General features: G+C 44.8%; 4 protein-coding genes across 11 annotated transcripts in view; 3 read left to right on the forward strand and 1 right to left on the reverse strand.

Moving 5' to 3' along the window:
* The window catches only part of ADORA2A (adenosine A2a receptor), a 28,409-nt gene extending 17,966 nt beyond the window's left edge, over positions 1–10,443 (forward strand). For all 3 annotated transcript variants that reach the window (XM_064726880.1, XM_064726881.1, XM_064726882.1), the window contains one exon: positions 4,633–10,443. In XM_064726880.1, the coding sequence (XP_064582950.1) occupies positions 4,633–5,593 (961 nt within the window). In that variant the 3' untranslated portion in view covers positions 5,594–10,443. The remainder of the gene's footprint in view (positions 1–4,632) is intronic.
* Positions 10,444–18,890: 8,447 nt separating this feature from the next.
* UPB1 (beta-ureidopropionase 1) lies at positions 18,891–45,018 on the forward strand. 4 transcript variants are annotated; one of them, XM_064726580.1, is made up of 11 exons: positions 18,939–19,076; positions 31,503–31,674; positions 33,127–33,214; positions 33,888–33,982; positions 34,206–34,367; positions 37,266–37,435; positions 38,248–38,329; positions 39,702–39,744; positions 40,477–40,631; positions 43,921–44,000; positions 44,579–45,018. In XM_064726580.1, the coding sequence occupies exons 2-11, from the start codon at positions 31,585–31,587 to the stop codon at positions 44,661–44,663; spliced, it is 1,050 nt and encodes a 349-aa protein (XP_064582650.1). In that variant the 5' UTR covers positions 18,939–19,076; positions 31,503–31,584; the 3' UTR covers positions 44,664–45,018. The 4 variants fall into 4 exon arrangements, with proteins under 4 accessions (XP_064582651.1, XP_064582650.1, XP_064582648.1 ...); XM_064726578.1 differs by lacking the exon at positions 18,939–19,076 and adding an exon at positions 30,686–30,833; XM_064726581.1 differs by lacking the exon at positions 31,503–31,674 and having other exon boundaries at positions 18,891–19,076.
* Positions 45,019–45,100: 82 nt separating this feature from the next.
* On the reverse strand, positions 45,101–54,072 carry GUCD1 (guanylyl cyclase domain containing 1). 2 transcript variants are annotated; one of them, XM_064726583.1, is made up of 8 exons: positions 53,887–53,907; positions 52,359–52,443; positions 51,679–51,795; positions 50,775–50,940; positions 50,422–50,508; positions 49,976–50,067; positions 48,179–48,420; positions 45,101–47,749 (listed from the first exon to the last, which is right to left on the reverse strand). In XM_064726583.1, the coding sequence occupies exons 4-8, from the start codon at positions 50,844–50,846 to the stop codon at positions 47,658–47,660; spliced, it is 585 nt and encodes a 194-aa protein (XP_064582653.1). In that variant the 5' UTR covers positions 50,847–50,940; positions 51,679–51,795; positions 52,359–52,443; positions 53,887–53,907; the 3' UTR covers positions 45,101–47,657. The 2 variants fall into 2 exon arrangements, with proteins under 2 accessions (XP_064582653.1, XP_064582652.1); XM_064726582.1 differs by lacking the exons at positions 50,422–50,508; positions 51,679–51,795 and having other exon boundaries at positions 53,887–54,072.
* Positions 54,073–54,113: 41 nt separating this feature from the next.
* SNRPD3 (small nuclear ribonucleoprotein D3 polypeptide) lies at positions 54,114–57,670 on the forward strand. 2 transcript variants are annotated; one of them, XM_064726584.1, is made up of 4 exons: positions 54,114–54,263; positions 54,768–54,917; positions 55,503–55,695; positions 56,534–57,670. In XM_064726584.1, exons 2-4 carry the CDS (start codon positions 54,792–54,794, stop codon positions 56,593–56,595), a joined length of 381 nt encoding a protein of 126 aa, XP_064582654.1. In that variant the 5' UTR covers positions 54,114–54,263; positions 54,768–54,791; the 3' UTR covers positions 56,596–57,670. The 2 variants fall into 2 exon arrangements, with proteins under 2 accessions (XP_064582654.1, XP_064582655.1); XM_064726585.1 differs by lacking the exon at positions 54,114–54,263 and adding an exon at positions 54,307–54,508.
* Positions 57,671–60,948: the final 3,278 nt, after the last annotated feature.

Consider the following 60,948-nt stretch of genomic DNA (forward strand, 5'->3'; position numbering starts at 1 on the left):
CAGCAAGGCACTGCCAGGGAAGGGAGCCCGAGCCATTGTTCACTCTGGGACAAAGCGAGGTCTCTCCCAGGGCAGGTACCTGAAAACCTGCACTAATATCCAACCCCCAGGTGCTCTGCACAGACCTGGCTGTGATGGAGCCCTGGGCCAGGAGCAGTTGCTGCTCTCCAGGCTGCGCGGTGCCAGCGTGGGCAGCGTGCCCAGCCGTGTGATCCTGGGCAGGGATCTGTGGAAGCACATTCATTCCCAGGAAGGACAGGTACCTCCAGCTCACAGCACTCAGAGGGGAGATTTTCCTTCCTGCAGCCAAACAGAGAAGTTTGCTGAGGTTGCTGCTTGCTCTCTGTGCTGGATTCAGGCATGAAACACGTGGGTCACACAGTGCCACTGCAGCCTTTGCCTCCAGTGAAAGCTGCTTCTGCTGCTGCCAGGCTTCTCTGGGGAAACATTAGCCAGGTGCAGCTCCCTGATGTTTGGAGCTTTGGCACTGGTTTATCCCACGTGGTGGTGGTTTAAACTGCAGCTCTCAGGTGGCATGGGGATGTTTTTCTGCCGCAGGACATGAAGAATCAAGGAAGGAAAAGCTAAATGAGGATCAGTGCTCTGGCTTCCCAAAATCTAGGAAACATAGGAGAGATGAACACCAACCCTGAATAAAGTGTAGGATGTGCAAGGGACCTTTGTGCTGGGAACAGTCTGTTTCAGTAGTTGCTTTAATTCCCTAGATTTCCTTTCTTTAATGCTCCTATGTGAGCATCTAAACCAGTGAATCAGGGTTTTAATGTTTTATTGCCACTTTGAGCCATATGTGGATTAATTTCTTTCCCTGCTCACCATAAAGCTTTTGACTTTATGGCAGGCATTTCCTACGTATGTTCATCTGTTAAATAGATTTAGGGCAGGTTCAGCCTAATGTGAGAACAGAGTAATCCTCCTCCTTCTCTTGAATGGGCACAGCTTTGAGGGCAGTGCCCTCATGGCCTGCACAGAACTTGCTGTTGCCAAGGTTTTGCTCAGGAAGCTGATCACATCACAAGGAGAATGTGTCTGCCCATCATTCCTGCTCCTGCTGATTAAAGAGATCCTGCTGGGCACCTGTGCCCACCTGGGGGAACCCACCTGCCCCTCTCCATAGCAGTGGATAAACACCAGGATCTGTTGGTACCTGGCAATAGAGGAGGAAGGTTCCAGATGAGTGGTTTGGGAAAGGTTGTTTAATGGGTACATGTGAAGGTCTCAGTTTGATTTCTTGCCCTGTCCCAGATTTCCTGGATGATCTGGGATTGCCAGGGTCTCTCATTTCCACCTACATGTAATAGGGACTGAATCTCCTGCTTGGTCCCGTCCCTGATGGCTGCAGCTGCCTGAGGTGTGGCTGGTGGGTGCTTGGTGAGCAGTGTTTTGTAGTGATTTGTTAAACACCTTTAGCAGTGCTGAATTCAGAACAAAGCCCTCAGCTGGGCATTGGGGTGATGCAGTGTGTGAAAAATGCTCCACACCTGCCAGAGGATGTGCAGTGCTGTCCACAAAGGAGGGCTTGGAAGACAAGCAGCAGGATGGCTGGACACTGTGAGGGTGAGTTAGGCCAGCTACACATCACTCAATGTAGTGAAAGAGTTTAATTTCTCCCTGAGGACACTCTGGGCAGACTACCAGCTCTGCCTTCCACCCAGTCTCAGAGAATTCTTTGTCTTCATGGCACAGAACTCAGTCCAAGGGCCCAGAAGTGGCACATCCACAGCTGGATTACTCCAGGCAGCCCAGAGGAGCTGTACATTCACCAAGGGCACCTGTTCTCCTGCTCCATTTTGCCAGCTGGGTATTTGGGAGAGCAGCAGAGCAGGTTGAAACTATTTTGAAGAAAACTTTCACATTTTCATGTGTTTGCAAAAGTCGGGTTTGCTTTTTAGAGGAGACGTGACTCTATCCCCACCATGAGCATCCCTGTGCTCACGTCCTTAGTGTCTGGAATTTCACAAGCAGAAGTGGTTGGTTGTGTAGCAAGTGTGTTATTTGCAGGAAGCAGAAGTGCTGCTGCACAGACAATCCAGTGCAGCCTGGACACATCAGACACGCTGCAAGGTCACCTGCCAGCTCTGCAGAGCAGGGGCTGCAGGAGTGAGCAGGCTGTGTCCCCTGCGTGGTGCCAGCAGCCCCCGGGGCAGGGGATGTGTCTGGGGAGCCCTGAAGTCACCCTGTGGAATGGAATGGAATGGAATGGAATGGAATGGAATGGAATGGAATGGAATGGAATGGAATGGAATGGAATGGCTCTGGCCTGGCTGCTGTGAGGCTGGAAAGATACTGAGACAAAGCACACAAAGATGTACACAAAGTCTTCAGTGACATCTCCAAGTGGATGAGAGGAAAGAGTCCAGGAAAGCCCATCTGGACTGTAACGCTACCTCAGCCAAGTCAGTCAGAGGTGCCTCGTGTGGATCCCAGAAATGAAGCTCTCCTAAACAAATCCACACTTCTCAGTGGGTACCTGGCCAGCACAAGGCCGTTGGCTTTGTCACCAGATGCTGTGAGCTTTCTGTCCTGACCCTGGCAGATGTTGAGCGAGGTGTTATGGCCATGCAGGGCAGTGCTCTGCAGCTGGGCAGCTGCTGGGGCTCCTGCTGCTCTGAAGCCTTGCACAGCTCCTTGCATGGGAATCCCCAGGGGACAGCAGGGAGGGGGAAATGCGGCGGGGTGTTTGTCTGGAGCAGCGGTGAATGTATTTTTAGTGGAAGGAAGGGACATCTCTAGTCGTGGGATAACAGCTGCACAGTTTCAAAATTCCTCTGACAAGATGTAGCTAATTCCAGGGCGGCAGGGTTTTGGTAGTTGTGGGATGTTTTTGGGATTTTTTTTTTCTTTTGTTGTTGTTGTTGGGTTGTTTTGTCTTTTTTTGTTTGTTTTTGTTTGTTTTCTTTTGTTTGTTTTGTTTTGTTGTTTTTTCAAGCTTCAAGGGCCCCCAGCCACCCTCTTGCTCCCTGAGTGTACATTTCAAAGCACAGATGCTGTTTTGATGTGTTGATGAGGTCTGAATGGAGCAGCTCTCTGCTACCATTCATGCTGCTCCCTTTGCATCCTTTAAGCACTGGGCAGGATCCGCTAATTGCTGGAAAAAACCTTTTTCTCCCTCAGAATCAGCTGAATCCCTTCCTCATTTCTGGAAGGGCAATTTAGGTGTGTTTTGCGTGCTGGGAATTGTGTGCTTGGCTCCCTTATCCACTTACTCTTTTCTGGTTTTGAAATGCAACTGAGAAAGGGAAATTGAAGCCTGATGGGTCTTGTTTTTTTCCAAGGCCCATGGTCAGGGATTTAAAGCATGTGCAGGATCTCCATTCTGTACTGTGCAAAAGCAGCCACTCTTCTCCCCTGTCTTGAACTTGTGCTGGGATAGGAGCACGAACCTGTGGGAGCAATTATTTCACTGGAAGATGGAAAGATTTCTGTGGTTTGCTGTATTATTTCTTGTAATGTTTGTTTTTGGAGAGAATTCTGGGGACAGAGGCAGAAGGGTAAACACTGGGAGCTACTGTTGGGTCAAACACAGTGTGGGACCCACGCTGCCATGTGGGAACCCAGCCATCTACTTTCCATGCTGAGCATTACCCAGGGAAGGAAATTGCACTGAAATGTTAAACTGCTGCCCTAATTTACATTTTCAGAGGGGAGAAACTGGTGGAGTCAGCTCAGGATTCGCAGTAACCTGTGAGGCCCTGCAAACTGGCTGATAACAAACAAACCAAGGTCTCTGCTGCACTGTCAGATCCTTACCACGTTGCTTATTATTTCTTTTAACAGATTTTGGAAAGTTTACTGTTAAGAGCAGTGGCTTCAGCCAGGCATCAATACCTCCACCACTGAGGTCCCTTTGGTGTGTGCAGGGCAGGCCATGGCACACCTGTAGTCAGAGAATTGTCCCCAGCTTAATTCCTCTTTTCTGAGAAAGATATGGGATCCACTTAGCTGGGCTGGTGAGGAAAACTCAGACTTGCCTCAGTTATGTCAAGAAGGTTGGTGGTGCTGAAAGTGGCACTGAGGAGCAGAGTGAGGTGCCATGCAGGCAATGCCAGCCTGGCTGCTGCAGCTGAGCCAGCAGGATTTCCTTGGAGCACACCAGAACGTGGATGCAGGGCTGGTGGCACTGTGCCTCCAGGCTCTTTTGTGCTGTTTGGTTTGCAGATCTACTGCAAGACAGACCTAACAATTCCATGCTAAAAGGCTGCTCCTTTGCCAGGAAGGAGATGCTGGCTTAGCCTTTGGCAAGAGACCCACAGTGGTCTTCATCTCTTCATCACGAGGGTCAGAGCAGTGCTCTTGGTTATCCAGGCTGCAAAATCGATGTGCACACCCAAGTGGACTGGTGCAGTGAAGGAGCACAGATGAAATCTGAATTATTTCCCTGCTTTTCTGTCAACTATTCACTGCTTAAAGGAAAGGGGAGGGAAGTAGGTGGCAGACAGTGTCAGCATGTCCTTGGTGTGCTGCTTGGGTTCTGCACATCAGTGCAAAGGCCCCTCTGATGAAGCAGGTGCCTTTCTCACTGTCTTCTGGGCCACGGGGCCACTGTGAGGTTGTGTGGGTGCCAGCAGCTTGTTGGGTGACACTGACACAGCTCCCATCTCCTCTGCTTTACAGGTACAATGGCTTGGTGACCGGCTCTCGAGCCAAAGGCGTCATTGCCATCTGCTGGGTGTTGTCCTTCATCATCGGCCTGACCCCAATGCTGGGCTGGCACAACGGAGCCCAGATCCAAGAGCCCCATTCCAACTGGTCCTCTCCCATCAACTGCAGCAACAGCATGGTGGCGTGTCTCTTCGAGGCCGTGGTCACCATGGAGTACATGGTCTACTACAACTTCTTTGCCTGTGTGCTCCTGCCCCTCCTTCTCATGTTTGGTATCTACTTGAAAATCTTCATGGCAGCGCGGCGCCAGCTCAAGCAGATGGAGAACAAGATGGTACACGGGGAACGTTCCCGCTCCACGCTGCAGAAGGAGGTCCATGCAGCCAAGTCCTTGGCCATCATCGTCGGGCTGTTTGCAGTCTGCTGGCTCCCGCTGCACATCATTAACTGCTTCACCCTTTTCTGCCCGGACTGTGCCCACGCTCCCCTGTGGCTGATGTACCTGGCCATTATCCTGTCTCACGCTAACTCGGTGGTGAACCCCCTCATTTATGCCTACCGCATCAGGGAGTTCCGCCACACCTTCCGCAAGATCATCAGCCAGCACATCCTGGGCCGCAAGGAGCCGTTCAAGGCGGGAGCCGCCAGCTCCAGGACTTCCACCCACGGCGGGGACGCGGAGAACGCCAGCATCCGGATCGGTGAGTATGCGCTGGAGCTGTACGGCAACGGAGAGATCCACAGGGACCCCGAGAAGCAGGACTTGAACAAATGCAAAGCTGCCTTGGAATGGCACCAGAACGGAAACGCTCTGGACTTGGAGACAAACGGACATCTCCCGCATTCCTGTAAAAATGGGATTCTCTCAGACGCATGCCTGAACAGGGAGCTTCACAGTGAAGAGCTAATTGATGCCCAGGTGTCTTACTCAGACCTGGAAAGAGCAGCCTTTACTGCAGCTGATGTTTCCTGATGAGACTTTCGAAGTTTTCCTGGTAGAATTATTTTTTTTCCATTGGTGACCTCTGCCATGGCAGAAAGGGAGGCTGGGGGGCGGGGGGAGAGCAGTGCATTCAGATCACTGTGGAGAAAGGGGTCCATATCCAGGACTGTTGGATGATCCTAAATACCAGGCTGGAGAAGAGCCAAGAGACCACTGAAGTGGACTAAGGAAGGAGGACACGTTACCCATCAGTGACCTGTCACCAAGGGCAGTGCCAAGGTCCGGGATGGCATTCCAAGTTGAGCACTGGGAGACTGCTGATGCAGGGATTTTGGGACATTTTGCTGTACTGTGCCTCTGGTTGAGAGCTGGTTTCACTGTCTTTACCAATGGAATGGCTGGAAGTATTCCCTGAATAACAAAGAGCAACTGGGAAGGAAGGGCCTCTGAGTTCTGTGGCCCTGCAACAAGCAGAAGGGGGATAGCAAAATCTGTTGTCAGGAAGGATGCCAGGAACTGCTTGAGAGGGAAGGAATTTACCTGATTGGAACTGTGGATACTTTCAACCATGGCACTTTGTCTTTCAGTTTGTGTTCTTGAAGCTTTTACTGCAACAGGTTGCTCAAATGGGTTTTTTCCACATGATGATAAGGTTGCTTTATGTTAACTTATAAAAGATGGGCAAGAGCTCATGTCTGTTCCCTGAGTGCTCAGTGTTCCAGGTGCACATGACAAATATAACCTCTTAGCACTCCCCTTTGTCCAACAAATCACCAAAGCTGAGCCTTGCCAAGGATTTCCCTTGGCAAAAGGGCTGTGGTGCTGTGGGCTGTGTCCTCAGGGCAGGGCTGTCAAGGGCTCTGGGTGTGGGAGCTCTTTGCAGAGCTCTGCCCCTGCCTCTGTGCTTCTCCTCCTGAGCTCCTAGGATTGCAAATTCTTTCCATGGCCCCAGATGTGTGTGAGGGGAGGTAATATTCCATATTTCAGTCATCTTCATCCTCACTCAACAGGCTGAGGGACTTTTGTTTTACTTCTTTCTTGGGGTAGAGAACAACCCACACACATACCCTGACCTAATTTTGGAATTCCAATGAGCTCTATTTAAAAAACCTTTTCTCCTGTATTTCAGTTTTTTCCTGAGAAGCCTGATGTGTCCCTGTGGTGCAGAGGCCAACAGAGGAAGCTCTGGGCTCTGTCTGGTTAGAAGATGCTCCTGCTCTGAGAAGCTGAAAGGTGTCAGTGGTATTGGAACTCAGCTTAGAAACTGCAGTTTCTACTTTCTGTAGAAGAGAACAGGCAAATTTGTGCTGCAGCAAGTGTACACGTTGCTGTGGTTTGTTGCAGAGGTGTTTCACTGCAGTTTGGTAATTTTCTGGAAGGAAAATTAAGGAAGTCTGGCAGCTCAAGAACAGCATGAATTCTACCTGAAGATTGTCTGGGTTGAGTTTTTCAGACAAATAATCCATGTCCAGTACTACCAGCCTTCTGGAGAGACAGGCAGTAGTCCCAGGTCCTGCTGGGAAGTGAAAAGTCTGGTAATTCCAGGAATCTGAAGCTCATTGCTAGCTGAAATCATCAGAAATATCCTCCCTCAATCTGGTTCCTCCTCGGGTCTCTCCACGAACATTTCAGAAGCCAAGGGGGATTTTCATACTTGAGGAAGAGCAGGTTAGGTCTGTGTGTTCTTATTCCATGTTTATTTTATATATTGTGAACTATTAAAACGAAAAATCAGATTTATTTTGAGGAGAATTTTCTTTTTGCCAGTTTCCCCACACGCATGTGGGGAGAAGCTTGTGATGCTGAATGTGTTTGAGCATGTAGCTGCTGTGGGCTACACAAAGCTTGCTGTGAGATGGATAAAATGATGTGGCTGCCACCACAGTGCTTAGCAGAAAGACAGGCCAGTTGTAGAACAATAGACTTGGTGGTTTAATTGAACTGCTGCTTTCTTGGCAGGGCTCTTGCCCGTGGTCTGATGTCAGAGGAGAGCATTATCCCTGAAGGAGCTCTGAGCCATCCCCTGTCACTGATGTCACGGGCAGCTCCTGCGTAGGGGGACTCGGGATCTCGTCACTCCTGATCCTTCTGGATGGAATATTTCTGTGGGTTATTTGTGTGATGCCTTCTCTGACCTCCTGTAACAGCAGCAGAGAACTCAGGAAAATGGGGGGCTGTTCTGTTCAGGCCTCAGCTGGAGCTGAAATGTTTCTAAGAATAACACAAGATTACATCCGGCACTCATGTCAATAACAATGAGGTCCACAAAGAGCCAGAGCAGGGGAGGAAGTGTGGGAAAATACCAGCGTTGCTCATGGGCTGGAGCACACACGAGTGCAGAAGCGTTGCCTGCTGAGTTTAGCTGCCATTGGCAAAGGGATGGTTTGCACAGTTGGTGTGGATTGCTTGTGTGATTTCTATATTTCCTGAGCATCTCCACACCTACTTGTGGCTGTTTCTTGCTTGGTTGCCCCAAGAATCCAGTTGATCTATGCTGATGGACAAGCTTAGGATTGTTCTGCTTTCCAGATTGCTCTGGAAAACTTTCCTGCCCAACTAGATCACCACCTGAGCTTAGTGACTTTCCACATGTCTTGAATTTAACTTTGGTGGTGCTGCTTGAGCTGCCCCCAGGAGTGTCCGGTCCCTCTCAGTATCAGTGATCAAACTTGAAGTGAGAAGGGTGTGTGAAGGGCAGGGCAGGGAATGGGCAGGGTGCTTTGTGGGGCTGTCTGCAGTCACAGGAAGGAAGGGATGGCAGCTGCACCGCAGGCTGGGCCCTCTGGCAAGCACATGGCTGAGATGGACCCTCAGAGGATGTTTCTGAAGCAGTTGTTGGGGAGAGCAGGAGCCTTTTGAACAGAATTTTGGACTTCATATTTCTTGTTTCCTAGGGATCATAATTTCAGGGCTTCCTGCTTTTTGGTTTGTTTTCCATTAAAAAAAAAAAAAAAGAATAGGTCCCACCAATGAAGTGTGCTCTTTCCTTCTCTGGCAGCTCTCCACTCCTGAGAGAAGTACCTGCTTTCCAAACTTCCTAGGACCACTCAAATCTCCATTTTTCTTCCAGCTGGAGAATGTTTAGCTGATCCAGCTGTTCTGGATAAACAAAGATGGTGCCCAGACAAAGGGAAGAATGAGGTGACTCTCAGGAGAGGCTGGAGAAGACCTTCCTGGGAATCCCAGGTGCAGTGGGTCCAGAGAGTATGAGCTGGGATCAGCAGAGACCAATTTAATTGAACGAGAACTTCTTGCTAAAAAAATCTGAAGATGCATTGAGAGATGTGGTGCCTCATTTGGTGTGAGGGCATTCCATGAATTTCACCATTCCCTGAAGACTCTTAGGCTCCAGAGTTTATTTGCTTTATAAGAGTTTTGGAGAAAGCAACGTTTGATCGGTTGCCAGGAGTAATTTTACCAAGAGTTCTTGGTGCTCTCTCCTCAACAGGGCACTGCTTTTTGTGTGTGCAAATAAATGCACTCACAGCTGTATCCTGCAGAGTCCCTTTGGATCAGTGATATTTCAAAGCTCTGTGCAAGTTTGAGCTGCAGCTTTTGAACCAAGAAGCAATGTGGCATGGTGGGACACAAAGGGTTTCTCACTGGTCCCAGTTGGTGCAGGTGGACTTGGAGTGACATAGAATAGTCTGAGCCTTTGGTCATTTTTTGATGATTCCTCAAGGGATGCTGGTGGAAATAGAGAAGTCTCTAAGGTGAGGGAGACTGGAGGGTCAGGATGGACAGGAGTTCCTGGTAGTGAAGGAGCATTTGCAGAGCAGGTGTTTGGGAGGATTTCAGGGGAGCAGGAATGTGCTGGGAGGTGCTGAGGGGTGCAGAGGTGATGCTGGCTTGAGACCAAGGTGGGACTTGCTGGGGAAGGACTCTGGAAGGGATGTACAGCCTTATCCTGAGCTCTCCTGGGTCACTGCAAGGATCAGCCCTTCCTGGGGCGTGCACAGGGTTGACTTTGTAGGGTCTGTATTGACAGGGATGGTTGTTATGGATTATGTTCTTTTCACATACATTTTCACATTTCACGAGCACCTCCAGGTATAACAAATCCCCTTCTGCTTCATGAGCATGGGCCCTACCTAAATCAAATCCTTCCAGCCAGTTCTGTGGAAGGACAAACAGGCTGCAGTGGTGCCACAATGCATTAAACCTGCATGCAATACTCTCTGGTGGTGTTTGCTAAGTTCAGCTGCCTAAAAATCACTTCTCTCCCAAGTTGTTTTGGGCATCAAATTGCACTGAGTCATTTCAGCGTTTTTTTTTCTTTCCAGCCCTCAGCTTCTGGCTGTCTTTATGGCAAAACACATAAAGAGTAACAAAAATCACAGTTCCTCATTTGCATGAGAGGTGACTAAGCCTGATAGATGAGAGTCCCCAGACTGGGGCAATGTTGTGTGTAACTCCCCCCTGACTTGCCTGCTGGGGCTGTTCACACAAGGATGTGTTGAAATCAAGACTGGAACCTGTTGATCTGAGAACATCCATCCCTCCCCTCACTGTCTCAGGAGCTGCCCTGTCCTGTGGAGAGGTTCTCTGTGGTCTGCAAACCAAGACACTATCAACACCCTGCTGCACATGCTGTCAGTATGAAACAATTACTCTTTTAATTTAAATGTTTTATGATATAGGTGTTGTTTTCCCTTTGTCAGTTACCATTGGGGGGTGGGAGGTGGGAAGGGGGTGGGAGAATCTGTGCATGCAAATGTATTTAAAGTGCATTGACCAAAGGTTTTTTTGAATCTGTGAAGTTTTCTTATCTGTGAAGTCATCAGACTGCTGGGCAGTGAGGAGCCGCCGGTGCTGCGGAGTCTGTCTTGGTTACATTTCTTAATAAGCATTAAAATAATAAAATATATTTGTAAAAGAGAGTGTGAGTGCCTTTGTCCCAGGAAGATCCGGCTGGCTGGATCTTGTGTGCAAGCATTTTTTAATTATGTTGTTACCTTTCTCCATTGATTGATCCTTCTGGAGAGCTCTCTCCCTGGTGCTGCTTTCACAGCAGAGATTAGCATGGCCTAAAGTGACAGACCCAAATGGACTGGGAGACTTCTCCCATCGTGGCAGTAGAGATCCCTCACAGCTGTGTGTGGAACACAAATAGAGCTGTTTTCACCCAAACCACTGCCCTGGCAGGAAGGGGGTGTTCCACAGCAGGACCTGAGCATCCATACCTGCACCGTGCAACAGCTTTGCCAGCTGTGACTGGGCCATCCCACCCTGCTGGCTCTCCTTCCATGTGGCCCTGCTGGTGCACCTCAGACCATCACCCTTTCAGACTTCTGCCCAGTTCTTGCAGCCAAATTAGTCTGGAAGTGGAGGCAGGAAATCGAGATGCTGCTGTGATGTTTCTCCTGTCAAATCTGAGCAATGCTGAAGCAGAAGTAATTTCCATCTTTTTCCACCTGGCAGCTACTCAATGTGTGTCTAAGGAGGTTGATAGAAGTCTGTTCAGTCCAGGAGCACTTGGAGTTGGGAGATTCTGAACTGAAAGTTCACCAGATATCCATCAGCCACTGGTCATTCCCTCTCCTGGGTCACTTTGAGCTGTACTCAAGGCCTCCTCATAGCCTCAGCTTGTGGAGAGGTGCTGGCACCCTGGTGTTCTGCAGCCCTGGTGCTCTGCAGCCCGAGCTGTTCAACCAAGTGTGTAACTGAGCAGGTTTTGATTTTCCCTCCTTTCACAAACACTGAGCGTTTTGTTCTGCAGCATCAAAGGCCGGGAGCCTCAGGACAATGGGCGCCTGCAGGAGCCCAGGGAACAATGCTGTGCCTAAGAAAGGGAACTTGGAAGAACAGAGAGAGCTCCCAGCTCCACAGCACAATTGGCCTGATCAGAAATCTCTGCTCAGAGATCCACACCTTGGCTCAGTCCCCCTGGGCAATCAGACTCTGCAGGGCTTTTGCTGTAGACATGAGCTGGCTGCAGCACTGGGGAACTGCTGACATTTCTGAGTGATGAAGTAGGATGGGACTGTGGAGGATTAGCAGGTTTTCCCTACAAATGGGAAATAATGATTTTGGCTCTAAAGAGCTTTTCACAGTATTTAAAGCAGCAGAATGTTCCTTGTCACTTTTTCCCCCAAACTGGAAGGCTAAGCATAATGCACACAAGTGTCTGCATGTGTTTCAAGAAGTTTCAGGTAGTTAAAAAGCTCTGAGCACCTCCTCTGAGGCCCTCACAATTTACTTTCACAGGAAAGATTCCTCCAGTCTTGCATTTGACTGTGACCATGTGAGAAAAGAGATTCTCTGTGTGTTCATTCATGGGAAGGAGACAGACTTTTGCCTGCTCTGAGTGACCCTGAGAGGGATCCACTCCTCTGATCCCACAAATGAGCACCTCAGGTGAGATGCTGTGACTCACTGCAGGTTGGAGTCTCCCTGAATAGGAAGTGGACCTGTGCTCCTCCATGACTTCCCAATCTCCTCTTCAGTGCTGTTCAGACAACAGAGAGGGGCATCTCTGGATATTGGAGATGTTTCCTCAGAAATGACCCAGTGGGTGGAGTTGTTGGAGGAGTTTTGGCTGTAAGATGCAGTAATTTCTCTGCTTTGGGACTGCAGCACTCACTGCTAAGATCCTGCAGTGTCAGGAAAGTGCTGTCTAGATCTCAGAAAATCAGGATTTCATTTCAAGAATTAGAGTCCTTGCTATACATCAGAGAAAGTAATGTAAGCCAAGTTTGGGTCTGAGAGCAGCGTGGTGATTTCTCAGCAGGTGAAAGGCAAGGAGTGGGAAAAGAACTTTGCATCTGCAAGTTCAGAGTGAGCGGTACAAAGATGAGGTTATGTGGAGTGCAGACCCATAATGTGTGGTCCAAGACTGTTACCCTGAACTCCAAAGCAAAGACTGTGGTTTCTGGGAGTGTTCTGCAATCCAGAGAGGTGACTGCCACTTCTAAAGATCCCAGGGAAGCCTTTAAACCTGCTAGCTTGGACACTGACAGCAGTGGAGCTGCAATTGAATGGATTTAGTCAAGAATTTACCCAGAACCTGAGGCAGCTCCCATCTTTTGTCTCTCCTAGGTAACAGCTCATGATGACAAAGAAGAAATCTATGTGTGTGGGGTATCTTGCTGCCTCAGCTGTTGATGAGATCATGGGGATGTTTTTTGGGCTGGTATTGGTCCAAGATATTTCTTCTAACTGGGAGTTAAGCATATCTTGGGTACTTCATGTTGCTGGAGAACTTGCAGCTGCATCATTTGGGTATTTGGCATCATCTGGGCTGTGAAAGATTGTGCCTGTTCTTTGGGATTTCCATGGATGCAGGGCTCTTGGGAGTGTGGTGATTGCATCCAGGAAAAAAAAAAACCACCTCCTAATAAAGAGAATGGAGCTGGATCAGTTCTATGAAGAATGCAAAACAAGGCTGGGCCATCTCAGGGTAAGCTGCACTCACGGTGCCTCCTGAACCCATGTCCTGTTATTGTTGGTGTGGAACGTCAGGGTCTGGGCCAATGAAAATAAGGAAGGTGACTTGACAGACACAGATTTTATCTTTTGAGATTCGTCATGACCTTTCTTGTGTATAATAAATAAAGTTGACTCAGGAATTGGCAAGTGCCCTATAACACGCAGTCCTGGTGTTGGGACTCGGCAGAACGTTCTGCTTAGCAATGCACTCCGTTGGCTCTGTTTGCCAAGTTCCTATTTTGGAGGTGCTGAAGGGCTGAGCAGGGCAGATGCTGAAGCCTCCTGTGGACAGGTGTGCAGGGCCCAGCTGGGCTGGGTGAAGGCCGTTTTCACTCCGTGCTCATACAGCTTTTATCACTGAGCTGTAGAAAAAAGAGTCCTGCCAAGGAGAAATGCTGCTTGCAGGGCTGTGAGTCCTGGGCCCAGGCAGGCTCCCATCCTTCCACATCACTGAATAACCTGCCAGGCAGTTAAGTCAACACTGAACAATATTGCTTCCTGTGTTAATGTCTTGAGCAGCCCTGCCACACACACTGGATCCTGTGATATTAAACCATTCCATCATGCAGAGAATCTGACTGGTTTCACAGGTGACAGGAATGGCAGCTCTGAGACTTGCCGAGTGACTCCCTGACATCCTGTCTTCTCTGTTAATGTGATTGTGAGCAATCACAGGTTTCCTGATCCAGCCCTGAGATACACAAGGCTCCTTGCTGGCAACTGAAGATTGTGCTGCTGACTTGAAGCTGTTCTGTGCTGGTGACACATCCAATTGTGAAGTTATTCTGCAGATCCAAAAGACTTTGGGGAGAAGAGGGCTAATGTTTGCATTCCCAGTCCCAGAGAGGCTCCTGGGGGACAGCTGCAGTTAATTCACAAGGATTGTGACTGATTGAAAGGCAGAGCCTCAAGAGGAGAGCACAGGGGTGCAGGGCTACGTGGCACCCAGCACCTTAAAGGACAGCTGACTGCCTCGGTTCTGAGGTGCCTGCCATTTGGGAGCAGTCCAGTATTCCAAGTGTTTCCTGCCTTTCTTTATATCCATGCCAAAAGCACTAACAGAATAGGGTGGAGACAAAAAAAAAAATCTCAGACCCTCCTCAAGATCCTCCTCTAATTCCAGAAGGATCAAAATGCTAAAGGTTGCGCTGGAAAAACAGAAATAGTCTTTTCTCCCACCATCGGTAACTCAATGCCACGAGTAAAGCTGAGACTCAGCTGCTTGTTCTACAGCTGTGTCCTTTCTGAAGTCATGAGAAACAGCATTTTGGTTTCCTTCCAGAGGAAATACACAATAATATCCCTAACTTGCACTGAGGCCTTCCAGTCTGCTGAACTAACCCAGATAGCATTCATCCACAACAAAATTAAACCCAAGATCCCCCATTCCTTATGGATTGAGCCAATGCATAGGAATCAAGTCTTTTGATCAGAAACACTTCCAGCTTGCTTTCTCTGAGCACTTGCTTCACAAGCAATTTCTCTGCCATCCTAAATTCTGTGTTTGCAGATGATCCCTCCTTTCCTGCCACACACCAGACCTAATGCACAAGGAGTTTATCCAAGATGCAGGGGCCACCATGGTTCAGAACTACCTGCATTTTCAAGGCCTGCAGCACCCATGTTCCTGTAGATTTTCCATGTGTGGCTGGAGGAGACATGCTCTCCACGCTAACAGAAGCCTCTGATTCCCTTGCAGGAGGATCTTTCCATCAGCATTTGATTTGGAAACACTGTGTGGGACATGCAGTCCTCCCTGGGAGGGTTTAATGCCTTCTTCCCATCCAAAGCACGAGGCTGTGTCCTGGGGTCGGGGTGTCAGTGACATGTGGCTGACACTGAGCACTGAAGCCTCAGTCAGGGCTTGGAAGAGCTGTGCTCTGTCTGCTGCACAGACACGTTCACGGTCTCCACAGGGAGCTCCTTGAGGACAGAACCATGAATTCCGTGTTTTCCAGGTGGCTGTGCTCTCTCTGTGCCAGATGGATCCCAGCGCTGTGAAATTTGTCCCTGCTCTTCTTCCTAAAGAGATGCATCTGCTGATGTCAACTTCCAGGTAAGGACACAGGAACCTGCTCCCCCTCAGCATCTGTGGCCTTTGGCCTCTGCTGGTACTCAGGCATCCCAAGAAAACTACAAGTGACCTAAAATCCCTTTTTTTTGCTAACCCTTGGCCAGTGTTGCAGATAGAGAAGTAATGGCAGTTTTCCAGCAGGTGAGACCCTCCAGGCCAGCTAAGCAGACAAGAAAAATAAACACAGGAAATATCATCCATGCAATAAGATAACAGAGAAAGGAGAGGCCGGGAGAGCTTTGTGATGCTTGTGTGCCAAGGGGAAACCCAGAGCTTGGAGCTCTCTCTAGCAGGAGCAAGCAGATGTTGAACCTCAGCACAAAGGAAGGGGTTACTGCCTGGACAGAGGGGAGAGGAGAGAAAAGGAGTTTTTGCTTTGCCCAGACAGAGCAGGGGGTGCTCTCTAGGGCATGGGGTCTGTGGAATGAAGATCTTGGGTCTAGATGTGGGGTGAGTTAGGGCTTTGCCCCAGGGCAGAGACTCTGATCAGCTCTGCTCTGTTTTTCTGTCTCAAAAGCAGTTCTCAGTCTCGGTGTTGATGGAAATTCTGCTCTGTCTCACCTGTGAAACCCATTCCCTGAACTCTTCCCTTTGTGTCCCATCCTCCAGATCCAATGGGCTTATCAGAGCCCTCTCACTGCTCAGTTTATCCCTGGTGGAATGGCAGAGCAGTATTGTGGTGAGGCATCTGCTGCCTCCATCCCTGTGCTCAGCGAGATGGAGAAACCACCTGTGGTGCCCAAAATAGCCCAGGCCTGGGCAATCCAATCCAAATGGTGTTGATAGTGCTGGGGGATTCCCATGCCTCATAAAGAGCCTTTTGTTGGGAGGATCTAAACTGAGCTCCAGGCCTTGCCAGCTGTGGAGAGAAGCAGATGGATCTGCAGTATAAAAATAGACGGGAGCAGACTTGTTCTGCCTCTTTTCTTCACCAGCTCAAAGCACAGCCCCAGAGGTGCCTGGTCAGCAGAACCAGAGCAGGGAACTGGGTGCTTTGCAGCTGCCAGTCTGCCTGGAGCCCATTAGCTATTGTCAGAGACAGAAATTTATCTCTTCTCAGTCCCACTGCCTTACAGCTGCCATGTGGACAATCTTGTTTGCTCGCAGCTGTTGGCAGCATGTTACATCCTATTTCCCTGGGGCAACAAAAGCAGGAGAATGGGGCATTTCTGTGAGACACCATGTCCCTGAAAGAGGTATTAGTCTGTGGCTATGTCCTCTGAGATCTCTGTTCAGCACTTTAGGAAATGTGCTGAAGACTTGCACCAGTGTGTCAGGGCTGTTTCAACAGCTGACTGGTAGATTTTGCAGCATCTGAGACCTTTGTGTATTTCCCGTGGAAATCTCACCTTTCCCCAGCCCCAGCTACAGGGGGAACATTTTGGACTGGGATTGTCTTTGCTGTTGCTCCAAGTGACTTGGCTGCCTGTTTCAATGCCATAAGTTCATATCAAAACTCTGAGGTTAAAACACCTTCCAAAGGCATCTGATGCTCACCAACCTTGGTCTCTTATGCAGATTAAAAGGGGATGTCCCCTGTGGGTACCTCCAGGCCCAGTTGTTCATCCCAGTACTTTCCATCGAAGATTAGAATTTTTTCAACTCTAAAATATGATGGTTCTTGTGCACAAAAGCAATTGAGAGGCTGCACCAATATTCAGTACAGGCAGGACATGTCCCTGTCTGTCCATCAGTCCCGTGTTTGCATAAAATTCCTTTCTCAGCTGGGCATCCACACTCCATCCCTCCCTGCCAACTGAATAAGGGGCATATAGATGTTTCCTGAAGGGGCTTTCTAAAGGCACTAATTTGATACACACAGGGGCATCTTCCTGTAATGAATATTCCTGAGGTAAGTAATTAAAGCTGACTCTGCATGGCTGGCAGAGATCATGGGATGAATAGCAAAAAATTTATTGTTCCAATGAATTCAAATGTGTTGTCTCTCTTTATGCTCCCCAACTTCTACCTGTGCTGTTTGTTTTGAAGGTGGTTGCACTCTTCCTCTCCTCCTCACTTTTTTCTTTTTCATTTAATCTCGTGAATCTGTTCTGCACTTTTTTCATTTTTAGCTTTTTGTTCCTTTGCTGGTTTCTTCTCCTCTGCCTCATGCTCTCCTGTTTCCTGAGAAGCTGCACACTGTGGTGTGTGAGGCAGAGGCCCTGAGGCTGGCCATTCCTCTCCACATGGGCATCCAAGGATATACTGATATACTGATTCCCTGATATTTGTGTGTGCAAAATAGCAGCAAGAAGGGAAGAGGGAGCAAAGAATAGCATCACTGGGAGAAACCAGGTCAGAGGCTGAGGTGGGTGTACAAACGGGGCCCTTTTGATGAGAAATTTCCAAAAGGCTGCAGAGAGTTTCTCATCAGGAATATTCTCCTGGATCACAGACCCCTGTGCTCTCATTTGGTGCTGGGAGTCAGGACATAGTGGCAGCATTGAGCCTTTCCACTTATTTACAGCATTTCCTTTTGCTTGCTGGGGGCAGAAGGGCTTGTCTGAATAAGTCTGATTTGCCAAGTAGAGGCAATTGCTGTTTCTGTACCTTGGGAAGCTCATGGTGGGGGAAAGGTGATTTCTGGAGCCCAGGATTGGGGGTTTTCCTCACACATCTAGAAAGCCTGGACTGACAGAACTGCTGACAAGAACCCAGCTGTAATGTGCCAGTAAACAGACTAGGAAGCACCTGCCCTGCATTTCAATGGTGTAAATCTGACATTTAACCCCTGACTGTTTCCTTTTTTAGCCGCTTAATGTTTGGTACTTACAGAAATGCTTCAGCCACTAAATTGATGGGATTCAGCTCACAAGATGTTTCATCTCTAGTGACTGCCGTGAGAGGTCTCCACACTGCATGGGGGAGCTCAGTGCTGCCTCCACTTTGGACGGTCAGAGGCTGGATGTGGTGGGATGGAGCTTCACAGGATATTCCAGCAGCACTGCAGGAAAGGCGGGATTAAACCTGGGGGCTCCAGCAGTCCAGTCCAGACCGCATTTCCATCTCCACGTGTGCAGTGAAACCCTAGAACAAACCAGAATCAGGACTAAACGTGTGCTGTGATCACTGTGTGCTTGGTGCAGCACAGCAGGGGAAACATCCTCCAAAACACAGCCCTGACTAAGCACCTGATCTGGGCAATAACTTGGTCTAATAATTCAGCAGCATTCGAACCACAAGTGCAGCATGTTTATATTGGTACCTCCATTTTCCCAGGGGGCCACCGGGGGTAATTTTTACTTTTGTTTTGCATTGTTGGACTCGGACAGGATGCTCGAGCTGAGGACCGGAGCAGTGAGTGCTCCCTCTGCTGTCTGTGCTCTTCCCGGTTCCTGGCTAAGCTGCTCCCTGCTCAGATTAAATGATTTGCGGGGCTGGAGATGACACTGGAAGCTGTTTGGTCTGCAGATGGCTCTGTAAAGAACCCATCAAATACATTTATTGCTGTTTATATGCAAGGCCCAGCGTGACTCACAGCCTGTGTGTGGCTGAATTCAGGTTTGGACTGAGTGCAATATCCCAATGAGAAGGGATGGATGTATCAGTTTTGTATTCAGCTGAGGATGGACTGCACTGAGGGACACTCATGCAAGTGGTCTTTCCTGAGGAGGTGACAACTGTGATGTGTGATCCTGCATGAGACAAGAGGAAATAAAATCCTGTTCAGTTTTGCAGGCACATGTTTGTGGTAATCAGGAATGGGGTTGTGGCTGATCCTCACACCCAATGGGCTACAGCTGTGAGAAGCTGTAGCATTAAAAGCAGTGAGCCACGGAGTGCCCAGTGCACTGAGCAACCACCACAGGGAACAAAGGGCACACAGGTGCAGTGCTTGAATAACGAGGGGCAGAAAAGGCTGGGCTAAAGAACCAGCTGGGCACATACCTGCAGCCTTCTGAAGTGATGTGGTGTTGCTCTGTGTGGGTTGAAGCCTTCTGAAATTGTGTGGTGATGCTCTGTCTATTGTGGCTGTCTCAACTGCAACACAATTTGCAGTACAAATCTCAGGTCTGTAAAGCAGCTTCTTCTCTGGACTTCTCTGAGGGTTTATTTCAGGCAGGTTTCTTTACTTTTATGGGAGACAATGATGGAGGCTCAGACCGGGACACATGACTTGACTCAGCATCAATGCTAAGGCCCTTAGGGAGGTGCCAAGAAGTCAAGGGGGAATGGGGCAACCACAAAGGATTTTTAAAAGCAATTAAGCAATTTAAGAGCAAAAGTGCCTCTAAATTACTCTGTTGTGATTATTAAGCTTATTAACCCTGGTCGTTATTTGTTTGGGTGAAGATAGAAAGCATTCTGGCTATTTGAACTGGGCAGTGCCTTGCCAGAGAGCAGCAGCAAGGGAGGCAGCCCTTGCTTTTGCCTTGGACTTGTGTGGCTTCTCACTTCATGTTTATGAGGCCTCTTTTAGCTTTTGGAGGGTCTTCCCCTTTGTTTGCTTGTTTTGTGGGGTTTTTTGTCCCCTCAGGACTCTCTGTTTGCAGACCACATTCTGGAATTGTGCTCAGGAAGACATTCCTGTGTTTCTCAACTGTAACATAATCAATCCTTTGTTATGGTATTTCATTTAGTTCAGGTGCCCCTGAAGGATGAGCAACTGTGGTCAGAAGCAACAATGTTTTCTGGCTGTGATTGCTCACTGGCCTGGCAACTAATAAAAATGCTATTTTTCTTCACCTTGGTTAAACTGCAAACATGTCCCTGCATGCACGAGATGTGGAGGTTCAATAAACCCAAAGGGCTCATTGTTAAGCAAAGTAAATCATCCTGAGAGGCAGGGCATTACATGGTTTTCTACATTTAAAAAAGGAAATTACCTTAAGTATCTTTCTTGTTGTTGTGAAGTTGGCCCTTGCTTTGTGAGCAGCTGTACACATTAAACAAGCTAAAATAAAACATAGCATAAAAAGATGAGAAACAGAAATAAGACAAAGGAATAAGAGAAACAAGCAGCAATCTGATCATATATCTGAGCTCATCCAGACCATATGGAAGTTTTGAATTGTAAGCAGGCAGCTGAAAGACAAAATTGTAGTAATTTTAGAAGTTTTGTTTGAGTTTATGAAAGTAAGTGAGAACATAGTTATTGGCCAAGTATGTGGATGAGGGAAGCTGAATCACTGGCAAATCAGAGGCAGGAAGAAAGAGGTGGATGCAGAGGTCAGGACTGGGAAGGGTTGTTGCCTGGGATATGAATATTTTGCCTAATGCATAAGGAGATGGAAAGGTGAAGAAAGGCCACAGGCACATTAGTTGTTTGTAAATTGCACTATGCCTTCCCTCCCCCTGCCCATTTTCAGCCATTGTGTGGAGCAGGCAGCAATATGTGTGCATGCTGCATCCATCCATCTTCATAATAGCTGGCTTAAATTGCACAATCTTTAGGAATATCATTTGCAGGCAGCTCTTACTGCTTCTCCCAGCCTCTGTCCAGTAATCTGTGGCTCCAGGGGCTGGGCACATTTTGAAACTGTGGTGAGACAGAAAGTATTTGTATGCTGCTACTCCTCTCACCTTTATATTCTATTATTCTGCTAAATCGTTGCTTTGTAAGCAAGCGTTCCTCTAGGACTGGTAATTCAAGATCTGGTGATTCAACGTGACTAGAGCGTGATTGTTTGTACCTGTAGGAAGTGAGGAATCTTTCCACTCAGATGCTTCTATCCTTGGGGAAGGCTTCCACTGAAAACTGCAGCTTTGTACATACAGAGCTTCCCAGTGGCTTGGTTTCTGAGGAGATCTTGCTTGCAGTGGAAAATTACACAATTCTAGAAGGAAGCTTTGAAGACCTGAAATAGCTTACATGAAATTAGGCAAGAAAGGTGACCAGAGAAGCACAGACCAGCAGATGTGATAGTCAGTGTATCATTTTTTGGGTACATTGAATGCAAGGTCCAAGTGAATCTGAAGTGTTGCAATCCCTCAGGATCACAGCCTAACTGGATGTTGTTTTGCAACGCTGAGCAGCCCTTCAGTGTAATGGCCTCTTCCCCCCCAGAGCCTGAACATCTGGATTTATGGTGACAAAAGCAATCCAGCAAGAAAGAGCATGAGAAGTGGTACCCTGTGGATTAGAAGAGATACCAGATATGGTCTGAGTTACAGCACATGTAAGACACTCTGTGGCATTCCCCAGTTGTCCCATCCCTCAGTAACAGTTCCACTGCTGCTCCCCTCTGTTGGGAGCTGCTGCTCACAGGGATGGCTCCTCAGCCAAAACATCTCAGAGCTTTCTGCCATCACCTAAATGGTGCCACATCAGCTCCTTTCCATCGGAACTACTGATAACAACCTCCACCATTGTGCCCTAATATCAATTTATTAATTACCATTCTGTGTTTTAGGTGCATGTTGGTTAATTTTCACCTGCCCACCTCTCTGGGGAGAACATACAACCTGTGTGTTACAAGATCATAAAAACTCTATAGCTGAAGGGGATGCAGCAGTAATTGAGGGGACCACTGTCTCCTCCTGGGACAATTAGGAATTGTGGTGCCTCTTGAAGGAGCTGTATGGACCCTACTCACACATCTTCACCTCTGCCTGAAGTTCCTGCTGATGCTCTGTGCAGTCAGGGTGAGGAGCGTGGATGTGCAGATAGGCAGATATGTGTTCTTCACTGCTCCCTCTGGTTAACACAGGAGGAGGCTGTGCTGAAGGGGCTTCTCAGAGCACAGCTTTGATGGAGGCTTTTAAAAAATATCTAATTTTCTTCAGTTCCTGGAACTGAGCTGATGCTGGTGACTGTCATTACGCCAGGCCCAGGAGGAACTGAACTGTGTCAATGTATTTGTGAGTGACACACTTGTGACTGCTTCCCATCGTGGAACAGAGGATGTAAAGGGTGAGTGAACAGATAGCAAAAATCTCCAGGCATGCAAATAAAGGGGGGGTATGCATTTTTTCCAAAAACATTTATTTTTGGTATGTAAAAAGAAGGTCCTTTGTTCAGGGTATTTCTCACCCAGAGTTGCATCTTGGAGAAAAGCAAGAGCTGGTGCTCATGCTGTTGTTAGTGATTAAGAATTCCCACAGGACACCCAGTGTATCTTTGACGTAGGCTCGTTCCTTTGTGTGCTGGCTGCCCCCATCCCCACCAGTGAGCCTTTCTCTGCCTCTCTCTTCTCCCATTGCCTTCTGCCCCTACCAACTTGAAACAGCATCTTTTGAATAATCTTTGTTGACAGAAGCTGTCTTAGTTGTAGATGCGGCAGGGGTTGGGAAGGCTCCTCAAGCAAAGTTCAGTCCTTGGGGTCGTGGAAACCAGCCAGGAATTTCTGCTCTCCCATTCCCAGGGGCATGAGGAGCCCACAGAGGAAAACCAAAGGTGACCATTTCCTCAGTTTAAATGTCATTGACCTGAATTGCAGATGTTTTCCAAGGCTTTTTAAGATCAAGAGAGTAGTTTTGGAAATATAACTGGTATCTTGATGGAGGATAATTTCAAATTATAGAGTCCTATAAAACAATATAGGAAATTTTTATTTGAAAATAAGAAAGCATTATTACTGTCTTTTTCAAGCCTTCAGAGCTTTTTTTATCACACTGGATACATGTGTGCAGCTTGTTCATTGAGGGAGCTGGATATTAAATGGCCAGATATTATTTCTTGAAAATCAAGACGGTCTAAAATGTTAGCTATGTGCTATAGGATCACAGAGGATTGTATGTTACAAGGAGAAAGGAGGTGACAGTGGGACTAAAGCTGCCTCTTTTCTGTAAGGGTGATATCTTAACAGCTCTCATGGGAGGAAGGACATGTTCAACCTAATAGGATAATGGAATAATATGTTGAACATATCAGCTTTGACACAGACCATCTGGTGGCTGTAGACACAAATAACCTAAGGAAAACAAATTTGAAATGTTTCAGGAAATGGCTATATGCATGCAGCACAGTGGGGGGGCAGGAGGGTGCCTGTGTGTAGAAGGAAAGAGATAAAAGCCCCTCTCTTTGGCTGTGGGAAGAGTGTCTCACTCATTCCTGGAAAGGACTACATTCCATCCTTAATGATATCTGGGCTATAAATTTAGCACTGACATCTCCTCAGGACCCACAGAACTCTGCACTGTGAGGTTGGACCAAAGGTCTCATATGGACTCTAGCTGGTAAACAGAAAAATCCCCAAAGCCAAACAAAGAATCTTCCTACAGTTACTGTTGGAAATTTGCTCAGAAATTGTTGGTATGGTAACTATTGCTCAGCAGGGAAATTATCTCCACCAGTAGGTCATCTACAATCTCTTCCCTTCCTTCTTTCTACCGCCTTTGTGTTTCTAGCACATCCTGTCTCCTTATCTCTGTCCAACCAGTTTAAATTCCAGCGACCTGCGTGTCGCTCAAGTCAAGTGATGTGTTGTGTCTCGAGGCAGATGTGAGCCTGCTCTGTGTGCGCAGCCCAGCCCACACTGCAGCTGCTGTGTCACTCCCAGAGGCATCACCCCATCACTCTGGGCTCCCTCTGCTGTGCCTGGTGTAGGGGGATAGAACATAAGTAAATAAAGAGAGTATAGAAAGTAATCTCAACCCCTAAAGCGTTACAGCTGGGCCAATTATTAAGAATTAGGAGCAGGCCTGATGTTAACAGGGAACTGTGGCCAATAAGAAGAGTGTTATAAAAGAGTGGATTGGTTGGTTGAGGGGAACTGGAGTCAGCTGGCTGCTGTGAGGATGAGGAAGAGTCAGTGCCTAGAGGAGCTGCCTACAAGGAACGTCAAGGAGGTATGAAACTCTAGCAATATGGAACCTTGGCAATATAATGACAATAGAACTCTTGCACTAGAATGACAGCACCTGGGAACATATCACCAATGACACAAACTGCTAACAAGCCTTTAAAAGATGCTGAAAATACCCAAAATCTTGCGGATGCAACTCAATCTTTGCAGATGTCCTCTTCCCTTGGTGTCTCTCATTTGGAAGTTTTTGGTTTGTGCCATTACAAGTCCACAGACATTTGTGTGGGCTCAGGAAGGACAGCAGAATGTGTTACACTCTTCATAAATGCACCTTCCTCATGTGTCAGCAGCAAGTATAACTTTCCTGTGCAGGAATGGCTTTGATAAAAGGTACACTAATGAGATATAGTCCATTGAGGAGTTATTTCTGGCACAGACAGAACTGGAAGGAAGTCAGCATTACACACAGACACTCTTTGGCCTGGGAAGGTCTGAGAACCCTTTAAACACTTGGCTCAGAAATGGCTCTTTTCCTTTTATCTAGGAGATTTTTCCTTTCCTGTTAAGTTAATTAAACTTCTGTTTTGTCTTTGTCATGCCCTTTTGCCAGTGTCTAGGCTGTTCATGAAGACACCAGTTCAATAACCATCATTTAGAGTGTCAAGCTTATGTTCCTGCTGTTGGTTTGCCAAGTGCAGCTGCAGCCGTCTGCCCAATTTCACGTGTTCCTGTGAGCCAGAGTTATTGGTCTTCGCTACACAAATATGCCACCGAGGCCTCCCAACATCCCTTCCATGAGTTGTCCTTAAAAGATGGCAAGTTTTGTTGTCCTCCCACTTCTCTGAAAAAAGGGCTTGTTTACACTGAACAACTGATTTGGGTTGCAGTGAAATATGCAGTCCAAATGAGATATTACTTCTGGTTTGTGCCCTGTATTCTCAGTAATATCATAGGTATTCTCACTGTGGAATAAAGTGTGTTACTCAGAAATAAATTCTGCAGCAGATCAGGTTATTCTCAAGCAGAAGTTCCAGGCTGGGTGTCAGTGTCAGTCCCAGTGTATAAAACCCCTGAAATCCTGAGAGAATGTGTCCAGGTGTCAGGGTATGGATCAGCTCATTGGGTAAATTCAGTTGAAGGGTTGGAGCCCCTTTGCCACTCCTTAGCACGAAATTGTGCTCCCACATCAGGGTGCAGCAGATGGATCCCACAGAGGCTCCTGTTTTTCTTGCCTTTCCTGCCACTGAAATCACTCTGCAGGTCTAGTTCCTGCTGGTCAGTGGGAGCTGTGGGTTCAATGGCTTTGGTGAGAGACTCATGAGGAAGTACTTAATATGGAGAATGTCCTGTCTTTGGGCCAGCCTGTGCAACCTGCACTGGAGGGCCTTTTATAAAGAGCATAAAGATCTCTCTGTATGAGAAATTTAACATGTTTTCCCTAATAATTCTAGTGGTGGGAAGCATCTCATCCTCTATGAGAGAGAGCCTTACTGCCATTTCCTCAATCTCAGCATGAGATTTTCCCAGAAAAGCAAGGTGTTGACTGGTAGTGGATGTTGCTGTTCCTTTTGTGCTGTCAAGTGTGAAACTAAAGATTAATAGTAGTCAATAGAGCAGCACTCTATTGACTTCTGTGTGCAGTTTTTGACCTGCCTGAAAAATATTCAGTGCCTATCCTAAAAGTTACCCATTTGGCGTCCAGTTCAGTGGGCAAGCTCTGGAAACAAACCTCTTCAAGGTCCTTGTTGAGTTGCTTTGAATACCACCAAACCCCAAATCGTACAACTGAGAGCCAGGGCAGTGCATGGAATAATTTAATAGCACTTTGCCACTGGCCAAGCTATTAACCAAAGTTCTCACCTAGAAGATAATGGGTCTTGGGGCCATCTCATAGGCTCGCATGGAACAATTTGCAGGTTTTTGCATGAAATAATTTTTCAATTTCTTTTTTGCTCTTAAGGGCAATGTAAAGTTCCTTTATTCTGCATTTGGTTTTAACTTGGGTGGCTCTGAGGTAGCCGTTTGGGATTGCATTATAATCAGATCCTGGATGCAAGGTTAAATGACTGAAAATTGTCCTTTTCAGAATTTCAAACAAACTGCCATTCCTTTCAGTATGATCTCTCTATCAAAAGCTTTTCCAAAGTTCATACAATTCACACAGAGCTTCCACTCAGAGGGGAACTCCTTCAGGATTTTGAAGTTAGGCCTGTGCTAAATTCAAGCCCATCTTTCTCAAAATCAGATCACTCAATTCCAAATTAGATGTTTGCTAATTCCATTATCTAACAATATTCTTGACAGGAATAGGGCAGTGTAGAAATGTCACGTTCCAGACTCTTCCTCATCTCTCCAGCTCTTACACTTTGAAATACTTAATTTCTGCAAAGATTGAAACAAAAGATCTTTCTCCTCCTGTGAGGGGAGGGACATCTTCCTCTTCCCAGATTATACCTAGAATTCATTCATTTTGGTATAGACTACTACTCGCTTTGATGAAGGATTAAAACACTATTTATAGTAGGTGCTTAAAACCAAGCTTCCTGAATCCGTGGAAAACATACGCGCCAGATTTTATTCTTTTGTTCTTTTAATAAACTGTCCGTGAGATTCTTCCCCTCCCCTCCTTTCCTGCTGGTTTACTTGCATTCTTATATGTTCAGTGTTTTGCTCTTCTGTCTTTGTTCCAGTTTATCAGCAATTTACACACAGTTGTTTCCCAGACTCCATGATGTGGACAGCAAAAATAACACTGACCTTTTGAGCCCATGAGCAATCGTGTTGGTGGTAATTTAGCAGAAAGTTACAGTAATGAACAAGAACTCTGCTCTTAAATGTTAGATCACTAAATGTGTTTTATGAGTCTTTATTACTTCTTTAATGCACTTCCTGTGCACCAGGGAGACAGCCATATTCCGGGGGAAGATGAAGTTTTTAATTGGTAAAGTAGCCAATTTGCAAATCTCGTCTGCTTTAAGGATACATTTTCAGGTGTGATTCAGTCAAAGCAATCAAGGAAAATGTTTCTAGCTAGAAAGACAACAACAGAAGGGATCTTCCAAAGATATATTAACTCTGAAAACTGTGAGCTGGGCTTTTCCTGTGGGAGGGAGGGGAGAGTGCTAAAAACTTAGATTTCACTGGATTTGGGGCTGCCTGGGGACTGCTTTGGTCCCAGGCATGCCTGAGGGCAGACAAAATGTATTGTCAACAATAAACTTCCTCAGTTTTCAGCCACTTCCCCTCACCCAGCCTTCAGAACAGCAGGAAGCCAAAGCAGAGGACACAAAGCCAACTGGATGAGGTTTGTAATTTAGCTCTGCTGCTCTGTATGTGATTGTACCTATGGCTGTTGCAGAGTTCACAGATAAGACAGGTAATCTAAATGTAGGCTGGAATTCTCCATCCATATCAAAATCCTCAAATTCGCTTTGGCTTAAGTTCACATACAGACCCATTTCTAAAACTGATAACAGTGGTTGTAAGGATTTAAGTAGAATTAGGAAGAGAGCTTTGTCTGTAAAAAACCCAAACCCCAAAAGCCCCACCAGAGTTAAGTGCTGTTAGCAAGAGGTCATGGTACAAAGGAGTGATTTTAAAATGGAGAATTTTGGTTTTCCTTCACCACGGCACCCTTAAACCAAAGCAGAGAGACAGGAAGGTTACCAACTCCCTTCTTTTAGCTGTGTATTAAGGAGCCTGAAGCTTGTGTTTTATCTTCCCTCTATATTTTAGAACTTCTCCTCTCCTACACTCCTATTATGCTAATTCCCCTTCACTGCCTGTCTCTTAAACTTGAAATGTTTTGAATTAGGTGTGTTTCGAGATAATTGTGTTATATTTCCTCATGAAGCAAGGGAATTTGTATTGGAGGTGAAGCAATGTAAAGACCTGATTGCAGTAGAATTCAGTACTTTATTTTGTGGCCACTGGAAGACGACATTGCAGAAGATAATTTTAAAGGGTATTGCAGCATTAGAAAAGCAAGCTTAGCCAGAGCACCAACATCATGTGCCCTTGCAGGACACATCTGTGTCCACCCCAATCCCTTGATAGGGGTCAGTGACCAGCAGCATGACACTGGGGATATCTGAGGCAGGTACTGGATTAGGGACATGAGTTATTAATTGATTTAGCTGCTCTGGGGAACTCTGTGTGACCAATTTCAAGGATTGACATACAAAGAAAGTGTCAGAAACGTGATTCACATGACGATAGTAGCAGGGTTTGTAAGAAGCTGGGTGTTTCAGAGGGAGCACATATACTGCTACTGCCTCAGGAAGGACAGACAGAAATTCTGTCTCTAATCCTCCCTATGAGCACTGGTTTATGATGCTGTTCAGCCTTTCCTCCTATCTTGGGCTACAGCAGAAAGACTTTGTTTGTTTGTTTAAATCTTTTCTTGGGTCTTTCCCAATTTTAGCCTGAACTCCAGATATTTGGCTCTTAAATGAATTCTCCAGGGTGCTTCTGACTAATGCCAGGGTGCTATTGTGGGCTTTTACAGGAACTTTTGGGAACAGTTGCAGCACAGAGTTGTGGACCAGCACTAGCAAAGCCCAGGTTTAGCTCTGTGATGGTGCCTGTGCAATGCAGGGTTTCAGCACAGAAACACATGAAAACTCTTTCTGAACAGACTGCACTGTGTGGTCTTGACTTCTCGACTTTATGGACCACCCTGCCTGAGGGCAATGGAGATGAAAAGCATGTGCACTTCAGAACTGTTTTGCAGGAATTTCCCCTCGTTTTGAAGTGCTTTTGTTCCATAAAATACTTATTTTCCTCTAAATCAGTTATTACAGTTTGGGTTCATACCAAAAGCTTCAGCTGTTTCCCAAAACAATTACTTGGTCCAGGTAATGCAGAACTGAGAAGAAGTTTAAATACAGAGGTTTGAAGAAGTCAGAATCAGCACTGGGGTCTGGATTCGAGCATCCTACTTAACAGATAATTGCAATGACTGAGGTAGAACATTCAGACTTAAATCCAAGCCCTCTAATATGCTTTGTCTGGGATATGGAAGGCATCTTCCTTTATTAGGTTACCTTCCTGCTCAACATTAACATTTCGTGCTTTGAAGGTTTATTGTGTTGGCTGGAGTTATACCTTTATATACACACAGTCCCTATGGAATAGCCTGGTCTCCTTTCATCATTATTAGTAATTCTAGGCTTGTCATTTCCTATCCATGCAGTCTGGACCTCACCACGTTGTTGCAGGATGGTTGATACGGTGCACAGGAAATGTTCTGTTTTTTCAGGTCTCCACTGTTCCTAAGTATTCTTTTCAGGGGCTTCAGTTTTATTGCCATGAAGTCCATTTCCTACATGTAGTACAATTTACTAAATTACAAATAAACAAGGCACCAATAGAGAAGTCAGTGAAAGTTCACACTAAGAATAGAACTTAAAGAGAAAAGTTCAGTTATGTGACCTTCTTCAGGAGCTGGATACAAAATAGACCTGCTGTTTTCCCCTTTAATTTCCAGTCCAGGCAGAAAAGAACTTGAACAGTTCCCAGAGAAACCCAGGCCCTTCTGTTTGTTTCTATGAATCCTCCAGAAATGCTTTATCTGTTGACATCCTGGCTATGCTGATATGGAAATGAACTTACTTGGCCTCCTCATTTCCCCCCTACATTGTCAGCTGACTTTGTCATTGATCTCCCTCCCTGCAATGTTTAAAGATTTGCCAGCCATGGACAGAACAAAATGTTACAGACAGGTACCTTTAAAATTGCCCTTAAAAGAAAATTAGGATCATCAGATAAAAAATCTAATGTACGTATCAGTCACTGCTTATTATTGTCATTCAGAAACATGTTTGGGAAAGAAAAGTAATTTCACTGAAAGTTTTTTTGGTTAAAAAGGGTGAATTAGAGAGAAAGAATCACATGTCTCCAAATACCACACTACCACTGGACACTTTCTGCCTAAAGTTAAATATTAGACACTCTCTCCCTCACATTATTTTTTTTTTGTTTAGTCTAAAAGGCTTAATATTTAACTCAAAATACCTAACAACTGCAAATGCTAAGTGCTGAAAGTTGTTACATCCTCCAGCAGATACATAAAGCAGTGCTTAAACTCAGTGGGATATATTTAGAGAAGTGAAGCCATCCCTGGACTTGGTGTTCCACTCAAATGAGAAATCTGGTTGCTATGTTGTGAACTTGTGTGTGTTTTGAAGCAGAAGGCATGGCCAGTGCTTCAGTGGGAAAATCTGCTTTAAACAGAGCGTCTGCCTTGGAGCTGCAGAAGGAAATGGCCTTTATTTGGTGCATTTTTATTTTGCCCCAGACCAAGGTCTTAATTGGTTCAATCCTTTATCTGACATTAAGTCTGGTTTTGGGATGGATTCCCAATTATAATGGGCCTCAAAATCCATGTTAAACTCAAAGTTAATTATTACTGGCTCCTGTTCAGAGTTTTACTGCAACTTCAGTGGACATGCACCCTGAGAACCACTGCCTTTTTATGACTTATTTCCAAGCCTTTTTGTTGGACAGGTATCACCAGAAAAAGCTCCTAAAGATGTTCTACTTTTAGATGAGTTGTGTCTGAAGCACAAGAGCTGCTCCAGAAGTGGCAAGTAGCCAGGAACGGCCTCATCCCCTCAATATCCCATCGGCTGGACCGATGGAACCAGGGCTGGTGATCTTTTTCCTTTCCTTCTTTTTCTTTCTTTCCTTTTCTCCTTCTCTCTTTTCCCCCATTTTTCTACTCTGTGTTCATAGAGTAGGTCAGGGACCAACATAATGGATTTCCAAGTGACTTTTTGTGGGCTCTCCGACTTTGTGCCTCTTTTCCACTACGAACATTTACAAGTCCGGCGCCCTCCCTCTTCCCTCCCCCACCCCGTCGCTGAGGGACCGTCCCGCCAAAACCCGTGAGGGGAGCGAGGCGTGGCCGACGGGGCCGCCCGGGGCAAAGTGCAGGGGCCGCCCAACGCCTGAGGGGCTGCGCGCGCTCGGGCTCCGCCATGGCGGCAGAGCTGGAGTCGCTGGAGCTGTGCCTGGAGCGGCACATCCCGCCCGGGGAACTCGCCGAGGTGAAGCGGATCCTGTATGGGGGCGAGGCCAGGTGCGCCACCAGGACGGGCTCGCCCCTCGCTCTGCGGGTTTCCGTCCGTCCCTCCTCTCGGCGGCCTCCGCGGGGATGCCCAGCCCCGGTGTGAGGGGAAGGAGGCAGTTATGAGGGGAGGTGTGCGAGACACAGGGCTGGGCTGAGGGGAAAAAGCAAAAGTAGGGCTGGTGGTGCTGCAGTGAGGTGACTGGGGGATTTTGGAGGTGATCCAGGTGTGGGGAGCAGGGCAGTGTGAGATGATGTCGGACAGGGATGGAAGACATGACGGGAATAGTGATACCGGGGCGATGGAGCGTGAAGAGTAGGGATTAAACCTGAGGGAAGGACATGGGAGGGGAAGAGTTTGTAATCCAACTATGCCAGGTGGAAATTTGTGTGTGTGCTCCTTGATTTCTACAGCAAGGAGTTAATGTCTGGGGGACACTGGGCAATGACTGGAGGACAGTGGGCAATGATGGGTGAAGTAGAGGTGAACAAGGGGAATCAACACAGGAGCTGGGCTCTGCCTGTGCCCCAGCTGACACGGTGACATTGGTGACAAGGGGCATGGGAGCTTGGGTGTCTCTGCAGGGTAAGGCAGAATTGTCATTCCCTTGGTCCACTGCATTCACAACAGAAAAAGAGAACATCTCATCTTGAAATGTCTTTGTTTCCTGTTCAATCCAGAAAACTTGATTTGCCAACTGCTGCGCTGTCAGCAGCTCAGGAAAAAGATTTTGAACTACAGGGCTATGGATTTGAAGCTGCTATGGAGCAATTGAGAAGGCCACGGATTGTTCGAGTGGGACTGATACAGAATAAACTTCCTCTTCCCACAGACACAGCAGTGGCAGTCCAGGTACACAGACTGGCACTGTTTTTATCTCCTCTTCTGCTGGATTGAGACATAACACAGTTCAGTTGTTAATTTTAGGAACTTATCATGAAATGTCTTAATGATTGTCTGGCAGTACAGGACCCATCACTACTGCAATAGAGCATTCTGTAAGAAATCTGAGTGACACATTTAGTTTTGTTTCTCAGAAACACCTCTTGTATTTACCTAGCACACCCAACCTGCTTGCAGTTTTTCCAAAGCTAAATATTAGGAGCTCGTTTTACACATGAAAATCCTTTGCCTCTAAGATGAAACACCAAATCATTTACACGAAATCAAAAGGGATGGCAACCAGTGGAAACCACAGGTGCAGTTCTTGTTTTAATTGAGAAATGTTCCATTACAGAAAAATCCATTAGAGGAAACAGATTAATAAAGCTGTGTTCATTATTCTTTGTACAGCAGTGAAATCTTATTACAAGATAACATGGTTTAGTGGTGACTTGGCAGTGCTGGGTTAATGGCTGGACTTGGTTGATGATCTTAGAGGTCTATTCCAACATTAATTATTCTGAAACCATCATCTCTTAATATCTTGGACACAGCAGCACTGAAGTGACAAATCTGTATAGAAATAGTCTCCTGAGAGTAGCTTTAAAGAAAGGAAAGAAAATAATGCATTTATAAAACCTCCTGGAGTAGTTTTGTACAGGGACAGAACAGAACACTTCTGAAGTAGTTTGTTTTGGAAAGATTACCTATCACAGATGCAAGTCATTAATTCAGTGAACAGATCAAGTTGGGGATTCTTTGTAACAGCTGTTGAATAAAGCACTAGCTGTATTAATGATTTTGCTTCATGAATAACTAGTTAACTGTTTCTGTAAATCAGTGTACAGTTTTTGATTTCATAGGTCACTGCAGTTTTGTTTTTAGTAATTTTTTTTGAAACCTGAAAGTAGCAATGCAAAGTACTACACCTATGCTTATCTTTACATAGAATATTCTAGAAAACTAATTAATAAATTGATGATTTTTCTTGGTAATAATTATTTAGCTCATAGGACAGAGGGCTTAACATCATCCTGTAGATTGTTTACAATGAGCAGCAAAATTATATTTTTTATTAATTCTGTTTAGATTTTCAGCTTTTTGCGAGTCAGGCAGCACTGAATTTCCAGCTATGTAAATGTTGCAACCATGGAATTAGAATCCCATGGGAATGCTTTCTCTATTCTCAGCATCTAAATGCTTTTAAAAATCTAAATCTGGCTGAATTATCAGTGTTCAGGGATGATAGCTGAGTTCCTCCCCCTGAAAGCAATGGCTCTAAGTACAGAGCAGGTGAAGTCAGTGTGAGCACAGGGTGTAAAGCAGGCAGTTGGAACGGAGGTGAGTTAAGCACGTGGCTTTTTAACGGTGTGACAATTTAACGGTGTGACATTTTAACGGTGTGACATTTGTCACCGCCAGGTGGCTGCTCTGCACCGACGCATCGAGGAGATGGTGGGAGTGGCTGCCATGTGTGGGGTCAACATCGTGTGCTTCCAGGAGGCTTGGAGTGAGTATTCCCTGTGCTGCCCTCTGGGCTCTCAGATGTTCCAGTGCCCTCTGTTTTAGCAGCTGTGCTGTAAATGAACACTAGAAATCTCCCAAGATACAACAATTGACTGCAGTGATTTGCTTCCTGAAGGAAAAACCAAAGAGTCTGAGGTAGCAGAACTCTATGAGGGGTCTGTTGTATTGAAGACTGCCATGTGGTATTTGGAGCTCCTTCATGGCATCCTTTATGACCCTTTCCTCATTCTTTTTCTCCTAAAATGTTGGGGTTTTTTTCTAGACAGGTATTAATATTTAAAATCTGTTTTTAATTAACATGGGGTGTGTGAGGCTTAATGGAGGCAAAACCCTTCACTTTAATGGGCAAGTGAAGGCCATGAAATGTTTGTGAAGGCAGGTTGTTCACAGTGTACACCACTGACTGGGATATATTGTTTTTTTACCCCTCTGAGGCTTCTCTAAATGCATCCATTCTCTTCTGGTTTGCCCTGTGTGAGCTCAAAACTCCTTGCCCTGGCTAAAAATATTTTTAAATAGCTTTTGCCTTTAAAGAAGGAAAACAGTTGAATCATTCTTAATTGTTTAATTTTTTTATCTGTATTCATGCAAATATCATGTATTTCTTGAGTGACATGAACATTTTTGTACATTTACCTTGCTTTGGTGTTTTCCAGCCATGCCCTTTGCTTTTTGTACAAGAGAGAAACTTCCTTGGACTGAATTTGCTGAGTCAGCAGAGGATGGGCCAACAACCAAGTTCTGTCAAGAGGTAAAAAACCAACCAAGCAAACAAAAACCAAGACCAACTGACATCATTTGAAGGAAAAGACAACATATCAGTGAACTGGCAGGCAGAATTTGCTGTATTTCTGACTCGTACATGTGTTATTTAACATTTATTTTAATTAACTGTTTTCAGCTGGCTGTGGTGTCTGTCACTCTGGGGTGCTGCAGGTTGGTGTCTGACAGAGGAATTGTGTTTATTTGTGCAGCTTGCAAAGAAATACAACATGGTTGTGGTGTCTCCAATCCTGGAGCGAGATGAGCTGCACGGTGGAGTTCTCTGGAATACTGCAGTGGTCATTTCTAATTCTGGAGCACTCCTTGGCAAAAGCAGGAAAAATCACATTCCAAGGGTTGGAGATTTCAATGAGGTAAGGTGCAGTGTTGTGGCAATCAGGTCAGTCTTACCTTGCAGCTCTGTTTGTGCCAGCATGTGTTGTGTCAGAGTCACAGTGACAGGAAATGCAATGGGTTCTAGGAAATGTGGTCACTTGCTGTCAGATTAGTTTTTCTGAGGTGAACTGATAGTTAATTTATCAAGAAGGATTAATTTTTGTGAGAGTGATGAGTCTTAAAGGAAGAATAACATTAAATCTTGTTAGGTACTCTTCTTTGGCCCTGTGAAACTTCAAAAGTATCACTGTCCTTTAATAAAAGGATTGTGTAAGTTACAGCTGTGTTATGTTTGTCGTGCATGATTGGCTTGGGTACTTTTGTCATGTGTGCACATTGAACTTAGTTTAATTTGCAGGGCAATTGTTTCATGGTTCAAGCATGAACATTACTTACAGCCTTTCTGTTTCTCTGGGAGGTTGTCTTGGCAATGACAGTTCTTTTGCTTGTGCTTATTCGAGCAGAATCCCTTAATTCATGGTGCCTCTGACGGAGTGGCTGCTTTATGGCATCTCCTGTTTACTAATGGCATTATTGCAGCTGAAGCCCCCAGCAGGGTTTGGGCCATCCTCCAGGATCACAAACTGAACTGGCACTAAAGGCAGTGACTGGTACATCTGAAATGTGTTTATTCATCCAAACAATTATCACATGCAGAAAGATCAGGGTTAAAAATTAACTGAAGTCTAAAAATACATTGTCTTACCTAACTAAATCTCTCCTTGTCAGCTAAAGTGAGTAATTAACAGAGGCATTTCTGCTAAGCACTGGAGGCTGCTGTATACCTGCAGTAGCTTTTGTTCCCTGTCTGACTGCTCCACTCATCAAACTGAGGCTTCAGAACTTTTTTATTAATGTCAAAAGTTCTTTTGGGTGTCAAAACTTTGTGTTCAAAGACCTCTGGAAGCTTTGACCTTGCTCCCAGACCTGATCAGGCTGGTTTGAGTTTCTCCAGAGGAGGTTGTTAATAGAGTTCTACACAATGAATTTCTGGCACAGCCTGTCAGTCACCAGACTTACCTGGTATTTTTAACACTTACTCTGATATTTAATATTATTTTATCAGGTCTGTCCTTTAGCTAGCAAAAGTAGTAACTAACAAATCCATTGGTTACTTTCCACGTTTTTTCATTTGTTCTTTCTGTAATCCAACAAAAAATAAATTCCTGTTGCTTGTGCTAAAATATGTCTTTCAGTTTTCCTGACAGTGTTTAATGGAGAATCAACAGATTCCAAGAAACTCATTGTTTCCAGCTATGAAACTGTAATGAGAGACACCTAAAAAAAGAAAGAATTTTTACTTTCTCATGTGAAGTACAAATAGAGTTTCACTAAGAGTTTTGCATAGTTGCTAAAAGAAGTTAGTTCTTAGAATCCTAAATGCCAGAATCACTACAAAACTATCTGTTTATAGCTTCTAGATATTCTAGAATGATCTGGCACTTTTTCTTGTATCTACTTGTTACAGAATCAAGTAGTGCTTACCCAAGACAGCACTGTCTTCAGCTGGCTTTGGTAGCAAAGCATTAAGTCCACTCTTCTGAACTGAACAATTCTGATAAAGCAACTTCAGAAACCACCCAGGCTACAGGAAGGGATTATATTCATCTGTGTTACTTTAATGTTGTTTTCTTTATCAACAAAGTTAAACCTCAAGGAAATATCGAATTTGAAATTGTTTCTTGTGGGTTGTCTCTGTAGGGCAGATGGGAGAGGAGCCTTGTTAAAATCATGCCCAGTGAATCAGTAAGAACTAAATGGAAAGGGCAGAGAGGTTGGTCTGTGGCCTATTCTGCCATGTGTGGGAGGCCTTACAAACAAAAATCAATCCTTCTTGAGACATCACAGTTTATTGCTGTGGAGAGGATTGTGACCTCTGGTGTGAAATAAAGAAATAGGAACTGATGAATTCCCTGAAGCAACAGCATTCTTGTTTTTCTTCTGCTGTTGTAAGAAAAGAAACTGAGAACAGGATAAAAAATGGAAATATATTCAAACAGCAGAATTGTTTTGAAAAAGACTTGTGTGAGCACCCACCATGTGGTCTGCTGTCTACAGACATGAAAGGAGATCAAATCACTGCCCAAGGGACTGTGCAATTTCACGAGAACTGATAATAAACAAGAAACATGAGATGAATATTTCACTGGACATACTGAACCTGTAGCCCTTGGTTTCAGAGGGTGACCCCCTCTATCTGTTGTGCCGCTGGCCCACACTTACAGGGGGCCCAGGTTTGTTCCACAGCTGGACCTGCTTGCTTTGACCAGCCCTCAGGTGTTTCCACTTCCTCCAGGACCAATGGCAGTGGTGGTTACAGGAACAGATAATTTCAATAAAGAGGGGTCTACTTTACAGCACACCTTCCTTCTGGGATGAGAGACGTGTCCTGTTGGGTCAGGCTGCTGGATTGTGTCCCTTGCACCAGAGGATACTGTCAGGAATCAGCCTGGCCACTGCAGGCTCTGTGCTCCCTTGGGATCCTCAGTATTGTATAAGGAATGTTGGGTGGCATGTCTTGTCTCCTTGTCTGTGTGTCTTTATCACTGTCTTTGTCCCTGTCTGAACCTGGTGATGGTACCTTCAGCACATTTTGGAGGTGCATATGCCTGCTGCATAAAAGAAATTCCTTTGCTTGGAAGGAGGTATAAGAGTGTAATTTCAGTGACTACACACTCCTGCTGCTGCCTTGGCATTTCTGTATCCATCTTTTCCACTGCCCAAGTGATTTTGTAAATCTCATCATATTATCCTCAGCCTTCCATCTACAGATTAAAAAGCTTTTTTAGTTGAAGGTAATTCTTTGCACTTTTTTAAGAATGGGTTTTGTTTTTTGATTAGACTTTTTCCTTTGTTTTTTCTTTGTTTGTTTGTAGTCTACTTACTATATGGAAGGAAACACAGGACACGCAGTGTTTCAGACCCAGTTTGGGACAATTGCTGTGAACATCTGCTATGGGCGCCACCACCCTCTGAACTGGCTCATGTATAGCATGAATGGGGCAGAGATCATCTTCAACCCTTCAGCCACTATAGGGACACTCAGGTAAAACACAAACTGGGCTGTGCCATTGCTCCCTTTGTGGCTTAGCTGAACCTCTGAGCTCCTCACTGGGGCCTGAAAGGTCGTGGAATTTGTAGTCTCCTTGTTTTGTCTTCAAAAAGGAGCCTGCATTCTCCTCAGTTATAGGAGCCTGCTTGAGCCAGGTCTCATAAGCTCTTGGAGGTCTGTTTCTCACCCAAGAGAGAAATACCTATATATATATACCTACCTTTGGAGGCATAAAATCAGCAGGATGGCTTCAGTTCCTCCACCAGCAATTTTGGGCTTTCAGTCTCTTCCCAGTAACTGATTCTCTTTGAGAGCTTTATTGTACATGAGCAGCTTTCCTGTCTTTGAGACAGCGTTCACCAGCATCCAGCTGCTGCTCTGAAAACTGAGAGTTTATTTAGATTTTTTATGTAATATTTTTGCTATACAATAGGTAGTGGTCATGTTCAGGCTTATTTTACCAGCTTGCATTGTCCACCTAAGGAGTGTGGTATGAAATTGCAGTTTTCAGAACCAAGCTGAGATACCTTTTTCTCAGAATTTTTTTTAAACTGTTGGCAATTTTATGATTATCAGGCTTCTTGAACCAGACTGGACCAGTGTAAACTGTCCCTTGAGATTAATCTTCTGCACATTAACATTAATTGCACTCGACTGACTTGATTTCCTAGAAGCTAACTGTGGCTGCTTGGACAGAAAATGTGCAGTGTGAGGCAGAGTGTAGATGTAGCACTGGAGTGTCAGCTAATGAACATTTTCTCTGTGTGTGCAGTGAATTAACACCTCTGTGTGTGTGTGTGTTGCAGCGAGGCGCTGTGGCCGATCGAAGCCAGGAACGCCGCCATAGCCAACCACTGCTTCACCTGCCCCATCAACAGAGTTGGAACGGTTTGTATCCTCCTTGCCTCATTCATTCCATCATCCAGGCCCTGAGCAGGGCTTTGTTCAAGGCAACATGGGTTCCCCTGCTGGCTAACCTCTGTCCTGGGGTTTATGGTGTGATTTGAAGATGGACAGTTGTAGTAAACCCCTCAGGTTTAGCCAGGGCCCCTTGGAGAATAGAATGCTGACACAGCGGCAAAGAAGTTTCCTGTCTCCAGGGACATCCGCCTTGTACCTTATCCCTATAGCCATGTAAGGCAATATTGTGTTAAACCCTACCATTGGTCACTTATGGTCACTCTAACACCTTTGCCATTAGTCAAGATTGGATCCAGGCCAAGAGTATAAAAGTAGCATACTGTACCCCTACTAACTCGGAAGAAGAAGAGCTGAGACCCTTCACGGACCCTACAATAAAGCCATACTCGTGGAACAGCCAGCGTCTTCTGCTTCTCCTCTCTCTACCGTCTGCTGGAGCCTTAGGCCAAGGGAAAAGCTACCCAGCAAGCAAAGCTGAAATCACAAGAGCTGCCTAATCACTAAGAGCTGAATATCTCCCTGCTTGCTAGGGGCTGACCCGCGGCCTTGGTCTGAGAGCGAGCTGGCTTCTGGCACCCAGTCCCCTTGGGGACTGAGCTCTGGGGCTGTAACAGCTTGCATAAGATACGACCAAGCAAGGCTCATTTAGACAGTGATGAAGAGATTGAGAGCTGCCTCTGTTGCTGCAGCCTACTTTTTGGTTGCAGCTATTTCCTGTTCTTGAATTGAATCTTTGTAATAGGCACCCACCCTTTTGCTAACTCTCCCAGTTTCTCTGTGAAATTAGTATTCTTTTAACCAAAATGACTGAAAAATTAATACATCCTTAAGTCAACAGTACACAACTTGTGGCTGTTGTACAGCTACTATCTCTGTACTGTAAAATTTTATAATGAAATTTAATAGTGCATGCAATAAGTCATTTGTACCTTCAGACTAGTCCAATTACACTATGGGTATATTTTTAAAATTAGATTCCCTGCAAAAATCCAGAATTGTCCTTGCTGCTATGTGAATATGTTTGCCTGTTTTTTGTGATCTGAAAAGATATGTTTGGTTAAATATCTCCTCTTTTGCCTCTTTAAACTTGTGAAATGGATACAAGGCATGTTCCCTGAAGTGTATGAACAACAGGCAGTGATACAAAAAGACCTTGTGTTCTGTGCTATCCATCACAGAAACTAGGCCCCTCTGATGACTCCCTTTAGACAGTGCTGATTGTGTGCCAGAAAAAAATATTTGTAGATTTATATAAACTCCCAAAATATGATAGACTAGCAAGGATTTCTTGAATGAAACAGAATTATACTGCCACCTATGGATTCCTCTTATTTCACAGGAATACTACAAGAATGCCTTTACTTCTGGAGATGGTGGAAAAGGTATGTTCAGAAATCACATTCACTACCAGTTCCCAGAATTGCTGGAAGTTAAAAAAGAGAATTATCAATGAGGAATATGAGATTTTCTTGTATGTACTTACATGTTGAAACACAGTAATTTATGCTGTGAAAGCTGTGGCTGCTTGTGGCTCCATCCAGAGTGTGCCTGAGCCTTTTTTAGCCAGTTCTGGAGCTAAGTGCTTTTAGCAGCTGCATGAGAAAGGTCAGTGGAATCCATGGCTTAGTAGTACAACAAATGGGATTGATTTTTGGCACAACTCAAGAGTTGTGCAATATGAAATAACATCTTTTCTGTGCCTCAAATCGCAGTGTTTTCACCTCTGACCTTTTATTGAAAATAGAATGGGTGTATCTCTGTCAGCTGGTTTGAAAATGTATAATTTGACAGTTAGAATTCATTTAAATGCAAAGTAAAAAGCAGTGATGGGAATTAATAATGGGAATTAAGAATGGGAAAGCATAATGGTGCATTGTTTTGAAAGGCAATGCAAGGTGATTTTCCTGATAACTTCACGGTGTAATGTGCATGAAAATTATAACTGGCCAAAACTGCAGTTATTTTAGGATCAAGCTGTGACTCTTTGAGATGATTATCTTGCCTAAAGGACAGTGAGTCCCCAAGAAATGGAGTCAGGTTTAGTGGGACACTGCATGTTAAGGTACAAACCTGTTTGCAGATGGCAATTGATGCTTTTTAACAATCTCTCTAAGCCCACCACGAGCTGGGCCATTTCTATGGCTCGAGTTACGTGGCTGCGCCGGACGGCAGCAGGACCCCGGGGCTGTCTCGCACTCAGGACGGGCTGCTGGTGGTAGAGATGGACCTGAACCTCTGCAGGCAAGTCAGTGACAAATGGAATTTCAAGGTAAGCCTGACTATAAAGGAAATACAATATTAGAACAAGCAAGCTTTGGTAATCATTCTCTGTGGTTGTTGTTTCCCTGGGTCTGGATTGAAGGCACTTGAGACAGTAGTTCATGTTGGGACTCAGGTGTTTATTATTTCTTATCAGTAAAACAGTCTCACTACTTTTTTTAGAAGGCACAAAATGGCCAACAACCTCTTGTTACAAGGTATTTTAAGACTGAACTCTCCACTTAAGAGCTGACACCTGGATTATTTTCCCTTTTAACCCAATAACTGGTCCCACAGAGCTGCAATGGGGACTTTTCTGCCCAATTACAAAATGCCACCGAAACCCATGAAGAAGGAAGAAGCAGCACGAAGAAGAAACCCAGGACAGCACCCTGTGCCCTCCATCTTGCTTTCATCCACAACATACTAAAAACCCCAAACCCTAAATTTCTCACCAAGGGATACACCTACACTATTCTCTGTAATCTCTTTCACACTTTTGTGGATTCCAGTCTATCTTGAAGTCTGGGAACCTTTCTCCATGAATGAGGGTCAAAGTCAGAGCTTCTCTAGGGGTCAGGGCACCCCAGAGCAGACACAGAAATATTCCCAGTGCCCTTGGTTTCCACAATTCTATGATGTTACAATAGTTAAAAGGCAGCCTTTCTTTTTAATTTTTTTTAGCAGTTCAGAGCTTAAATTGTTGAAATAATTTAACAGGGTGTTATGGAGGCCAAAAGCATAAATGGATTTGGGAAAGGAGTAGCTAAATTCAGGGAAACCAGGCCAGTAGCTTTCAGATGAAAACCTTAGCCTGAGGACCTTGCTGTGGGCTGCCAGCAGCTCTGAGGGTTGCTGGGGAGGAGTTTTGCTTTCCGTGTGCAGTGAATGCAGCCATGTGTGCTGAGCTGAGCCAGGCTCAGTGGATCTGCCTAGCATGGTATATATTCTTAAAGACCTTAATTGTCACTTTTGGTGAAATTTAGTGAAAACCCAAACCCACAAGCTGGAGAACTTTCTGAAGGCAAAATTCTTGCAATGTTAACTTCCTGAATTTGTGGATATGTTGAAACTACAGAGAAAGAACTGTGTACTGTATATATTTATCTCTGAAGCATCTTAACACACGTTTGAATTTATCTAAATCAGATTAAGATAGCTGCAAGCCACTCCACATGGCTTTAACAAACCTTATTTATTACTATTTTTTTTGTATTCTGAGGTAAAGCTAATTTGGTTCATCTTTCCAGAGGGCATAATTGGATTTAATTTGTCCAGCAGCAGTGCTGGTTGAAGAAATGGCTGCTTCAGCACAGCAGCTTGCTAACCCTTCAGTTGTGCCACTACAAGCTGTGTGGGTGCTCTATTATATACTGATTTAGTGGAGTGAGCAAATTAATTTTTTTTAAACAAAAGACACTCTAGTTCCTTTTTTATTCTGATCAAGTTTACAACAGGCCACACAGAGATCTTGTTGGAACAAAAAGAAAGAGGCAACTCTGGAAATAGGCTTTGTTGATGAAGAAAACATCTTGTTTGCTTCTGTGGAGCCAGATCTTTTGTTCCAGTACTCAGTACTGCTAAAGACTAGAAGTTTTTCCTAGTCCCTCTTAAGATCAGCATGGTTTGAATCCTAAAAAAATAGACCAGAACTCCTGGCCAGCAGCTGTACAATATATGTAGGTTCTTCAGTGATCACCTGGTATTTAAAATAAGCAAGGAGTGTCAGTTTTTGAACATCATGCTACTGCAAGCAGACATTTATTTTATAGAGCTGCTTCATTTGTCTGTTGTTCATTACAGTGTGGTGCAATATTCCATGTGTTTTGATGTCAGCTTGACATAAAAATGAAAAGTCTGTGGATTTGAAATGCTGAATAAGCTTTCTAATTAAAAAATAGTAATTTCTTATCTACAGCACAATTTCTTTGCTAATATTGCTAATCCATACATAGGGACTAAAAGCAAGAAGTAATTTCAGGTCATCTTCTGGACCAGAATTGCATTTGTTGTTTTACAGATGCCTGTGGTAGGCATGTGGTTGTTGCCATAATGGAATTAAGCTGTGCTGAAAGATCCTTAGCTTTTCACATCAGGCACGCATTTCGTTTTGCTTTGCCACGAGTCTGAGGCCCTTCCTCAGTGCAGAGCAGAGGCTTGGTGTGTCAGGAAGCACATGGAGCATTGCAGGGGTATCTGAACAAAAGCAATTGTAGTGATTGGGGAAAACAACCAGGAAAAGCAAAACACTGCCCTTTGGCTGATTTGTGTACAATTGTGTATTTGTTGTTGTCTTCAACTCCTGTGCTTTCAGCACCTTTATTTCATGTTGATGGTTTGGAGTGCTGTTGTTGGGTTTTGGCACTTCAGGCACAGCTGTGGTTTTGTTTATGTGGCAGGGGAGAGCTGTTTCCTTTTCCTCTCACTTGTGGCAGGCCAGAGGTGGTTCTTGCTGGGGGGAACGAGGAACAGTGGTCACAGGATTTCTCACCCACTTTAACAGCAAGTGGGAACTGAATTAACCTGCTCTGGTATCTGCAGTTTGCACCCAGTGATGCCTGAAAGGGACATTCAGTAGAATGTCTTTGCTAAACTTAGGGCAGCAAAGGGGTTAAACAAATGAAATAAAGATGTGATTTGCCTCTCTCAGAGCCAATATTGTGGGTTGTGCACTCAGAAGAGGATGATGGCACTACCTCAGGTGCTGCATTGCAGCACTTCCAGCGCTTGCTCTGTTGCCCAAACCATTGATATTTTGTATTATTAATGGGTGAAATAAGAGAAACCCAGGGTTCTTCAGTTGTCAAGGTCATGACTAATTACAGAGACACTCCTCTGCCTTCACTGACATAACTCAAAATTGTTGGTGCATAAGAAAGCAAGTCCACCTTTGACATTCACCTTTCAGCTGTCCAGAACAGCTGTAATAAGTAGGGAGTCAGTGGACATGACTGTCACTGAAGGAGAGCTGCAAAATAGGAAGGTGTTCATTTAAAACTTGGACTTTTCAGGGTGGAACTACGCTTCTTTTTTGGATAGACATACAGTCCTAGGCAACATAATATGAGTTCTTTCATTAATAAAAAAGGTTTTGTTTAAAAAAAAAGTTCTTTTATAAAAAAAAAGTTTGTGCTAAGGCACTGGAGATCTTGATTTTGAGGAAATTATGGTTTTGATGTTTGGGACAATTAAATCATATATTGTCATAGGGAAAACCAACCAGTAGATAGAAATATTTTCTACTGAAGTACTTCTGTAGCTTACTTGAAAGAACTGAAGCTTTGATTTTTCTTTTCCAGATGACTGGTAGATATGAAATGTATGCAGAAAAGCTCGCTGAAGCAATCCAGCCTTTCTTTATACCCAATATCATCAAAGAGTAAGAGAGAGCATCTCATTACACTCAAATGTTACAAGACAAATTCAAAGTTACTGTTGGATTATAGCTTTACGGTGTTGCTGTTTTAATGTTCAGTTTAATTTCATGTAACCAGTTTTAAATAATAGGAGTCAGAACTGTGTTAGGTTAGATAATTGAAAATGGCTTTTTAAGTGTTTGTCATTTACACTAATGAGTCTAAAGTTGTTCCTTGCTAGAGATACATGCAGTGTTTTCTAGAGTAGATACACATACAGTGTACTGTGGTAGAATTGATGGGATGAGTTCAGAGGACATGAACATTTTTACATTTTTAAGCTTTGCATTGTGCATCTGTTTCTGCTTTCTGGTTTTTACCCTCTGCCCAGATGCATAATTTAGGGAGAAATGAGGCAGAAATTGTTTTCATCTGGGTTTTGTTTGCTTTTTCTGCTTACAAACTACTTGATGCAATTCAGTTATAGCTGAGTAATGTACCAAACATCCCAGTTGTGTCAAGATCAGATGTGGGTGCTGTAAAGCAGGACTGCTTTGGTTCTGTTGCCTTTACACAACCACAGCTGGAGCTGTCTTTGCAGGGCCCCTTCTAGGTGCAGAAGTCTTGTTCAGGGAGATGCTTTGGTATCTTCTGAAGCTCAGTGCCCTGAAGGGGAGCAGAAATAGAGACCCTGGCCAGTGCACAGGCAAGGCTGGGGCACTTGCCTGCTTTCACTGTGAACAGAAAGCTCAGGATGGGTAAGGAAGACTCCTTCCCTGGGGCTGCACTCCAGTAGGATATGTGGTGGCTGCAGAGTACACAAACCAGCTCTGGAATAAAGGTAGTAATGATACATTTGCTGTTCTTAGGTAGTACTGAAATGTTAGTAGTATATTTAGTGTTCTTAGGTGGTATTCTGAAATTCTGCTCTGTATGATTTGGGTGATGGCAATGAGTGTTCAGGCAATGCAGACTGAATACAATTTACAGTCCAGCAACTATGAATTTGTAGCCAATAACAGTAATAAATATTTGAACTATTGTTTTTGTTTTTCTGAATTACAATTTCAGAGTTTCAAAACCATTATTTCTAATAAACTTGTTAATAAATGCACTTGCTACGTTATGTTACCAGGTTATTTGTGAGCTTAACCTTTATTGAGAATGGCTTAATTACAAATAAAAATATATTTATGTATAAAATCCCTGCATGTAAAATCCCCTTCCTTTGCTATTGACATCCTGACAGAAACAAAGCAACAGAACATTTTCAGAGTAATCTTGTAATAGGAAACAAAGTCTCAGAAAATGCAGGTGGTTCTGGGTGCTTGTGCAGTGAGCTGCTTTTTCAGTTGAATTGGTGTCACATACTCGGTCTTCTCAGTGGGCTTTTGCTTCTCCCTTGTGTTTTCATCTCTCACAGCCATCTTCCATTTGGCAGCTGTATGACATCCTGTTGTAGGGGACTTCTCCTTTTGTCTGCTTTGTTTATCTTTCACTTTTGTTGAAGCATTTAAACCCTGGGTACCCAACACTTACCTGTCAATATTGTTACACCTGTGTGTGCACTTCAGAACACTGAGCCTGCCCTTAAGTTCATGTTTTCTGTACACCCAGGATTCACTTTTGGTAATGGAAACAGTGAGATGCTGAATGCCAGTTAGAAGCCTTTGTAAGAATTGGTTTTATTCAACTAATCAAGCCTGCTCTAAGACAAATCCTGTGGCAGTTTAATGGGATTGAATGAACCTGAAAATGCATGGGTTAAGGGGGTACTCTAAGAGCCTGTAGCTTCCATACCTGTTAATTATTAACTGAGCTAATACACTCTCTCAAAATCAAACATCACAATTTTGGCCCTGGATATAAAAATTCCCAGATCAGGAGTTTTCTGTTTATTTACTTTGGAGGAGTTGAAAGGCACCACCTACAACAAACACAGGTTTTGTGCCTTTCTTCTGGAAGGATTCTGCTGGTGGCACTGATGGACCAGTTCTCCACAAACCACATCCTACCTGTTGCTCATCACTGCCAGAATGTATTTAAACTTCACCAATGATAATTGAAATTTGACACACAAAACTTCCTGTCATGCACTTTTGTTTGGATTTTTTAAGGGTTACTGCATTTTTAGGTGTCTGTTACTATTTTTGCCTTTGTACAAAGGAGCACTCTTGATTCTACTAGTACTTAGTCAACACTGTCTACTTTTCAGTTAGTCAACAACTGATAAAAGAAAATGTTTATCTTGGTAAAAAACTTTCTATGCTGAAAGTAGATTCCTATTTGTTATATCCACACAGTTTCAGAACTTGAACAGTTCTTTTCCTAAAACCATGCCAGAGATGTGGGACCTCTGTCTTAAGTGCAAATTTTCCTAGTTTTATGTCAGTGCTGATTTTCCTACTCACTTTCATATAGGCAGGACTGAAAATTGAGACTTGTAAGAAATTAGGATGGATGAAGCTGAAAGAAGTGTTTTTTTCTTACACTTCAGAGTGCTCCTCAGGTAACAGAGGAAAGGGCTATGAATGGGTATTACCAATTTCACTTAATGTCTCAATATAGCAACACCTTTATCCACATACAGCTGCAGTATAAGAGCTAGAACAATCTAAGTTCCTGCCTTCTTACTTGTAGAAGGTATGTTTGTATTTCCTCTTTCTTTAATTGATTTTAGCTCTTCTGAGAATGTCACTGAACTAATACTAACAGCAAAATTTGGCTCAAATTATGATTTAGCATTTTAGATACAATGCAGTAGATGCTGTCAGATATTTACAATTTACACACAAAATATATACCATTAGTGTGGATGACAATTTTCTGCATTTGCTTAATAAGTTTAAATATTTAAAATATTCATATTTAGAATGGATTCTGCAGAAACTGGCACATGTGGGTGGCATAACATTCAGAGCTTTTTGCAAAGAGCAGTAAAGACTTCCCAGTGCAAATAAAATCTTTCCATTTATAAGTTTTGGAGCAATGTGGAGTTCTGAGCAGTCATCCAAGAGGATTTAGCCAAAAGAGATTGAGTTTGTAGTGCAAGGGAGTAATTCCAGTATTGCAGTTGCATAAATGGTAAATCTCTGTGAATTTGGTAGGTGGGAAGTTTCCTACATTGCAGACAATACTGATGAACCAGCAAGGCTTTTTTTTCTTATTTAAAGATGGTTTAAATTAATAATTTTTTCCTTTTACAATATTCTGCTGAACTTCAAATCCATAGGTTTTGTATGAAGACCAGCCCTTCATGCTTTGACAGAGAGAGTAACAGGTATTTTCTATTTTTTCCTTTGTTCACCTAAACCTATGCAAATATTACCAAGTGTTAAAATTCATAAATTTGGTGCTTTTTCTTATGTGTTTAATTTGAAAATAAGCTGAAAGTGAACAGGCTCTGGGCCTGTATTTTAGAACTGCTGTCAAATGTGCAATTTTGAAAATTAGGGGAAGAAAAAAAACCAAAGACAGATATTGCAAAATCAAAAAAAAAAAAAAAAAAAGAGAAAAAGGTAAAGACAGCATTGCAGTATAGTCCTGTCAATGTCTGTAAAGCCTCCCTTGGTGAGGGTCCCGCTGCAGTCCAGGAGGGAGGTGTGTGCAGGGGAGTCCTGAGACGAGCAGCCAGCTGCCCTGCAGGCTGTGCAGGAAGGAGCAGCAGTGTCTGGAGGGTGTCAGCTGTCTGTGTAGATGAACAGAATATCTTCATCCGTGCCATAACTTGTCCTGGCTTCCTCAAAGTTACTGATGCTGGTGCAGCATGTTCCTGAAGGAGGAACAAAATGTTACAAAAAATTCTGAAGGATTTGCCAGTGAAAGGTTCTTACATGGGATGTAACAGTATAGAGACTACACCCAGCAGCTTAGGTTACAGCTTTACTCAGGTAGATTTTTCACCTGAAGTAGTGCTGCAGACAGGTACCAAAGTACCCTTCTGCTACATTCTGCACATGGACATTTCAGCACCTCTCACTAACCCATCTGAAAGCCAAACAAGCCAATTGCTAGAATGCCTATCTGAATTCTTCAACTAAATCATACCACAAAATGCATTAACGTGGCAAAACCCCTTCTGACAAATTGGGTAGTGATGCTTAAAATGTCTGAGCACTGCGAGGAGAGGTCCAGCTGTGGCTGTGTCAGACTCATTAATAATGCACTGGCTGAATCCATCCAAAAGGGACAGGCTACTCACGGTCAGCATAGGCAGGGTTGTTGTAGTAAATGCTCCCTGAGGCTTTGTTGTAGCCACATAACACAATGAAATGGCCCTGGTAGTCAGGGCTCCTGCAGAAGCACTTCTGTCCAATGGGAAGGAAGCAGCAGTATTTGACAGGACTTGAGCAGAGATCACACAGCAGCAGGACTGCGTTCACAAGGACAATGGCTACGTGACCCTGGGACAGGTGGTTTTGGATGTCTTGAACGGTGACTGTGCTGCAAGGAAAAAACAGACACATTATTGAAAGGGGCTGGTGAAAAGAAAGGGCCTGATGGTGGACAGTGCAGCTGGCACTTTATAGATACATCACAGATACACTTCTTTATCACAGGTACAGCTCTTTGCTGTTGAACCCTGCAGGCTTTGCTGTGGACAAACCCTGACAGAACCTGTAGCATTCACAGCCTTCTCATTTCACTGCTGCTGCTGAAGTGCAGAGCAACAGGTCTGTATTTGCAGTAACACATTCTGAGATGACATACCAGATGCCCCAGAGAAGAGAATGAAAGGAGCTGGCAACTCACTCAGGAACTTGAGGGACTTCTGTTGTAGGAAAATTTTAAGTGAAGTCTTCTCTCTTGCTGTTAGAAAAGCTTATCTCTGAAACACCAAATCTTCATCCAGTGAGTGGTTAAATGTTGTGTAACCACTAACCAAATTAAGATGTACCCAGATATGCCTGTGTCACACTAGCTGAAGTTTTGAATTGCCTCATATTTTAGGCTTTATATTTACAGACAGTAAGTATTCACCAAACACCACCCATAACCTCAGCTTTTAAAAGCTGTCCCTCTCTGAGGCAGATGGTGTGTTCCATATGCGTGAGAAACTCATTCCTTGGATCAGTTCCAGATGTCTGTGCTGTGTGCACCACCTGACTGAGCTCATGTGCTTTTTATTTAATCCTTCCCCACTCTGACGCCCCAGCACTGCACAGGTAAATGTGCCCTCTGTCCCTGCCTTGATCAAGGCCACGGTCTTAAGACTGCAAAAGCAACAGGGACTGTGTGTCCCTTCTGTCCTGTCACAGCTTATTCATTAAAGTGAAGGTGACTCCATGCATGTTAGCAAGGACACTTGATTCTGCTAAATATAAGTTATGCTCCAGCATTCAGATGTTATTGTGGCTGCCCCATATCCTCTCTTCTTTCCTTACCCTAATCATTTACCCCACTTTGACAGCAGGGATCCAAGTCCAGCTTCCCTATAAAAAGGGATGCAGCTCAAGTTGGATGTTTGGTCATTCCCCAATCAAATTTCACTGCTGATTATAAAATTCTGCAGTTTTTCCATTTCCTCTGGGTTTGTAGTTCTTTCACGGAGTTCCTTATTTCATGGTCTCCTTGGCAAAAGCTCCTATGCTAACTTGTAATTTGCATGTTTGTCTGGGAACAGAGATCCATAATGTTTGCATAGTTCTGGGAACAATGAGTTCTGTACCCACACAGCATTCCCCTTAATTCCAGCAATGGCCAATTAGATTGCTGTAGGCACTCCCTACTAAGTGTAATGGATAACCAAATTCAGAACACAGTCAGCTCCTATCAGCATTTTCTTATCACTTATTTTGCATCATGACTAATTTTTTTTCAAACTTCATTATTAGGTCTTGATGTGCATGAGGTTTTTTTGAGACAGATATAGGAGAAAGACACTAATTGGTAAAAAAAGGCCTAGGGCTTGATTTCAGTCTCTTTCAGTGATTTAGCTTGGTGCCTCCAAGAAAAGCAGGGGCCCACAGAATCTCCAAAGAGAAAGAAAACAGCTTACCATTTCTCCACCAGCACCTTGCAGTCTTTGGCTTGTGCAAAGAGCTGATTCACTCGATTCTCTTCTGTGTCAAAGTGCTTCCTGTAAAATGACTGTGGAAATAACAGAAGTTCTGAACTGGAATGGTGTTTACCTTGGGTAATCCACCACTTAGAGTCTGCTAGCAAGAGCCTGCAGAAGTTGGAGCTCTGGCTATGGGATAAAAGATCTCTCCCTTAGTTTGCTGGAAACAAGACAAGGATTTCTGCTCTGAATTACAAATTAAATTTGCTCCTGGTCAGTTACTGTTGCAGTTTCTGTCCAGTGGCTGTTCAGCTGCCTAGGTAAGAGAAGCCTGTCTGGTTTCCCAGGGGAAACTGGGCAGGAGCTTGCAATAAAGTCACCACTGCTACAGGCCCTGGAGAGGCCAAGCTCTCCGTGGATGGGAGGCTGAGTTCCCCTCTCACCTCTAGAGGTGGATCTTCCAGGTCAAGGCTGAGGCACGGTGGTGGGGAAAGTGTGGAAGCTAAACACTGCTGCTGCCCAGGCTGTACCTGTTCTGTAGATAAATACAGGGCTTCAGTCTCCAAGGCTGTCAAATAGGTTGGAACCTTTCATGAACACTACATGCAAACTTTTTAAAAATTCAAAAGGTGGAATCAGTATGGGATCATACTGCCTTTGAAACAGATCCGTGCCAGTTTTGGCAGTAGGTCAAATTAAATGTGGTTGACTGTCAGTAAGACACCAGAGCTTTTACAGCATGACACTCAAGGCTTTTAAAGCTGCCTGCTGTCCCCCTGTAGATGGGAACACTGACCTGATTTTTGTAGCCCTTGTCCACTCCGAGTGTCTGGGTGCAAAATTTATGCTTAACTCCGAAGTGCCGCATCAGGTAGGCCAGGTCAATAGTCCAGATACTCTTTGTTAACTGGAGATCCTGGATGGCTTTCTGAAACTCATCATTGTCCAAATGATTCAGGTACCTACGGTATCAACAAAGGCAGGGGAAGGGAAGCACAGATCTTAGGAGAAGCAAAATGTGTGCTGTAGTCCAAGCCTCTACATCACAGCACATAAAAACTGAAACAACAGGCTTGGCTAAGAAATAACCAAAAAAAACCAAACCAACCCACAAAGGAGACAGAAATTTAAGGGAAAGGAATAGGGAATATTTAACTGGATTTATTTCTGATTTTTTAAAATTGGAAATGTGTGGTTCCTTGACTGTTTCAGAGTGCTAGAAGTGTACAGGTGCTGTACCAGAGTCAAGCTGGTATAGAACTCTGTCCTGAAGGGTTTACAGTGTAATGTACAAGTGTATTAGAGCCAACACAGAAAGAAGAGTTAAAGACTAAAACTTCCTTCACACAATAGATGGATTTTAAAAGGAGGAGCCATAAAGGAATTCAGTACATATTCAAAGGAAGCTTGTCTTAGGCACTGATGACACAAAAGGAAGAAAGTGGGAGATGGAAGTCAGGAGGAGGCTTGGGACAGGTTGCAAAGGGGCAGGGCAGGGTAGCTACAGGGAGTTCTGAAAGTAAGAAAACAAATGGAAGTAAATGATAAAAAAGAAAAAGCAACTGGAATTGAGGATGCAGGGCAAACAAGGTCAGATCAGCAGGGTAAGAAGATTAATCTTGGAAGCTGAGTTTTGGGCACACTGGAGTGGCAAAGAGGTAAAGGGAATAGAGGTTACAGTAGTCAAGATGGGAAATTACCAGCACACGGACTAACGTCTTGGCAGAAGGGATGGAGAGAAATGAAAATCTTCTGCTTCATATCTACTAAGTGGACATCTAAATAGGTATTTCTCCTGCACCTAAGCTCATGTTCCTCTGTGGAAGGAAAGAGGAGTTCAGCAGGACAGCTACTAGTTCAAAAAACCAAAAATAAAGAAAAAAACCCCCAGAGGGCAACACAATTTTGAAGCTGAAACTACTGGAACACACACACTCATCCCACAGGTTGGGGCTCAGCAGGACAGAGGCAGTACAGGTACAGCACACACTCATAAACTGGGATACACCTACCCATCACTTGAAAACACAGAAAGGAATCAGATGAGTCACAGCTAACTATCATTTCTTAATTGTGACAACAGGAAAGAAGCAACACTTTCTATGAGCTTATGCATGCCAGCCTGCAAAGTTCAGAGAGCTGATTAGGTATTCTGCATCTGTGTAATTAGTCAATTATTCAAAAGAGTCTGAAGTTCACTCCAGTTTATGTTTTCCCTTGCTCCTGAGCTGGGCCCAAGCAGCAGTCACTGTCCAAGGGCACCTCAAAACCTGCTGCTCTCCTAAGACTGAACTCATGGCTGCTCCAACACACCTCCCTGGGTTTGCTTCCTGCTCCCCCTCCCCATGGAATGGCATTTCCCTCTCAGAGAGCCACTTACTGAAGCACCATCCTGGAGCAGGCCAGCCCGCAGTCCCAGTGGTACAGCTGCTGAATCACGGGCACTTTCAGCTGGATGCAGTCAGCTGGGTGAGCAGGACACAAACAATGTCAATCCATACAGCAATGCTTTTCCATGCCACCAAAAGTCAGCCTGTCCTCAGCACTACAACCATGGAAACTTAGGAACGTGGTTTTGTCTGACTGGCAGGTGGATTTTTTCTTTCTTAGTATTTCTGTACAGGTAAGAATCTGGTTTAATCTCATACTTCTTTGTTGTTCCATACCTAGATCACTGGCTTTCCACCCCCTTTTCCATTGGAAGTTTGGGGGGGGATTTTTTGTTTTTTTTTTTTTTCTGTGGGGTGATGTCCCACCACCCCTCAATTGATGCTGTGTCTCCTCCTGGATAACAGCAGGTAAGACACAGGTATTCATCTTTTCTCTTGTGTCTGACTGTACTTCTGTGCCACAAGAGGAGTTCAACCAAACTGGGAGAAAACATACCAAGATCTCTGGGTAGGAATCTCTTAGAAGCCCCACATATTTCTATAGATGTCATTTTTTCTCAGGAATGGTAATTTACAGAATTTAAAAAAACAAGTTAAAACTCGCAAGTGGCACTGTTGTCCTTTTTTATTAATTCCATCAAAACCTCAATAGAGAGGGAAAATTAATAAGCTCTGCCAAAATGTCCCAAAGTACAAGCTCCATCCTCTGCCTCAGTTTTTTATTTTTATGGGGTTGGCAACGTGGTGGTTTCAGTTTCACCACAAGCAGGACTTGAAGAGTTGTGCCTGTCATTGTTACTTCAGCATTGACCAAAGTGAGTTAATCACAAAGGGCTTTTCTCAATAACCTTTGATCTCGAAACGGCCTTTGACAAGTTTTGTTAACAGGGTCCTCTACATTTTATGATGGGAATAAAAATGCACTTGACATCATGTGGACTTGTTTAGTTTTGGGGTAATATGATTTATAGAACTTTTTAGATAATGTTGTTATATTTTTCCTAGCTGTGCCTCTGTTTAATCATGACTTTAAAGAATGGCACACCAGTTGATATATTCAGTCTTTTAAATTCATCTACCAAGTCCCACATTAACCAAGGAGTACGTGTTTTCTACGTGAAAGCTTCAGAGAGCAATAACAAGTTTCTTGGCCGCCCAGCTTCCAGTCACCTGTTTCCCAACACACCGAGAGCTCTTCAGCGATGGCTGTGGCTGTCCCGAGAGAGACCAGCCCGTCTGTGCCGTGCCTGTAAATCACCCTGCGAACCCTTCTGTGCTTGGCCAGCTCCCGCCGCCCCAACCTTACGGACGGAGCCGGTAATTCCCCATCGCTGCTAAGGGCAAACCCGGCTCGGCAGCACCGAGAGGCCGCCGGAGCCCCGGCAGGGCCCCGCGTTCCCCGCCCGCTCCCCGCCGGGCGCTCTGCCAGCCCGTTCCGCGGGCGGACTCGGCCTCCCCGCCGCCCCCTGCCCGCAGAGGCCCCGCCGGCCCGAGCGGGGCTGGACGGGCCGCACTGACCTGGCGGCGGCTCGCCGGCCTCCCGGGGACTCTTCATGGCCCGTTCACTGCCGGCCCCGCCGAGCCGGCGGCGCGGCCCCGGGGCCCGGCGCTGGCTCCTCCCGGAGGCGGGGGCTGAGGGGGGCCGGGCCCCGGGGCGCTTGCCCCGCGCCGTGGCGGCGAGGAGAGCGGCGGGGTGTGACAGCAGGCAGGGGCATGACACGGCGGGCGGGGGACGCGCAGCCCTGCCCCGGAGCGGGGGCACCGCGGGGCTGCCGGGCTGGCCCCGGGCGGGAGCGGACGGGACGAGGCTGCACCGCCCCCCGCGCTCGTTCCGGTTCCGGCGCGCGGAGCAGGGCGGGAGGCGGCGGAGGCCATTAGGGAGAGCGGCGCGGGCGGTGAGTGCGGCTCGGGGTTTTCGGTTCCCTGTGGGGCACCCTCGCTCCATGGGCGCTCTGGGGAGGTGCCCGGGCGATGCCGCATCCCCTGAGGGGGCCGGGTCGGAGCGGCGAGGTGCGGGAGGACTGGGGTGGCCCCGGCTCCCTCACGAACGGGCCCGGGGCCCCCGAGCGCGGCCGAGCTGTCCGCGGGGCTCGCAGGGGCCGTACCGCTGTGGGATCCACCTGGGGCCCTTGCCGTGGAGGTACGAGTAACCACTCGTTTGTAGTCCTTAGAAGTGAATTTCCCAGAAGAGACCTGGAAAAGACTGGCTGCTGATGTTTAACGTCTACATGGGCACGTCTCTAGAGAAGTGTTATCGATGCATAGTCAAAACACATGTTGTGTTAAAAATGTCAGAAAATTGGTTCGTCACACTACTGGAAGGGATGATGGATTGTGTAATTGGAAGTTATTCTACATCTTCCTTTGTAATAAACGCTTTTGTTTTCCTGGTGCCTCAGGTGTAGAGCCCCAGCACTGCAGCCATGTCGATCGGAGTGCCAATCAAGGTCCTGCACGAGGCCGAGGGCCACATCGTGACCTGCGAGACCAACACTGGAGAAGTTTATCGAGGCAAACTTATCGAAGCTGAAGACAACATGAACTGTCAGGTATCTTTTGTTTCACAAGGATGGAGGGAAGGTTGGCTGATCTGGGTCTCAGAAGGCTGAAAACGTGATTAAAAGACTGTTGCTTTTAGTTATGGGATTAAAAAAAAACTGTACTGATGCTGTTTTTTACTGTGGTGAAGTGGATTCAGCATTACAGAATGCTCCAAAGAGGTCAGAACTTATTTCCAGTTTCAGAGTAGGATTGGGCATCCCTGTCAGTAGGATCAGAGATTTTGTGAACAGTATTTTTCCAGAGTTCATTGTTTAAAGCCACTGAGTGTAAGAATAAAAAAACCTTGATTTAAGAAACTGAAGCTTATTTAATGCACATTACTATAGTCATTCCAAGAAGGCCTAACTTGGACTTATGGCAAGTGCTCATTGAAATCAGAATGCTTTCCTAATAGTCAGTACTAGAATAGCTTTATTAAAACTATTTACATATAAGAAAACAAAAATAATGATGCTGATAAAGCTAATTTGTAAACTGGTGAGAAAGCAAAAGTTCTGGGTGTGTTTGAATGGTCATGATGGTTTGTGTCACAGCTGAGGGCTGTCTGAGCACTGACTGATTTTCCCTTGCAGATGTCCAACATAACAGTGACATACAGAGATGGCCGGGTGGCACAGCTCGAGCAGGTCTACATCAGGGGCAGCAAGATACGGTTTCTCATCTTACCAGATATGTTGAAGAATGCTCCTATGCTAAAGAGCATGAAGAATAAAAACCAGGGTTCTGGAGCTGGCCGAGGGAAAGCAGCTATTCTCAAAGCTCAAGGTGGGTACAGTTTGTTCCAGGTCCCTCCCCCTGTTTTCCTGTAGAACTGGAAAACTCATCTCTGTCACTGAGGAGATTAAGCAGTAAGAAGTGGAAAGATTTCTGGATCATACAGTGTTTTTCTGTATGTTTTATCTTAAAGTGAGAGTCAGGATTCAAATTGTCCCAATTACCCAAATTGTCCCAATTGTTTAGTATTGATGCTACAGTAATTTAGAGGTAGTGAGTAGTCCTGTTAAACAGAGCCCTTCTGTTAAACTTAAAGAGTTCTGTTCTCCTGCAGTTGTGGCCACCAGCTGTTTGAAATGCTTGGGGAAGGATCCAGGTGTTCTTGTTGAGCTGTTGTAGGAAAACAGCTTTATTTACAAAGCTACTGGGGAGCTGTAACTATTACCTTTTCTGTAGTTCCCTGTCATTTGTGCCTTCCTCAGGGGATCAGTCTGCTTCTTAGGTAGCTCAGTAACAGTCATGTGCCACAGAGTCCCTGCTTAACTGCAGTGTGCAGTAAGGTTTTTGTGGGGGAGTAACTTACTGAGTAGTGTTACAAAACCTTGCAAGAACATGGGGTTCCACATCTCTTGGGTGGCACAGGTTTGTGTGTCAGAAGGAACATGAGATGTGTGAGTATCTGCTGCAGTTGTTCTGAGGAGCCACACTGTGGGACCATTAGGTTCTGGCTCTTCTCACAGAACACTTCTTGCTCTCACATCACTTTCTGAGCATTTCCTGCCTTCTGAGCCAGAGACCTTGAGTTTTGTTGATGTTTTGCTTGTCAGTTGTTGAGATAAATATGCAGGCATGTCAAATTCATGTCATCCCTGATGTTTTCTTTCTTCAGTGGCTGCAAGAGGAAGAGGCCGTGGTATGGGCCGTGGCAACATCTTCCAGAAGAGAAGATAATTTTGGTCTTAGCTAAATTGCTTTTTTTATTAGGGGTATTGACTTTGTGTGCATTGGTATCAACTTTGTTTAATAAATGTTTCTGACAAAAACTTGTCTGCTCTTACCTGTCAGGACAATTCTTGGGCAAATATTTCAAACTCAAGCCAGCTTTTGAAAATAGTGGACTTTATTATATCTAGTTTTGACCACTTTGTGTGATGCATTGGTTTTTGAAGATCATTATGTTTCCTTTTTCTTGTTAATCCTGCTGTCATTTATTCTCTAAAGAATTAGAAGGCATTCTTAATGAAGAATTTTAAGTCATACTATAAAGTCTTATTAGCAGCTGAATTTATGGAAAATACAGCAAAACAGAGGCAGCTTCCTGAGAAGCAGAGCACTGTGTTCTTTCTTTAGCTTTATATGGACCCACAATAGATAGAGGTCCACCTTCAGATCTTTGTATTGAACTTGTATTCTTGCATTTCTTATCTTTCTCTTTGGATATGGGGAGAATTTTTCATTAGGAACACACAACTTTGATAGCTTGAATCTATATTTGCAGTGAAAAAATCTATTCTGACTTTCTTAGCAGTGTTTCCCTGTGTCTGGGAAAAGATGACAGCATATAAAATAGGCATTTTCCAGGATAAGTTTGAAATGCTTTGTAGATTTGAAAGGCAGTGCAGGTGTGTGAGAAATTTTATAAATAGTTATCCATTAAACACAACTCAATCCAAATGCTGATTTTTGAACAAAACTCACTTTGAATTTCAGCTTTTGATCTTATTGTCTGTACACAGTTGTGTATAGATCAGCTGATCTGCAGGAAGCCAAATGTAGATGTAACTTCATTAAAGTGTAGCCTGGGTGTTTTTACTGACTTAAATGGTTGAAATGTTTCACTGTAACCCTTGTGTATCTAATCTCATACTTGCATAAGGTCAATTACCAGTCTGTACACACACTAAAGAGCTGCTCTTGCTTTTCTGCCTGGATGCTGTGAAGACTCTCCCTTGTGTGCAGACAGGAAAGTTGGACTAATGTATTAACTTGTTGAATTGTGTGTAAATAAAGCTGTGTTTGGTCTCTAGGGAAAGCCCTGCTGCATGTTCTTCTGGGTGGTAGTGATCATGAATATTTGCAATGGAACCCTCCTTAGAATGTGTGTAAGGGATACTTGAGCTTAACTCTAAAAGCATTTTAGTGTCATTTTGTACCTCTCATGAGCAATGTGTCCAAAAGATGGCAGTCCTCACAAACAGGGACCATTTCCACTGGTGCTGACTGGCTCACCTCTTTTGAAGTTCTGTTCTCCTTCTTGAGCAATGCCAAGCTGCTGTTCTCTCAGGAGCAGTGGGTGTGGCATTCAGCAGCACTGAGGGTGGGGGACAAGCAGGAATTTTGGAGAGAAACAGTAACTTTCCTCAGGAGGTTTGATGGAACAAACTGTATCTGCTTTAGGAAGTTTGGAGTAACTTCTCTAATGCATATCAGCTTTGATGAAGATACTGGATTTTGCAAAAACAAAAAGCTTTGCACTGTGGCTTCAGGTTGAGGCTGAGTCAAGGATGAACTATTCAGAAGGATAGTGTGAATTTTGTGTTAAAAATGTTGGAGTTTCACACTGGTAGGAAAGTCCCAGCCAAGCCAAACTTAGCAATTTCTGACTGAGTTTCTGACTGCAGTAACTGGAATGCTGGTTTGTACAGGCTGCTTTCCAGTGCCTTCCTGTGCTGTGTGTATTATTACAGTGGGATAAATCAAAATTTCCTCACAGACGAGGTCTCACCCACTAGATGGCTCTGTTGGGAAGAGAATGAAACTCAAGAAACCAGAACCCTCTGGAAAAGAAAAATGCAGGAAATGTGACTTCTGCTCTAAAGTCCATAAACTCAAGGGCTCTTATAAACTAGCATGAAAATACTCACCTTATTTTCTTTCTTCTCCAGTGTTCCTGAGTGCTGGCTTCCTGCATGGCTGGGTTATTCCAGCTGCTGATTGATGCTGTGTTTCCCTGGTACTTGGCTAATTGGCAAATGCACTTAGATCATGCAGATTCCTCAGTTCAGCAATTTAAGCAATCTCTTTCCCTGGGATGGCAGATACTTAGGAGAGATGCAGCTGTTTTTTTAAACATCTGCACGCACTTGTCACTTTTTTTAAATCACAGATTGCAGCATTTCTTTACATTCTTTGCCATCACACTGTGTGTGGGTTTATAAATCTCATGTTCTTCAGTGGGTTCAGGGCTCTCCATAATTTCCTGCTTTTGGCAGAGAGAGACAAGCACTGGCCTAAAGCCTTGTTCCAACTTGCCCCTTTGATAACACCAGTGCAGGTGCCTTTGAAGTACTGGTGGGACAGGGAATCTGTGCTGTAGGTGTCCAAAATGGTGTGTGGAGGGGTGCAGGTGGGAATTCACCTGGTCTTCCAGGGTCAAAACCACACTTGTGCTCTTGTATGAAAACAAGGCATAACATCAGAGAAAAGTTCAAGAAAGTATCACTTGAAAAAAATTGCTTTGCACAGAGCTGTGGGATCTTTCCTCACTGACCAGATGCTTTCATCCCATACATGTACAGCTCTTATCTCCAGGTAAGTCTAACTTGTATTTGATCCTAAAATTGTACTTTCCTTTAGTTAATTTTTCAATGTTCTTCAGATAACCTCTTCTAGAAGGGCAGAATGGAGTGGGAAATGTGAATTTCTGGTGCTGGTAGTCAGGACAACTGTCCAGTCTGTATCTGTTTGCCACTTGAGCTTTACAGTGAGCTTTCCTGTAAAACAGATGTGCCCTGTTTCTTTTGCCAGTAAAAGGGTGGAAGACTGATGTCCCAGTGAGACACCAGTCCTGAGGGAAGCAGCAGAGGGTCACCAATGGTTTGGTAAGGTAGCAATGGATGGAATTCTGAGGTCTACAAGAAAATGTCAGTGATTCAGTTGTTTATTTCTCAGGCAAGGGCCAAAAGTGGGGAAAGAGTTCTCCCAGGGATCTGTGTTGTTTCCATCCTGATAGAAGCAGAAATTTAGATGTGGACTTGCACCTTATTGCAGCCAAACTGATTTCAGACAGATCTGATCTTCCTCCTCCAACATTAGATAAAACTTTCCAGGACCCTCCTGCCTTCAGAGATTCTTTGGAAGGAAATACAGATATACCACTTTAAAAGCATGGTCATGGAACAGCCCTGAAGATGGGTCAGTGAGTGCAGATCACAAGTGAGAGGAGGCTTCAGCTGCCCACACCTGCAGACAGGAGAGCTGCCAGGGGACTGCAGTGTGCTGAAGTCACCAAGCACTGCCTATCTGCAAATATTTTCCAGGTCAAGCTGTGTTTTGACTGCTCCAGGTGTCCTGTTGTTCCCTAGACCTGTAATGAGAGCTCTTGATAGAGTCAAGAGTATTTTGGAGGTGGTGAATAAGAACATGCCACCCTTCCCTGCTCATGGTCACTGTTCCTCACAGACCAGGGTGTGGGATTATTTCACTCCTTCTGGAGTGAGTGCTGACATTAGTGTGCAGTATGAGTAGTAGGTTTGGGGTGGGTTCATGCCACTTAATTCAGACCTTTAATGAGAAAAGTATTTGGGTTAAAAAGTATTTGTGTGTGAGTTGCTTGTTCCTAGTAGCAGGCTATTATTCCTGGCACAGGACCAGTCATTGCATAAGCAAGTATTGTGCAGCCTTCTGCTGCTCAGCACAGACTATCAGAGCCTATGAAAAGTGGAGATTTTCCAGCATCGTTAATTCAAGGGAGAATGCTGAACCCTGGCAAGGAAACAGATTGTATCCAGAAGATGTGTAGTTATGCTGGGAGAAATGAAAAGAATTGCAGAAAAACACTATCATTGTTCTTTTGTTTGGTGAACTGCTTGCAGTGAGCATTTAATTTGTTCTTCATTTTCCCTTTCCTGGGGACTTAAAATCTGTTGTGTGGTTGGGGGTTTGCCCTAAGTCCAGCTCACTGGAGAGATGCTGGCACATCTAATCCTGAGCAAGCTACTGCTTGTGAGGCAAAACTTGTACATTTTGTCCCTTGGTGCCTAAAATGTTAATACAGAGTGGAGCCGAGAGCCTCAGAGAGGTTTTGGAGCACTGCAGCTGATGGCCCTCAGCAGATATGCAGTGAAGCTGATATTGTGACAATGCACAGACCCACGTGGGGGCATTTTAGAATGTTTATTGATACCTTTACACTCCCCTGAAATCTCAAGTAAACTGTAGGGTGAATTGGGTTTTTTTCCCTGACACCATACCCAGCATGTGGAGATTTTCACATTTCTCTAACAAAGAGGTGTTGCTGTTTGTTGCTTCATGATCAAATGAGTTCCTTTCTGTCTCATGTCTCTGAAACAGCTCCACAACAAG

This window comes from Zonotrichia leucophrys, chromosome 15 (genome assembly GCF_028769735.1).
Source record: "Zonotrichia leucophrys gambelii isolate GWCS_2022_RI chromosome 15, RI_Zleu_2.0, whole genome shotgun sequence".
In the NCBI taxonomy this organism is placed as follows: domain Eukaryota; kingdom Metazoa; phylum Chordata; class Aves; order Passeriformes; family Passerellidae; genus Zonotrichia; species Zonotrichia leucophrys.

Coding starts and splice junctions, on each gene's coding strand:
- UPB1 (XM_064726578.1), top strand. CDS start 30,733: ATGGCGGCAGAGCTGGAGTCGCTGGAGCTGTGCCTGGAGCGGCACATC. Junction 37,436..38,247: donor GCCACTATAGGGACACTCAG/GTAAAACACAAA, acceptor TGTGTGTTGCAG/CGAGGCGCTGTGGCCGATCG. Junction 44,001..44,578: donor ATACCCAATATCATCAAAGA/GTAAGAGAGAGC, acceptor CTGTCTTTGCAG/GGCCCCTTCTAGGTGCAGAA.
- GUCD1 (XM_064726582.1), bottom strand. CDS start 53,923: ATGAAGAGTCCCCGGGAGGCCGGCGAGCCGCCGCCAG. Junction 48,421..49,975: donor AAGGTGCTGGTGGAGAAATG/GTAAGCTGTTTT, acceptor TTTTCCTTGCAG/CACAGTCACCGTTCAAGACA. Junction 47,750..48,178: donor CAACCCTGCCTATGCTGACC/GTGAGTAGCCTG, acceptor TTCCTCCTTCAG/GAACATGCTGCACCAGCATC.
- SNRPD3 (XM_064726584.1), top strand. CDS start 54,792: ATGTCGATCGGAGTGCCAATCAAGGTCCTGCACGAGGCCGAGGGCCAC. Junction 54,918..55,502: donor AAGACAACATGAACTGTCAG/GTATCTTTTGTT, acceptor TTTCCCTTGCAG/ATGTCCAACATAACAGTGAC. Junction 55,696..56,533: donor AGCTATTCTCAAAGCTCAAG/GTGGGTACAGTT, acceptor TTCTTTCTTCAG/TGGCTGCAAGAGGAAGAGGC.